Source organism: Solanum lycopersicum, chromosome 12 (genome assembly GCF_036512215.1).
Source record: "Solanum lycopersicum chromosome 12, SLM_r2.1".
Classification (NCBI taxonomy): Eukaryota; Viridiplantae; Streptophyta; class Magnoliopsida; order Solanales; family Solanaceae; genus Solanum; species Solanum lycopersicum.
In genome coordinates, this window is record NC_090811.1 from 30,763,643 (window position 1) to 30,835,731 (window position 72,089).

The 72,089-nt window shown below is 34.4% G+C and overlaps 1 protein-coding gene across 4 annotated transcripts; it reads left to right on the forward strand.

Annotated features, from left to right (window-relative positions):
* Positions 1 to 5,661: 5,661 nt before the first annotated feature.
* Positions 5,662 to 39,300, forward strand: ABCB29 (ABC transporter B family member 29). Of its 4 annotated transcripts, XM_004252641.4 has the most exons (19): positions 5,662 to 6,179; positions 6,263 to 6,390; positions 6,461 to 6,503; positions 6,582 to 6,626; positions 6,726 to 6,848; positions 6,922 to 7,025; positions 14,549 to 14,603; positions 14,687 to 14,757; positions 14,900 to 15,002; positions 17,821 to 18,031; positions 19,231 to 19,304; positions 22,105 to 22,161; positions 37,045 to 37,119; positions 37,486 to 37,560; positions 37,640 to 37,921; positions 37,998 to 38,062; positions 38,133 to 38,193; positions 38,646 to 38,751; positions 38,842 to 39,300. In XM_004252641.4, exons 1-18 carry the CDS (start codon positions 5,763 to 5,765, stop codon positions 38,724 to 38,726), a joined length of 2,070 nt encoding a protein of 689 aa, XP_004252689.1. In that variant the 5' UTR covers positions 5,662 to 5,762; the 3' UTR covers positions 38,727 to 38,751; positions 38,842 to 39,300. The 4 variants fall into 4 exon arrangements, with proteins under 4 accessions (XP_004252689.1, XP_010314563.1, XP_025884560.1 ...); XM_010316261.3 differs by having other exon boundaries at positions 38,646 to 39,300; XM_026028775.2 differs by lacking the exon at positions 37,640 to 37,921 and having other exon boundaries at positions 38,646 to 39,300.
* Positions 39,301 to 72,089: the final 32,789 nt, after the last annotated feature.

Consider the following 72,089-nt stretch of genomic DNA (forward strand, 5'->3'; position numbering starts at 1 on the left):
AACTTTAGCAGGCACTTTCTTTTTCTTTAACTTGTTGACTTTACTTTAAGTCCTTTACCAGCTCCTTGACCCATGAGGTTAATGGAATGACCTCTTTGTTTTTTTAAGTCTTGACTCCTCTTGAGTAAACATACTGGATAATTCAATAACATCTCACTTATCATTAATAGTGTTATAGTTAATTTTGAAATGGTCCATACTCAAGAGACAATGAGTTCAGAATAGACTAAACTAAGAAGGTGCCACTTTCATCCCCAAGGTTCGAGGTCTTGCTGCAAAGTTAGTCATCTCGATGATATGATTTTGTATACGACGCGACCCATCAAACTTCATGGATGTGAGTTCAACCATTAGTGTACCAGCGAGAGACTTATCAATAGAACGAAACGTTCTTTCACAAATTTCAGATATTTTATAGCATTTTTGGTTTGTGAAATAGTACTCTTAATGTTGTTAGCAACAGTCATTCGTCTGAACATAAGGCTCAATCTATTAAAGTGTTTCCATGATTGATGAAAAGGTTTCTCATCCTTACTGCTCTTATCAATAATGGCAGTAGGCTTGTCATTCAGTAGAGCCAAGTCAACATTCATCACACCTAAGTGGAACTGGACTTGTTCATGTCATTCAAAGAAGTTCAATCGATTGAAATCAATAACAGACGAAGCATGCAAATGAAGGAATGACTGCAAATACATACATGCTCACATATAAAAATAATGTGAATTCAATTAAATGATAAAAGTACATCGTAATTCTCCTTTGGGTAGATATTACGACACACTATCATAATTTAAATGTCATTTTTAAAATCTTTAATAGGCAATTAAATAAGTTTAACCAAACAAATACGACATCTTTGGATATACAATATATGTTTAATTGAAAATATTAATTTACCTCATAATTTTCACTATTTGTAGAATGATAGGTTCACCTCTTGGTAAAAAATTTTAAGTTCTAGCAATAGTGAAAGTCAATTTATTTATTTATTTTTTAATATAGGCATTTAATTAACCTTCGTAGATAAATGACAATTTACGAGTGCATATTTTTCTTAACCATACTAGTTTGGTCACTTTGATGACTAACAAGTTATATGAATACAAATGCATACATAATCTCATAAAATTTTGTGCATGTGAATAAATTTTAAACATTTGGTTTGACCATTTTGGTGACTAACAAACTGTAAAAACATAATACATGCATCAGTGATCATAAACATGATATGTGTAGACGTTAACTTTCTCTAGTTTCGCCACTTTGGTGACCAACAAACTATATGAATACAAAGCACATATAACATCATGTGCATATGATAATTTTAAACATTTTAGTTTGGCCACTTTGGTGACTAACAAACTACAGAAACATAATACATGCATCAAGTGATCATAAACTTGATATGTGTAAACGTTAATTTCTCTAGTTTGACCGCTTTAGTGACGAAACATCATGAAATTTTGTGCATGTGAATAATTTAAAACATTTTAGTTTGACCATTTTGACGACTAACAAACTATAAAAACATAATACATGCATCATGTTGAAAAATCAGACCAGTCTCTCTTGGAATATTGAATGCGTAAATAAATAATGAATTGTACTAATCCACATATGTCAAGTGAACATAAATATTTTATGTGTAAACATTAATTTTCTAGTTTGACCACTTTGTTGACCAACAAAATATATTGCACTAAGTGCACACATATTATTTATTACTTACTATAATGACCACTTTAATTTATTGCACAATCTAAATGAAAACATAATTAATACATTATTGGAGAATTAAAAATTTTCAGAATTTGTGCAAATCTAAAACAAAACATAATTATTTATTTATTTAGAAATGGTAGGTGGTAATTACTTTTTATTACCCTACCAAGGCTGATGCGAAAAACAAAAGCGTTAGTCGTAAATTGATTTCTACCTCCTTGCCCTAACTTTATGTTATCACAATCGTCAGCGATGAAAACTTGGATCATAAGTAAGAAATAATTAAAGTAAATAATAATAATTCTTACAATGCACACTAATCGTTTGGCCATAGATATTCAAATATTCTTGGCAAATATTATTTGGGTGAAAATCTGGTTGGAATTTCACCATGTGTTTGGCCATAGTATTTGGGAAATATATTTTTACTTTTTTAGAAAAATATGATTTATAGTCATAAGTTTTAAAAACATCAAAATTAACCATAAGTTTGTATTACAAGTCAATTGAATATTTGTTACAACAATAATAAATAGCATGTGGTAATTTGAAGTGAGTGCAACAAATATCATTTCATATATTGTGAAGTTGACAAAATACATGACTTTTTTTTTTATCTTGAGTCGATTGTTCATCATTTTCTTCAATAACCATATCATCATTTAACATTCACCAGAGATTTCATCACTACTTTGAAATTAACGTAAAAGATTATGTAATACAACGTATGCAACAACTATAGAGGTTGTGTTTGTAAAAGATAAAAGTTTGGGGTAAAATTTTAATTTTTAAAAGATCCCAAATAATGAGACTTGACTCAAATACTAGAAAAAACTAGTATTTGAAAATTTGGGATGCTTGCCAAAAATACTTGCCAATTAATGACAAGGTGTATGAACAAATACTATTTGTCAAGTTTTTTCCCAAATATTATTTGGAAATCTATGGCCAAACGGACAATGAAAGTAAATGTCTTTCTTGGATTGGCGCCAAGGAACAACTTTATAATTTTGCTTTAGGAGTTATTTGCACAAACGTGAGCCAACTTGTGGGAAGAAATTTGCTTTGTGCGTGGTTTGATTTTTGCAGAAAAAAAATGAATTTATTAATATAATCTTGTTGTGGGAATGAAACGAACATTTACTTTTTGAAAAAAAGAATTTCCAAGAAAAAAAGATCATATCAATAGTAGATAATAATGAAAATTAAAAAGAAAACCATGGAATGGAAAAGCAAGAATGTTATGCCATGACTTTTTATAGTATTTATAGTACTCAAAAGTATTATTAACATAACATTAAAAAAGAAAACTAACGGATTTGAATATGAATAATTATAAATAAATGAGTACTAAGCGTAGTAATTAATTATGCCTAATTGGAATATTACCATAAACAACTTAAAGTCAGAAATGAAGGGATACTGCTACATGAGCGGTAGGTTTTAATTGGGATTTTAGTGCATTTGGTTGACAAGCTTAATTGAGCTTTATGAGGTTTAGGAGTTATTCTTTAACTAATAGCATAAATTAACCAAAATATGCAATAAAAAATTAGAAAAATATATTCAAAAATGTGAAAAAAAAGATAAATATAAAATTTGTCCAGTATTCAACTTTATATAAATAAATATATAGATTTAGAATTACAGTTTCTATATTTTTCATATGAAAATTTTGTGTGATATATAAAAAATTTAGGCTATTATTTTTATTAATTGCAATAATATATATGCTCATATTTAAAATAGTAATTGTAAAAAATTAAATTACAAGTAAGAGAAATTACATGATATCCAAATCTAAATAGTTAAATAGATTTATAAACGTAAATAGTATTATATAAAGAAAGTTGTTAGTAAAATTACATGATATCCAAATTCAAGAATTAAAATAAATTTATAATCGTAAATAATATTATATAAAGAAAGTTATTAATAAATTCACATAAATAATTTAAAACACAAAAAATGACATGCCGACGTATTTAAATTTGGCGTATAAAATATGTCTTTGTATTGCTTCAAGAGAAAAATATAATTCTCTCTCTCTCTATATTGGTATTAAAATTTCTTAATTTCTTATCATTTCTGAGGTTGGATCTGCTTCAATAGAAATGAAGAAAAGAAAAGAACGGCAAAGAAAACTGATAAGGAAAACTATGACATTAAGCTACAATTGGTCTATTGGTGAAAATAAATATATATTGTAATTTTTTAGGAATGCTTCAAGAAATATTTGTATTTTTACTCATATATAGACTAACAAGTTTATGAAACCACGCAAATCATTAGCAATTTCACTAATTACTTATAACAGTTTGATCAATTAAGATAAAAATATAATATTTTAAAATGGCTTAATTATTAAACTAGCAAAGAAAATGATTGAAAAGAGTGTATTTTAATTTGTTTGCATTCCAGCCAATAAGAAAATATCCATTTTTCAAGTTTCAATATTTGATATAAAATTCTTCATTATAAAATTAAATAAATAAATTGGTGGCATCAACTCTAAAATAAGTTTAACAGATAAAGAATAATATAACTTCATCATGGATCAATCGAGCTTAGTAATTTCGATTCTTCTTCGCCTGATTTTCTTGCCCTATTTTAATGATGTTGAACCTTATTTCCTAAATTTTAAGAAAACTGACCAAATTCAAATGAGACTTTTGTGCTAGTGGGGTATATGTCATCGTTAAGAACCTTTTGACATTGATTTCGGTCATTCACCGTCGCCGGAGCTCTGACGTGTGGGTCCTAATTTAAAGTGTTAGGTTATTAGCATTTTAATATTAATATTTAACATATTAAATTGCTTTATTTTGGAGTTATAAGAATGAATATTGGAATGGATGACTTCTACATCATCCATTAGCATTGGTTGTCCATCACTTTATTTCATTTTTTAATACCTCCATTACTCTTTGTAACCTATGTAACATATGTAACTCCTATTGTAACATATGTAACCTATGTAACTCCTATTGTAACATATGTAACCTATGTAACTCCTAAGACCATTATCTTCACTATTTAATACCTCCATTATCTTCCTATTTATTGCTAGGAAGACTTCTTGTAGTATAAATAGTGATGGTCTTCATTTGGTTTGGAACACACAATTCATAAGAGAAAACAAAGAGTGAAAGAGTTAGTCTAAAAGAGAGTTCTTATAAGTTGAAAGGAGGTGTTCTTTTTTGTGGAGCTTTGAACTCAACTGTTGTCCAGAATTGTTGAGTTATACTTTGTGAAGGCTATTGTATCCTGGAGGGGACAAGTCAAAGAGGACTACTGCTGGACCGGTGAAAACATTTGCTGCAGTGGGCTTGAATCTCCTTAAAGAGAGCGAGATATCCGCGCCTCAGCCTGAATAGATTACTTTCTTCATTTTATTTTCAATTGTAATCTTGCAATTTTATTATCTTGTAAGTTTTTTCACTAATATAAAGTAAAATTTAGTTATGTTTAGTCATATGAAGTTTTTCGGGGTACCCGTGAAAAGTTTGTAGACGGACGACGATAAGAATAACTTTACAGGTTAAAAGGTGGTAGTAAAAATAATTTATTTTAACTAAAGGTAAAGTTATCTAAAAATTGAGGGATATTTTCGATATTTTATCCATATTATCAAAAGTGAGTACCTAATTATTTGTACATTTTTGAATGAACATATCTATTTGTCCATTTTTGAACGAACATATCTATTAATGATTGACATATTAAATTTATCTTTTTACGCTTATTAATTATTAAGTTAATGTATGAAAAAAAATAAAAAATTACAATTTTTTACGTTTTTATTAAAATAGTTAATGAAGAATATAATAGATTAAAAAATGTAAAGTATTTTAAAATAACTAAAAAAGAAGATGAACGGGATAATAATTATTGTGGGCCCCACGGTCGATTGATATAGTTTTGCGTGGATGATAGCCTCAGAAGTAAAATCTGAACATGAGACTAGAATTGAGTGTTCATATCATCATTCATAAAAAATAAGAAGAGAGATAGGTCCCTAATTAATATAGGGTAGTATGGCATTGATTGTGTCAAGTGTGCAATTCCAACCTCGAGCAAGAATTGTATATTGTGTAGGAAAAAGGCAAAATCGGGAGGGCATTATTGTTTGGAAAAGGGACTCAAACCCAAACCCAAAATTAAAAACCCAATTGTGTTTGTGTAAGCAGCAGCAGCAGCGGCGGCAGAGGCATCGATTGAGATGCGTGTACTCCGTTGAATACTCAGAAAATGAAGTTGATTCGTTGGTGGAATTTATTAAAAGTGTATTTCCTGGTGGAAATTGGTGGAAGCTTTCATCAGAAGAAGATGTAGATGTTGGGGGAACAGCAAAGCCTGTAACTGTTGTACGTGCTCTTAAAAGAATGTGGGAATTGATAGCTGAAGATCGTTTCCTCATTTTTGCTGCTTTTACTGCTCTCATTGTTACAGCTGTACGTTATTATTCCCTAACCCTTTCAAAATGTTCATCCTAATGTTTTCAATCATCCTAATCCTAATCCTTTTATTTCATCAGTTATCAGAAATTTCTATACCGCATTTTCTCACCGCATCCATTTTTACGGCACAAACTAGCACTGCCCCACTGTTTCATAGAAATGTGCGAATCTTGGTTGTTCTATGTATCATTTCCGCAATATGCAGGTCAACACTACTACTTCTTTTTCCTATTTATTTTTCAAAATCTCCTTCTAACATTTTTGTTCATCTCCAGTGGTGTGCGAGGTTGCCTTTTTGGCCTCGCAAATATGATCCTGGTCAGTCTTGTTTCTATTCACTAATCCTTTTTCACGTTAAAAGTCTTATAGCTTGTTTAATTGCATCTTCATTTGCAGGTCAAGCGAATGAGGGAAAAATTATATTCCACTCTTCTTCATCAGGTTTCAGGAATCCTATTTCGCTTTTACATAAATAACTCCCATTACTTTGCTTGTCTAAGGAACAAATGACATCACTTCTAACTTTACCTTTTTTTGTAGGATATATCCTTTTTTGATTCTGAAACAGTCGGTGATTTGACAAGTAGGCTTGGGGCAGATTGTCAACAAGTGTCTCGTGTAATTGGAAATGACCTAAATCTAATTTTACGCAATGTTCTCCAGGTAAAATTTCCTAACATGTCTAATGTTTTCAGAAGTTCATTTTGAGTTGGTAATTTACTTTTATCCTTCTCAGGGAACAGGTGCTTTAGTTTATTTGTTGATTTTGTCCTGGCCACTAGGATTTTGCACATTCGCTATCTGCTGTGCACTATTCACGATAATGCTATTATATGGCCAGTAAGTTTTCCTTAGTGTTCTACTTGTATAGTATATCTTAGAATCTTATTTACCAGAGGGAGTTAGACAATCAGTAGAACATGCATGGTTTTAATCTATTGTAAATGAGAAGTTCCAAGAATAATGGTTATTACTGAAGACCTTTGGTGATTACAACTTGAGTTAATGTAAGGACCAGCTTATTTAGACGGATAGAATAGGAATAGAAACAAGAATAATGTATTTAATCCTACTTAGAATAAGTGTAAGAATATGAATAGGAAAAGTATATAGAATCCTACTTTTCCAAGTATTGTAATGTAGTGTCCTAGTTGGAAAAGGAGTCTGATATAGTGTGTATAAATAGGGTCTCAATGTAATAATGCAAGCCTACTTGGAAATTGAAATCCAGACACTGTGAGTAAATTTGATGTTCTATTCCTCCTAAAGATGGTAAACCTTTAGGAGTATCATCGTGAAAGACATCAACATAATCCTGCAAAATTTTAGAAAAACATTAGGCAAAGGATCTAAGTCGTTAGAATTAAATAAAATAATACATTTTAGATAAAAAATAATATAAGTTCACATTTAAGAAGTTGAATGCTTAATATCAAGATATAACCATTAGTTGCTTCAACATAGTTGTTGTAATACTTGAAACATGAGAAAACATGAAAAGAATGCCCAATACCTTCACTAAAGAGGATTTCTCAAATGATCACTCAACTAATAGTTATTATTTTTTGAAGTCATTTTTACCGAAGAAAATTGGAACTAAAAAGAAGCGTGTCTCTGTAGAAAAGTAAATTCTAGTTGACTGATCATCCAAGTCATCAACTCCTTAATTAAATGGCATTCTTCAACTCTTCTATTTAACTGGATATTACACTCCCTTTATCACATAGTAATTGTCCACCTTAGTATAAATTAATTGTCCCGAAAATACTTGTCAATTTGCAAAACCAAGACAAAATAAGTCATATTTGTTCCCTTTCACCCTTACATTTAATTCTTTTTTAAGCTGAAAACAAGTTATATGTAAGCTTCCGAAAGAATTCTCAAGTGTTAATTTAGTAAAACTATCCTTCTTATTAATGATTTCTTAAGGGGTATGTAAAAGGATAAATGGACAACTAATATGAGATGGAGGGAGTATATGTGATAGCTTAACCAATATTTGAACTTTAAAAAAAATATGAGTATAGAAATTAAATTCTAGCATACATAAGTAAAAAAAGAGGTGGGTGGGGTGGGGGGCTTTGAATTCAAATCAAGAAGGACGTATAAGAGTTGTCAAAAAAGTAATTACCTTAAATTAGGTTTTAGGTCTAACTCACACCCCAAAAGCTAGCTCAAAGGGAGGAAGAATAGCCTAAGCCTCATAAGAAGTCCACCCATCTCATTAACGGCCAATATGAGAGTTTTGTCATTCTTTAACACCCCACCTTACTTGCAATGCTTAGCATTTGGTGCGTGTGCAATTTTGATTTTGGGGGCCCCAACATTGGGTGAGATGGGTCTGCTCTGATATCATGTTAAATTAGGTCTTAGTCGTAACTCACACCCAAAAAACTAGCTCAAAGCGAGGAGGATTGCCCAAAAATTATAAGGAGTCCACCCATCTTTACTAACATGAAATTTTTTCATTCTTTAACACAAAAGATGTTTACATTTGGCGAAAGCCTTTTCCATTTATAGGTCAAACACGTGAATCAATGTCAAAAAATATCTTAACTTTTTTATTAACCTTCTATGTACAGTGTATTTTAACCTCAAAGTCTACTATATTATACAAAATTGGAGTTAATACCTCATATGATCACTCAACAATTACTCTTCTCTCAGAAAGTCACTCAACTTTCAATTTTCACACAAAAGTCACTCAACTATGCACTTCTTTCTCAGAAAGTCACTCAACTTTAAATTTTAACTCAAAAGTCACTCAACTATTCACTCATTCCTCAAAAAGTCACTCAATCTATTAAATTATTTTTTAATTAAAATTTATTGATATTAATTATTTATATAACAAACCAAAATTTTTAAAAAATAAAAATACCATTTAAACCATTTAGTGATCCACCCACCTAACCCGACCCATTAAAAAAATATGATATGACCTATTTTATTTTGTCTTTAATCCTAATTCAAGATTTAAAGAGAGGGATTAATTTAGGATTAAAGACAAAATAAAATGGGTCATCATATTTTTTAATGGGTCGGGTTAGGTGGGTGGATCACTAAATGGTTTAATTTATTTTTTAAAATTTTTGGTTTTTATATAAATAATTAATATCAACAATTTTCAATTAAAAAATAATTTAATAGATTGAGTGACTTTTTGAGGAAAGAGTGGATAGTTGAGTGACTTTTGAGTTAAAATTCAAAGTTGAGTGACTTTCTGAGAAAGAAGTGCATAGTTGAGTGACTTTTGAGTGAAAATTGAAAGTTGAGTGACTTTCTGAGAGAAGAGTGCATAGTTGAGTGACCATCTGAGGTATTAACTCCACAAAATTGGGGCCCAACTTTTGGGCCTAAAGTAGTCGTCTTATAGGCTTTACCCCTGGGCGGGCACTATTAGTAGCTCATATTTTTAGACCATTTTTAGACTTCAACATACAGTGTAACATGCGGAACCATATGTTTTTTTGCATATGAAGTTAAGAACACTTGTAGCATGAATTTTCAACATCCTTAGAACTCCACATATTGTACAAAATGCTGATCATATGTCTAACATGCGGTCCGTATGTGGGTTTCACATCTCGATCACTATAGCTCAACATTTCATCACCTCATGCGGCCCACATATCACTTGTGTGGCCGCAATTTTAGTTGTATTTTGCCCCTATTTTCTAAACTTGCGTTATTTCATTTTCTTTTTTTTTGATAACTGTGAAATCTGGCTGTGATCCACCCTTTGGACCAATGAAAACCTACTCGGTGGATAATGGGCCCACCCCTCTACCCTTCTCCACTTTGCATGATCTGGGTCTTGAACCTGCGACCTAAGCCACATATCCTCCACATTTTGTCATACGAGTTGGGCCTTGGGGGCTCATTGTTTCAATTTCTTTTGAATCCAAATCCTTAATTTTACCATTCCAATCTATAATTATCAACTTTTTACCTACACAAATTGATTATCTACGGAGCATTAGTTAAGTAACCCAGGTTAAAAGAATTCAAACTTAGCCCGGAAGTACTAGATGTTACAACTAGAAGGAGTGAAGGATCTAGAATTAAAAGGCTTACCTCCATCCTTGAACTCCAAGTTGCCCTTAGCCTTTATCATCTTAAGTTTTAGGAGTAGTTTTTTCTTCTTGTTTGGTCAATTCCTCCTTCGAGCTGCAGCAGGTTGATTTTGCCATAAGCTAGCTTGTTTTATTTTTCTTTTCTATTCTTACATCCAACTTTACTAACTCCTCTCGTATTACATATATTTGTAATTTTATTCCATCAACTATCCCTCTTTATGAATAAGCTTGGAATCATAGTCATATCCATAACTCCAAAATACTCATCTATGGGCATGGAATCTTATTTAAGAGTTTGAGGGCGTCGTTGCAGATCTTATTCTAATTGTGATTCCAAAAATACCTTCTTTGTAACTTTTCTCATCTCGGCGTAAGAAGCATGAGGTAGGTCTCCATGTCTTCTCAATCCATACTGAATTTCTTCTACCAAATTGCTGCATAGTCAGTAAATATAATCACAACAAGTCTAACTTTCTTACGTTTAGAATTATTATGGCAATCGAAGATTACTTCAACTTTTCACTCTCATTCAAGGTACAGATTTTGATCCCTTGGTCTCCTTGAAAGTCGTATCTTCTTTTTGATACTTTTAAGATTGTCATCTTCAACCTATATTACTCGGACTCTTCAAAATTGTCAATGGATGTGTGTCGGGTTCTCCAAAAGTAGTGTATTTTTGGAGAATCCGACACGATTGTGACATTAAAATGGAAGAGTCCGCGCAACTTAGTCTTCAACTTTAGCTCGTGTTCCCTCCTTCTAGATCTTCTTTGGTAAACTTTCTCAAATACATCCTCACTGTCTCTAAATTGCTCCTCTTGTTAGATACGAGGAGCTCAAACAACTTGTCTTCTATCTTGAGGCCTCGGTTTTTGATTAATTATCCTCTACTCGATTATGTTACTGAGCTTGTTCTCCCTATGTCCACTTGGGTGGTCATGGTCATTATTCAGGGCACCTCATTCAAGTTGGTGTAATTTTGTTTACTTAGTTCGGCCTCCCTACGTGCCATCGTTCATCACTATTTCTCAATTTGTTTTATCCCCTCACTTGATCTCACCCTTTATTGCCATTTTCGGCCATTTCGCTGTTGTTCTTTTAGGATTTATATATAACTGTACTTTCATTTTCCTATTAGTCATGGAGGGACTCTACAATATGATTATGAATGCAAATAAAGAAGGATGGCTAAGAGGCTTTGAAGTAGCTAGAGCCGGAAGGAAAAGCCTAAGGATAACTCATTTACAATATGCAGATGATACCCTGATATTCTGTGATGCTGAAGAGAACCACCTCAAAAGTATGAGACTAATTCTGGTCTTGTTTGAAGGAATGTCTGGACTTCGTGTTAACAGGAGCAAAAGCTTTTTAAGCTTCAAATATCCAGTTAATGAAGAGCCAAATATGGGCAATTTGAAGTTAATTCTTGGTGTTGAAGTGGGTGCTCTCCCAACTACTTATTTGATACGCCTTTAGGCTTTAGGGGCCAAATTCTAGTCTTTCGAAATCTGGAATGGGGTGATGGAGAAGTGTGAGATAAAACTAGCACGGTAAAAGTCTCAGTACCTCTCACTTGGAGGAAGACCGACTTTGATCAACTTTGTGCTTGATGCACTTCCAAAATTTTTGATGTCTTTATTTCCTATTCGTGTGGGTGTCGTTAATAGGTTGGATAGCATTTGTGGCAACGGAACAAGGAAAGGAAGGGGTACCACTTAGTCAAATGGAAAAAAGTGATCAATGATAAGAGAGTTGGGGGTTTAGGGATCAAGAACCTAAAGAATCAAAGCAATGATTTGAGAGTGAAATGGCTTTGGAGGTATCCTAACGATGATCAGAATTTATGGGGCGCAGTCATAAAAGCAAAATATGAAGAAAGTGACAATTGTATGACAAAGGAAGTTACCACTCCCTATGGTTTTAGTTTATGAAATTCATCCGATCACTATGGGATGATTTCAAACCATACACCAAGATTAATGTGGTAGATGGCGCTAAAACTAGATTCTGGAAGGAGGAGTGGCATGAAGCAGGAAATCTGGAGACACTTTTCCCAGACATATTCACTCTGGTTCTTCAACAACAAAGTACAATAGCTGAACTATGGACACCTCATGGGTGGAATATTATATTTAACAGGCACCTCAATGATTGAGAAATTACAAGAGTTACAGAATTCTTCAGCGTCATTGAACAATTTAGTGGCTTGGAGACAAGGAAGGACATATTTTAGCGGTTGAGGAACTTTAAAGGGACTTCTAAAGTAAGTGCAGCATATAGGAAGTTGAACCACCCAATTTTTAGGCACCTAAATACATTTGGAAGGCCACGAACACACACAAAGTGGCCTGTTTTGTGTGGTTGCTGGCTAAGGGTATTGTGTTGACACAGGAAAATTTGATGAAAAGGGGAATTATACTATGCTCTAATTTTTTTTGTGGGGAAACTGCAGAATCAATCAATCACTTATTCATCCAGTGAAAGGTCATTGACTAATTGTGGAGTCTATTCCTAAGGCTCAAAAACATCTCATGGGTCATTCCTGGTAGAATTGCAGAGACCTTATACAGTTGGGAAGAAGCAGGATTACAAGCAAAGAACAAAAGAACTGGAGAATTATTCCTGCTACTATTTGGTGGACTATCTGGAAAGAGAGAAATCTTGGAGTTTTTGAGAATAGGAAGAGAAATATGCAGCAAGTAAAATTGAATTGTATCCTAACTTTGTATATTTGGTGTAATCAAATCTACTCTAATGACACTGTCTCTATCTGTCTATCATTGATGTTTTGGACGCATTATAGGGATAGGACAATGCCTTTAGAGTTCATTATGTAAATATGGTTTTCAGTACAACCCGTGTACTGATTTAAAGAAATAGAAACAGTTACCAATCTCATATTTATATATAAAACTACAAATAACAGCCATTTAGAAGTAAAAATATGGAACGAAATAAGTTTTACCAAGTCCTAGAAAGATTAGGTTTGTCGAGACTAGAAATAAGACCAATTTGTAAAAAATCAATTAAATTATTCCCGGCCCCTTCATTTTTTAATTTCCTTCTTGATGTTGAAATCAAGAATCATAAATAGACCGTAAAATAGCAAAAGTAGTTTAATTTTTAAGTTAAGATTCTCAAAACCTGAATTTCAGCAAAGTCTCTTAGTCTTTATGCAATTGAACCTTGATATTTTTTTGAAAAAGATTTCTTCAGGCACAAGTAACTAGCTATTTTTGGGAGCAAGTCACAGTTTTAATTTTTTTTTGTACTTCAGGCAGATTTCACTTTTTGATTTTTTTTTTTGGCTTCTTGCTCAAGAAACTACCAAGTATGAAATCTTGATAGAAGCTCAGATACCACTTGATTAGAATTGAGTTAGTTGCGAGAATAGGATGAATAAATACGTGGTAGCTTAAAAAGTGTAATTAAAGAAAACAAAGTAAAGATAGAATGAATTCAAGAATTCCGAAGATATAGGATAAGAACCCTAATTGATAGTAGTACACAAAAATTATCAGATTAAGACTAATTATGTTACTAGCTTTTAATCAAGCACTTAGATAGCAAAAGTGATCCAGACCCCTAATTGAATAATTATAGACAACAATAATTACAAGACTAGTTACCTTCTTTAGTTGGACGAACGAGAACCAAAATATCAAGTTTAAATAATAATCTTACCTTTTAAAGGATTGTTCTTGTAAGGTTGCAAGCTAAGTATCAATTAGGCAACATTCAAAGTTGTAAAAAGGTGTATCGATAATAATGTGCAGCAAAAATAATGAAAGACGCTCCTATTTATACTAGACCATAAAATAAGTGTAGCTCGTAGCCAATTCCCCTCCACAAGACTTGAGCTCTTCTTCCACAATAAGTACCTTTTTAATCTCCCATTGAAGTCCAGCCACCTTATCTTGCATCTGTTTAGCTAGAGACCTTGTGAATGTCCTTGGTGCTTCCAAAGCTTCGTCCTTGTCCTTGGTGTAATTAGTATTCTTGGTTTTTCCCAAAAAGTAAGGGCCAAGTTGGTCTTTGCTGAACATGGAGTATTTACCATCCACAATGATGTGAATTCTTGTTTTAGTATTGATTTCTCTTCTTTAAATCACATTTTTATTTAGCGTAACTGATAAATTATGCTATCCTCTCTTAGTAGCAAATGAGTCTACTAGAATACTTTGTTCATGTAGGTGAAGAAAATTTATTCTTGAGACTTGGTGCAATTTATGATTCTACTTCTTCTTACTCTCTCTCTTTCTTTGTGCCTGTATCTTTTAACAGATACCAGAAGAAAGCAGCTAAGCTAATTCAGGAGTACACTGCTTGTGCAAATGAAGTAATCTTAAGAAGTTGATTGGTCCATTTTATCCCTATATGCTATAAGTTTAATATTCAATTATATCCATTGACGTAACATAGGTTGCTCAAGAGACATTCTCTCTCATGAGGACTGTACGCGTATATGGAACTGAGGAACAAGAACTGCAAAGGTAACTACTCGAAGAACTTGATCCTTTCCTTTTGTGTTTTGTTTAATACTGTAAGGAGTAAACATATGAACATATGCAAATACAATTACATGCAGTTTTTTAGTATTTACAAGAACTCGAAAATAACCATTTTCTAAAACAGGTATGCACGGTGGATGGGAAAATTAGCTGATATAACCTTGCGTCAAAGTGCCGCTTATGGATACTGGAACTTTTGTTTCAACACACTTTATCACTCAACTCAGGTCAAACTCTTTCCATTGTTTAGCACTGGAGTATCTTTCTTCACCCTTCATACCTTCCATCTTTTTTTTCCCTTGAGTTAATAAATGAAGAACTTTTTGTCATAAAAACATTTCAAATATCAGGGTGCTAAGTTCTGATTGCTGTGTGAAGGAAGAGAAATAAGAGAGAATATGACTTGATTATTCCCTCAAGCTATTGAGTTAGATAACTATGTTACATGTGCTAAAAAGGAAAGAAAAACACCACATAATTACAATAAGAGTAAATCAAGCAATCTACTATATTTAATTGTATTATCATTATTAATTAATTATTATCTTATTCTTCAATTTTATCACTACTGTTGTTCTTTTGTTTGTTTATCTTACTATTTTGTTGTCAATATTTCTCCTTTCTTAGTATTTCCATCCAAGCTTCTTTCACCTTGTATTTTTCAAACCTGTTTTGAAATATTTTTCTTGAGCGGAGGGTCTATCAGAAACCACCTCTTTACTTTACTAGATAGGGGTAAGGTCTATATACACTCTACTCTTTCCATACACCACTTGTGGAATCTCGCTGAGTTTACTATTGTTGTACTCCTACATTTTCAATTCTTCTAGAATATTTTTGGATTCCTTAAGCTGGTTCATAAAAATCATATGTATCAAGCTTGCTACATATACAACTCATAATTCATTTTATAAACTCTAATATTGTGTAGATAAAAAAAATTACAAGTTCAAACATGTTATGACAATCAAATTTGACATGTCTAAACAAATAAAAAAAATACTTTACCATGGTTAAGCATAAAACAAAGAAGGCAAAATTAAGTGAGGGAGTTTGCTTTTATTAATGCTTCATGATTCACAAGAATTTGTATCCATTTGTAAGATGGTTGTGGCACGTGGGTAATAATCATACGTAGAAAAAAAGGGAAAGAAGTTGTGATTGGAAATATAACCCGAGACCTCTTGCATCATTTGAACCCCGTTGACCGCTGAACCTGTGTTGAGGGGGTTCATTTTATCATATGTATGCCTAAAATAAAGATTCAACCTTATATATACAGGGTAATCTGAACCCCCTGACTACCACGTAGCTCCGCCCCTGCAAGTAGGCCGACATGGATGCTATGAACTAGTCATTTTTTAGGTGATCATCCTTTCCATCAAAGCCAACATTTATCGCATATACCCGATGAAAACCAACTATAGACTTATTCAGAGGCAAAGGAACGAGCTCCCTAGTACCCTGAAAGTATAAGACATACATCTCCTCAATCATAGCTAGTCATCAGCCTATGCGAGAAAGACTCCACCTGTAGTCTGTGGAATAGAAATAGATGATCTAAAGACATAATGAGCTAGTGATAAACAATGATAACTCAGATACATGTAGATAGGATTAGGGTTACCTTTCCAAGGAGCAATGAAAGAACTTTGTGAAGACAAGTCTGCATCAAACAAAGAATTTGGTGTTGGGTGTGAATTGTCTAGGCAAAATGAAGGGTGTGGTCGACAATGATGAGTCAAAAGTGTTGGAGGTGGAACTGTGGAAGGAAAGACAATGTCGGAATCCCCAAAAAGTAGAATTGGCAAAACTTTATAAATGCCTAAATGTTCATCAGAGGAGGATGTAAAGTAGGGTAATCGTTAAAGAAAGTAGCTTTGGCGAACATAAGGTATCATTGGAGGTTAGTAAGTAGCATCAGTATCACTTATGTACCCTTAAGAAACCAAGATATACACATTTTTGAGCACAATGAGCCAATGTTTTGTTTCCTGGAGTGGTCTTATGGACAAACAAGTGCTTCCAAAAAGACACATGGTGAAAGAAAGAACAAGGGTGGCTGAGAAAACATGTGGATTGTGGAATCTGATTTTAAATGGTGGAAGAAGTCATACGGTAAATCATATCACAAGATATGAGTAGTGTCCCCCCAAATACGCAATGAAGCATGTTCTTGTATGAGTAGGTTGCGAGCAGTCTCGCGACATGCCTATCTTTTCAGCTAAATCGAACTGTTATCTGTCCCCCAAATTGAGAATTCTTACTCTAAGAACTCAGGGCTATACTTTCTTAATATCGTCATTTTCTTGAGGTTTTCGACAAACTACTTTGATTCTCTGTTCAAGTTCCAGTTGGGTTCTCCAGTTGAGATTTTCTTTTGACGCTCCGTTTAGATTTCAGTCGCGATAGTTAATTCTTGGATTTGGAGATTTGGATAATTTGTTGCCTGAATTTGCCGGCTCTGATCAAAGCCTTCTCCGGTCAATTTCCGACGATTAGGAGGACCCACTAGTGAGTTTGAAATAATTACTCCAAGAAGAAATTCAAAATCGTATCCATGGCTATTAGAATTGTGGGTTTAAGGGTGAGTTTAGTGTTGTCCTTGTTAGGGTGGTGGCGTGAGGGTGGTGGTGGTTATTTGTTTAATGGGGAAGAAGAAAGTGAGGTCCACTTGAAAAAAATAAAACAATTTCTTTTTAGGGCTTTCATGCGCTTAAATTTCCATGGGATGCACCTCTGTTAAGTTGAAATGTCTAGATGGTCACATTGAAAGTTGGGGTGTTCAACTCCAAGTGGAGTCCAAGATTCCAAGTTAAGATGTCTATCTATGTATTCTTTCTTCAAATATATTCACAGGATTCTAACAAAAATATTTTCATTTAAATGGTTCTCGATAGATGATAGAAAGAGATAATAGATGCTTGTCATTTGCAATTAGAAACTTACTCATTATCATCATCTGCAGATTCTACTTGTTTGAAATACAAAATTTTCCAGTTAATTGTTTAAAGTGAACTCCAATTTCATGCTTTGAATTTTTAGGTTATTGCTGTGCTGGTAGGAGGAATATCTATCCTGGCTGGTCATATTACTGCAGAACAACTTACCAAATTCGTATTATACAGTGAATGGTTGATTTATTCTACATGGTGGGTAGGGGACAATTTTTCGTCATTGATGCAATCTATTGGGGCAAGTGAGAAGGTTTTTCAATTAATGGATCTCGGTTCTAGAGATAAATTCATTGACAAAGGTAAAAGTATTTTTCCAAACTAGCTTCTTGTTTCACTTACATACACCCTGTATTTATATTGAATATCTTGGTGGAACAGGGTATATTCACCCAATAAGTTTAAAAAATACATTCTGTAATGGTATCAAGACATAAATGTATAAACCTTTTTGTATTTTGTTGTTTAGATTTTGGAGTCCTGTATGTTTAAACATTTGAAATGTGATGAGAATAGAACACTTCTGTTGATATAGGCATTGAAAAGAAAGTAATAACTGATTCTGTCTGTGAAAGGGATATTATCTTGAGATGGTTCAAAAGACAAACTACGATGTAGAATTTGACATTGATTTTTTGAAGTACAATATTATAAATGTCACTTTTTTGCAAATTTGTTTTGGAATTTCCAATGCTTGTTCTTCATTTATTATGCTTTCCCTTTTTACTCCTTTTGTTGCTTATAATCTGTTGGCAACATTGTCTCAGTTGTAAAATTTTAGCTATTAATTGGTTTTAACAGTACTTTTAGTACACTGCATATCCCTCAGGCAATGTGAATCTTCTAATGCTCAAAGTATATGTAAACTGAATCTAGGCACAAAATAAACTCTCCAATGTAGGAGTGCATTCATCCTTTGGCTTTCTCCAGAGGGTCCATTCATGTTAAAAGAAAGATTTTATGCTTCAGTATTTCAGTTATTGGTAATTGTTTTCCAATGCTGAAAATATAATACTTTTGAGGGATAAGTCCTAAGAAATACCATAAATTCCCTCTGTAGGCTTAAGTTTCTTAGAGAAGCTTTATGAAATTTGTCCATCTTTTTCTAAGACATGACTTTTATGGAAGATATTTTCAAAGATGACGATGTGTATATCATGGGGGTGAAGGAGGAAGCAGTGGTTTGGTATAGAGGTAAAGATTGTTTAAGGGTTCATAAAAACGAGTGCTCGCAACTATAGATGGATAGAGTGTACAATCACTTTACGTCTGCTCATAAAGGACGTTAGTTGCTCTTTGATGCAAGTTTCATCCAAACCTTATTGCCGACATTTTAACATACCTAAATAAAAACTTTTGATCGGAAGTGTAAATTGCCTTTCAAGTGCAGCATGAAGTTAACTTCTATAAACTGAAATAGCTCCATTTGTGCAACACATACTCTGAAAAGAATGCTTCCCAAATGCTGCATATTTTAATCCAGCTTTGTGGATTGTTGTAGGAGCCAAGTTGGAAGGATTAGCAGGACGCATTGAATTTGTGAATATTAGTTTCTACTATCCTTCAAGAGTTGAGGTATACTAATCTTTTTGATCTCTCAGCTGTGGCTCATTATCCGAGAACAACTAGTCCTCTTGACGAAACTCGAATACACTCTTAACACTTAAAACCTTTTCTTATTTTCATCTGTGTATTTGTAGAACTTTTTATCTGATAAAAGATTAAAATATTCATGTTCTCTGACTTTGCCTCTAGTAAGAGGAACTTCTTTTTTTTTTTTTTTTAAAAAAAATGTGTCCCATGATATTACAGAAATAAAACAGCTAAGCTGCATTATCTATAAAACATTTCTTTTGCCGAAATTCAATTTATCGGTTAACTAAATTTTTAGGATTTTAAATTATTTTTATTAGAGTCCTATGTGGCATGAACATACGAGTTGGTTTCCTCTTTCTTTGTTATTTGAAATTTGCCGATAGGTTAGTACCATAGTTTTTTATGTTTTGGTTAGAAATTGGAGCTATAAATGTATGTCTCTGAGTTGTTAATAAAATAATTCCCTTTGACAACATTGCAATACTTTATAGAGCCATTTTCTTGAGGGACCTGTGGGCTGTGAGTGAGATGGATTCCAAAAATAGTTCTTCCCAATAGCTCCTCCTGTCTCTGATGGGGAGAATTACCAACTCTGGCAGTAAGAATGAACACGTATCTTGAGGTCTTAGCTATGTGGGAGGCCGTTAAAGAGGATTATGATGTTCTTCCGTTGCCCAATAATCTCACATTGTCCCGGATCAAAAGCCAAAAGGAAAAGAAAATTAGAAATCGAAGGAGAAAAGCAACTCTGTTTGCTGGGGTGTCTGCAACAGTTTTTAGAAGAGTTAATGACTCTCAAATCAACAAATATTTTTAGGGATTATTTGAAGAAACAATACACAGGAGATGAAAAAATAATAGGCATGAAGGTGTTGAAATAAGGGAATTTGAGTTGCTAAAGATGAAGGAATCTGAGACGGTTAAAGAGTACACAAACTGACTTCTTGGCATTGTTAACAAGGTAACATTGCTTGACATGAAATTTAATGATTCAAGAATTGTTGAAAAAATTCTTGTTAGAGTGCTTGAAAGTTTTAAAGTATCGATAACTACCTTGAAAATCACAAAAGATCTGTCCAGGATTACCTTAAGAATTGTTAACTTAATTGTAGGCACAAGAGCAAAGGAAACTTATTAGGCAAGGTGGTATGTTGAAGAGCCTTGGAGGCCAACCACAAGACTCAAAGCAAAGGTAATAATGCAAGAAAAAATTTACCCACCTTGTCAGCATTGTGGCTAAAAGGTAATCCTCCATCTAATTGTTTGGAGAGGCCAGATGCATAATGAATAAGCTGCAACCCGCTTGGTCATAGAGCTGTGATTTGCAAAAACAAATCTCAAAAGTACGAAGCAGATGTCCAAGTCACCAATGAGGAAGAAAAAGATGACCACTTATTTGTGGTAACATGTTTTTCAACCAAAAAGTCTAATTTTTGATTAATTGAAAGTGGTACATGACATATGGCATAAATCTTTCTAAAGAGTTCATGTCTATGTTAATAAGAAAGTCAGAATTGGAAATGGTGGCTATATTCCTTCAATAGAAAAAAGGACTGTTGCAATTAAACCAAGTTCATGTAAAAAAATAATTTCAGATGTTTTTTACATGCCTGCTATTGATAAATTTTTTTTAGTGTTGGCTAGTGGATGGAAAATGGATTTAAATTCTTATCTGAGACAAGTATTCTGGAATCTTTAATTCCACTAAGCTGGAGATTTATGGGTTGAAAGGAGAGGTAGAAACTTTTCATTTTATCCTAAAGAAGATCAACATAGAAGCCAGAATTAGTTGAGGAGTGTTTAAAATGTCTCAACATATTGCAGAAACAAAATAACTAGCTGCATTATCTCTAAAAGATTATTTTCTGCAGAAATTCAGTTTATCAGCAACCAGCCTCTAGGATTTTAAGTTACTTTTATCAGTGTCCTGTGTGGCTTGAATTTAGGTGTTAGTTTCCTCTTTCTTAGTTATTTGATATTTGTTGATAAGTTAGTAGCCTATTTTTCTATTTTTAGTTAGAAATTAAAGCTATAAATGTGTGTCTGAATTATTAATTCAATAATTTCCTTTGACAACATTGCAGTATTTTCCTTCATTATTTCCCTAATTCCTTTGTTTAAAAACCAACATGTCTCCTATGGCCATTTACAAAATTGAATGGGAGAAAATGACCTTTTTCAAATCTCTTATGTGTAAAAGGAAAGATCTCTGGTAAATAGGACGTAAAACTAAAAGCAAATTTGTTAAGGACCACAAAAAACCAATTCACCCGAAAGGAACTGGCATCATCATTTTTTCTCAGGGATTAGTGATGCTATATAAGGCTTAAACTGTTGGTCACTTCATGATTACTGGTATTGGAAACGTTTGACTACCCATAAATTGCATGTTTTTGATTAAAATTAGACTCCCATTCCTTTATTCATTTCTTTCTTGTAAAGCATCTTTTGTAGCCTGTTGAAGTTGATTTTGCATCCTGCAGTTCTTATATAGGTTGTCATCATGAATACACACATGAAGTTAAGTAATTACAGTGCATAGATGTGGTTGTTGTGTTGCCACTACCTACCATGTCTAAGAATTGTATGCACAATTTCCTTGTCTCAGACTAAACTTTGGTCACTTGAAGATTCGGAGTATGAAGCTGTTGATATTTTGTTTGTGAACAACTTTATAGTTTCATTGTCTCGTTGATTTCATGTATATACTTTAAGTTATTCTAGAATACAGAATTTCGAGGCAACATCTAGAAAAGCTTACACTTTTCCTACTGAACAGGTGCCAGTACTTCAACATATTAACTTTGTGGTGCATCCCGGTGAAGTAGTAGCACTCGTGAGTTCTTTAATTTCGGGCCGCCAATCTGAATATTCGAATTTCATTCTAGCTGCTAGATTCCATATTTATGCATGAAACTTCTAAGATCAAATGACATAATCTCGTTGTCCCATTTTATGTGACACTTTCTGTTCTAATCTGCTCCAAAAAAAGACAACTCTATATTTATAAATAATTTAGGTCTAAACTTCTCAATTTACGCTTTTAATGAGAATTGCCACAAAAAACTATGACATGCTTAAGGCTACAAGTTTCAAAAGCCTTTCTTTCTTAAATTTTGTGTCTCCTCTAACACCTTCACATAAAAAGGGACAGAGGTATTATCATTTTACCCCTTCCTTTGGAATTGTGGAATTGCTTCCCTCTATGATCTTCATGATTAAATTGTTCCTTTATAATTTCTCGAGAAGCAGGTAATTTATCTATTATGGCCAAAAGTGTGTGGCACAAAATGGTTGCAGTTTGTGGCGTAACTTCAAGGTTACTCAGTCCAAATCACTTGTCTGGGAACGAGTTCAATCATACATCATATGATTTGTTTATCCTACATCAACAAAAAAACCTTCTCTACTTTTGAAGATAGACTGGAAAGCAAGCTCAGAGAATAGTTAAGTGGAAGTAAGAGACTCCCTTTTTTAGGAACTTAGACTACCTATGTGCTAGAAAATCTCACCTATGGCCTATGCCAATTGGTCTTGTCTGGATGAGTTGCATTTCGTCTTACTTTTGTTAGTTTATCAGTCAGGGCCAAATTCTTCTCCCTTAAGTTCCTTATTTTCTTTCCTCGCCCACAATGACATCAAATTACACTTTAATCTCAAACAAGTTGAGGTCTGCTCCATAAATCCTCATTGATCATGTCTTCTTCCATTTAAATTCAACTCATCTCATCATCATACCAAATATAATAAAAACTAAAAACAAATTAAATATATATAAATGATAATAATAATAATATATTAAAAAATCTCCATATTTTCACCGACATTTAAATCTATGATAAGTTCAATACATATAGAAAGAAATAGGTTCAAAATCGATGTACTAACCAAACTAATAGCCTGTTTGACCAAACAAGCTTCTGGGAAGTCAAAAGTGTTTTTCTCCAAAAACAACTTATTTTAAACGGTTGAGGTGTTTGACTAAGCTTTTAGGAAAAATATAAGTGATTTTGAGTTGTAGTAGAAGCTATAATAAGTAGTTTGCCATAAGCACTTTTGGAACAAGGGCTAGAACAAATTGCTGCTTTAATATTGCCAACAATTGAGTAGCCAAACATAACGACTACTCTTCCAAAGTACTTTTTTTAAAAGCACTTTTGTCACGACCTAGACCATCGTGATTGACACCCACAATAACCCTCTGGTGGGAGAACCATTTATACAATTAGCTAACCAACTTAATCAACAATACCAAGACATTTAAGTTCCACAAGCAAGTTAAATGCTAAGGAAAGAAATAGAGTTTCCATAAACTCCAAACAGAAGTCCAATAACAAACTAACATTGTGGAAGTAATGCCTAGAACATGAAATTCAATGTACCAGAACATTTAATAATGAACCATAAGTTTAAACGAGAAAGGTTACAAATCCAAACTAATGAACTAATTAACTAACTAGAAAAGTCTAAGTTTGAAATGTGGACATAGACGAAAGGAGGAGTTATGGCAGCCTGGAAGAATTGACTCACCCTTGAATTCGATCGATGATCACTGATCTTCTAACCGTGGTCTGTCAATAGCCGCTTGAAGATGCCCTGTCAACAAAGAAAGAGCAAGTGCATTATCAGTACACAACCACAGTGTACTGGTAGGATCACACGGCTATCCCACTAGGTGCAATATATATATATAAGACATTACAACAATATAATCACATGCATATACCGAACATATACAATATTATCAACATTTACTAACAAGTTACAATTACACATTTCTCAAGATACACAATTATAACAAATCTTTGGTCCTCTCGTGGAACCCAAACCCAAATTGTTAGCATACCAGAACATTGTATCCGATCCAATGATTATGCTGGAACGTGATAGCCGATCCCATAATTATGTGGGGAAAGCGGCAATCGATCCAAGTTAGTGTGGCGGAACACAACACCCGATCACTTTAACAAACCACAATCACAAGTATATTCTCAAGTTCATACGATCAAGTCATGATTCATGACATTTATCATTCATCCATCTCATATACAACAAGTGTGATCAATAATGTAACATTCACATACATACATGTATTAATTACACTGAGGCAATAACAAACATGCATCACACACTCATAGAATCACAACCATCACCTACCTCGAAACCAAGCTTGAATCCCCTAAGACACTCGAATCTTCCCTTTCGAATTCTTGCCGCTTGTTCTAGGCCTACAAACAACAATTTATACGCAGGGATCAACAAATCAAAATGTAATTATCCGAATTATAACAAACTCCATAACCGCTAAATCCACTGTGGCGGGGCAAAATTTTCGACAATATTATTAATTATTTGTGAAACTACCACCAATTAATTTATTTATGAAAATAAATATGGGTAAATAATCAAAATCTAAATACTCAAAATATCACCAAATCAAAATATGACATTTAAATAACTTCCTTCTTCAACTTCGTACTCCCAAATTGAGTTTTTTCATAGTTTCGCTATTCCAAAATCTAAAACTTGATTTGTAGGAGGAATAAAATCACTAAACTAATTTGTTTTTCAAAAAAAAAAGAAAAAAGAATAAGAATGAACACAATAACATTTGTTTTTTTTAAAAAAAAAATAGAGGAAGACATAGATGTCCAAGAAATATGGGTAAGCTAATCATGGTTGGGAAGATGTAAAAGAAGATTTGAATAGTAAAAACTATTCATAATAAAGCTTTAAAAAAATCAATAAATGGGTATTTATATTTTTTTCAAAATAAGTCAAATTGGGAGTGCCACATGGCAATTATACGTTGGTCTGAAGCTGTATGAATAGTCCTTTACGCGTCCAAATTTCGTGACAACACGAGTGGTGTTAAAATTAGTCAAAAGGGTATGTTAATTGTGGATTTAGATAGTTTCGTGGGGTAATAGGACACACGCAAAGTTAAGGTGTCTTTTTGAAAATTCGACACAACTTCAATAGTAACTTTATGTCTTTTCTCTTTGGAAAATTCCAAGTTACTATGAAAAAGTTTTTCGACCCAAAATTTTTTCGTGTTGGCTTTTCTATAACGACGGAATTCGATTGTTACAGTATATATCAAATTACCATCACTCGTCCTGGAGTGACAAACTTAGGAAAATAGGCTAAGGAAGGAATGTCATAGTACCTAAATTGACGAACAGTCAGGGTTACTTGTCTCGCATGTCCTTCTCGATTTCCCAAATAGCTTCCTTAACTGAGCGATGCTGCCATTGTACCTTCACGGACTTAATCTCTGTCCTCAGCTTACGCACATCACGATGAAGAATTGTAATTGGTACCTCCTCATATGGGAGGTCTTTGTCTAGCACAACAGAGTCCCATTTAATGATATAATCTCTGTCACCATGCTCTTCAACATGGACACATGAAATACCGGGTGAACTCTCAATAAATTAAGAGGTAAAGCCAACATATACAGACTTAGCTTGCCCTTCTTGCCAAACCTTATCACCCCTTTCATGGGTGATACCTGAAGAACATTCTCATCGGTTTGAAATGCTAGGTCTCTCACCTTATGATTCGCATACTTCTTCTGTCTACTTTGGGTTGCTAGACGTTTAGCTTGAATACCCCTCACCTTATCTTGAGCATCCTTCACCAAGTCAACCCCAAATGGTTCGACATCTCCAGCCTCGAACTTTCCTTTGGGTGATCTACATCCCCTCCTATAGAATGCCTCAAACGGTGTCATATAAATGTTGGAGTGATAACTATTACTCTCTTCGTCCCATTTTATGTGACGCCATTCTTTTTTGGTCAGTCGCAAAAAGAATGTCATAATTTAAAGGTATAATTTCTTTTTTACTCTTGTTGGTCCCACTTAATTTTAAAAATACTTCTCAAATACATTTATGAGGAGAGAGAAAAGTAAGTCTACTTTTGAAGGGCAATTTGGTGAACATTTCAAAGTCTTCATTTATTTCTTAAACTCCGCGCAGGTCAAATGTTGCTACATAAAATGGGTCGGAGGCAGTATTATAGGAGAACTCACACAAAGGTAAGAACTTATCGCAGTGCCTTCCAAAATTAATCACACATGCCATCAACATGTCTTCCAACACTTGAAATAGTCCTCTCGGACTGTCCGTTCGTCTGCGAATGGGAAGCTGTACTAAAAGTGAGTTGTGTCTCCAATTCATCATGTAATTTCCTCCAAAATTGGAGGTAAACTGCGAACTACAGTCAGAGATGTTAGAGAGGGGCACCCCATGCAACCTCACTATCTATTTCACGAGGAAAGACTCAAAATAATCCCCCCATCTTTAGGTTAAGACTCAAAGTGATCCTTGAGTTTTCACATGGAACACTAATAGTCCCTCATGTTTGTAATATTGGTGCACTTTTGGTCCTATCCTAAAATTTTGCCCATTTTTTAACATTAATTTTGTCCAAAATTTTATACAAGGAATGTCCAATCGTCTTTTTATATATTTAATATAACTAATAACTCTATCTGAGAAAAGGTGATAAGAAAAACACCTTGTTTAGTTCACTAGAAATATTACTGCAGCTAAACTAATAACATCTTAACATATGACTTTGCAGGAAAAGAAAAAATTATACTATTGCGCGTGAAATTATCGTGATGAACCTCTCGACTTTACCTGCAATACGATTTCTACTAAACAAAGCAAAGTGTTTTTCTTCTCACATTCTTTGATATGGAGTTGTTATTTTACTAAATATATAAAATGACGATTGAACATCCCATACATAGGTTATGAATAAAAATCAATGCAAAAAAATAGGTAAAATTTTGAAAGAGGACCAAAAGTGTAGCAATATTGCAAACATGAGAGACTACTAGTGCTCCATGTGAAAACTCAAGGATCACTTTGAGCCTTAACCCAAAGAAGAGAGACTATTTTGATCCTTTCCTCTCTATTTCACATACACCTTAGCTAATTATTCAACATTATAATATATTCTAATCGGAATGAAATGGGCCGACTTAGTCAATCTATCAACCACTACCTAAATAGAATCAAACTTCCCCAAAGTCTTGGGAAGACCAACCACAAAATCCATGACTATCCTTTCGCACTTCCATTCCGGAATTGATATTCTTTGAAGCAAACCTGCAACCTTTGATGTTCATACTTCACTTGTTGGCAATTTTTACACTTAGCCACAAACTCTGCTATATTTATCTTCATGTTCTGCCACCAACAAATTTGCTTCATATCTCTGTACATCTTGGTCACACCATCAACCATTTTTTAATCAAGTCATCAACTTGAGGAATACAAATTCTTCCTTTAAAACTGAGCACACCTTTCGCATCAAGAGTGGTTTCTTGTGCCTTACCAACTGCAATCTTCTTCTTTAGCTCATTCAAAATTTCATCTTCAAATTGTTTGGCCTTAATCTCTTCCATAAATGTGACCTTACTTAAATTCTAGCTGACACCCCACCTTTCTCTGAGATATCCAATTGCATGAATTTAGAATCCAAGGTCTGAACCTCCCTAGCCAAAGGTCGTTTAGTTACACTCAAGCAAGCCAAACTACTCATACTTATCGCCTTTCGACTCAAAGTGTCTGCCACTATATTATCCTGACCCAATGGTATTGAATGACATCATAATCTTTAAGTAACTCCATGCACCTTCTGTCTTAAATTCAGATCCTTTTGAGTGAACACATGCTGCAAACTACGATGATCAGTTACACCTCACACTTAACACCATAGAGGTAATGTCGCCAGATCTAAAGAGCAAACACTATCATCGCTCCCAACTCCAAATCATGGGTTGTATAGTTCTTATCATTCACCTTCAATTGGCGTGATACATAAGCTGTAACATCCTTATATCCTGCATCAACCAACACCCAAACCAGAATGTGAAGCATCACAATAAACAATGAAATCCTTACCTTCGACCGGTAATGCTAGAATAGGTGCGGTGGTCAAAAGAGTCTTGAGCTTTTGGAAGCTCTCCTCACATTTTTCAGTCCATTCAAATGGTATCTCCGTTTTGGTCAAATTTATCAAGTGAGTGGCAACAGACACAAAGTTCTTCACAAATCGACGACTAGCGAGCTCCACAAAACTCCTAACTTCCGTGACAAAGTTAGGCCGAACCCAATACTTAATCGCCTCAATCTTTCAAGGATCTACCATTATCCCTTCTTTTAAGATCACATGTCCCAAAATGCAATTGAAGTAGACCAAAATTCACAGTTAGAAAATTTAGCATACAATGCTTGTTTCCCAAGAACACCCAGAACAATACGAAGATGGTCGGCATGCTCTTCCTCACTTTTCGAATAAACCAAAATAAGTGTCTGTAGATGCAAAGTAGTGTGTTTCTTCTTTTTCTTTGTTTAGTGGAGATCTACTCCTATGCTAAGTGTCTTTGTTGTGTTTGCATGTATCACTAGTAGTCTTCAATGCTTCCGTTGTTCACTTTGTAATGTTGTGTTTAGTTGTGTGGCTGGTCTATGTGTGTGTAAACTTCCTATTTGAGGTATTCCCATGTAACGGCTATTAATGAAAAAAATCCGCTTTTTTCTAGTTCATTCTCTTTCCCTGTTTTGTGCAGAAAAATTGTTGATTTGAATTCTTCTTGAAATCTCATTTTTTTCCGAGTTAAGAAATGACTTGAACATCACATTCATTAAACTCATAAAAGCGGCGGGCACATTAGTCAACCCAAACGACATAACCAAAAACTCAGTGCCATAACAGGTTCTAAACACAGTCTTGCGGCACATCCTCAGGCCTAATTTTCAACTGTTGCTACCCATACCTTAGATCAATCTTGGAGAAAACTGATGCACCTTGCAATTGATAAAAAAGATCACTTATTCGAGACAAAGGGTATTTGTTTCGAATAGTGACACTATTCAATTGCTGGTAATCGATACACATTCGCATACTACCATCTTTTTTCTTAACAAACAAGACTGGAGTGCCTCATAGGGAAGCACTAAGACGAGCAAATTTTTTATCAAGAAGCTCTTGGATTTGAGACTTGAGCTCTTTTCTGTTGGAGCCATGCGATATGGAGGGGTAGAAATGGGAAGAGTACCATACTCTAAATCAATGCAGAAATCTATATCCCCAACCGGAGTAATGAAGACTGCTAGAGTTACTGTTGAGTCGAAGATGACGGCACGTTTGCTGCACTCCACAAATAACAAGAAGAAAACAATAAAAGTAGGGGTCAGTACAAAACACGGGTATTGAGTGGATATCATCGGCCAACTCGAAATAGAAAACAATATATATAAAGCAATATCATAAAATCAACTATGATACTCAACATGTAGCAACAACAAGTACTATATCATTAACAATTACCGTCAAGTTCACACATGAGGACTCAAGCCTCAATACCATACTCATTTGGGAATTAGATTCATTAAATTGAGTATATTAGCATCTTGCAAGATTCATTATATTTATTCCCCTCGTGTCGGTACGTGACACTCCGATCCATATACTATCCTGGTGTCGGAACGTGACACTTCGATCCTCATTCTATCCTGGTTCCGGAACGTGGCACCCGATCCATATACTATCCTGGTGTCGGAACGTGACACTCCGATCCTCATTCTATCCTGGTACCGGAACGTGGCACCCGATCCATATATTATCCTGCTGTCGGAACGTGACACTCCGATCCTCATTCTATCCTGGTACCGGAACGTGGCACCCGATCCATATACTATCCTGGTGTCGGAACGTGACACTCCGATCCTCATTCTATCCTGGTACCGGAACGTGGCACCCGATCCTCTATCTCTATCCTGGTACCGGAACGTGGCACCCGATCCCCTAATCTCACCACTTTCGTTCATCAAGCCTTCTTTTATACCAAAGCATCATCATTAACAAAGTAGATTAGGGTTTCTTTTCAAGATTTGGAATTCAATAGCTTCATCATGCTTATTTATTCATAATTACATAATCACATCATTCATGCAAGCATACAATTAAGCATATAGAAGGGTTTACAATACTACTAACACATATCATTCGCTATTAAGAGTTTACTACGAATAGCATGAAAATAACCATAACCTACCTCCACCGAAGATTAGTGATCAAGCAAGCAAATTTTCTCTAAAGCTTTGTGGTTCCCCTTCTCGATCGACCCTCTCTCTCTCTTCTTGTTCTTTCTATTTTCTTTATTCAAACCCTCTTTCTTTTACCCTAATTAGCATATAATTAAGAATAAAAGATGGCAATAATAACCCACTAATTAACTTAAGATTACCTCTTTTAACCCCCAAGTAATTAGAATTATTAACATTAACCCACTAACTTTATAATTAAAGCAGGAATAGTCAAAAACGTCCCTTAAAACGTATAAAGAAATCCGACCCAGACTGGGATTACGCAGTCTGTGACGGCCCGTCGCGCCTGCGACGGTCCGTCCTGCTGCTCCGTCACAGACTTCAGAGACTCAATTTCTCTGAAGGGTCTGTGACGGTCCGTCCTGCCATTCCGTTACGAAGTTCAGAGAGTCGATTTCAGTACCCAATTTTCAGATTTTCTAAGTGTTTTGAAACGAGACCCTGCGACGGTCCGTCGTGCCCATGACGGTCCGTCGTGGGGTCCGTTGCCTCAGCCTATTTTTTCAGAAATAAAATCCACTGCTCAAAACGACTAAACAGGTCGTTACAGAGGCATACCATGCAAATCGATAGGAAACACTTCTCTAAATTCTGACACCACATGAATGGACTCAATAGACGAAGACTCATCCTCAACATCCTGAATATGAGCCAAATAAGCCAAACAACCCTGCACTATCAATTTTCTAGCCTAAATGGAGGATATGATCTTAGCTTACTTAGAGTTGTACACTCCTTTCCACTCTAATTTTTCCCTTTCCGGAATTGCTAGAGTTACATACTCAGTATTACAGTTAAGCACAAGATAATAGGGGGACAACCAAGTCATGCTAAGATTATATTGAAGTCAGTCATATCCAAATTACTAAATCAACCCAAATATGAAAACCCATATACAAAATAGGACATGATAGACATGGGTGACTATGACAGACTTTTCAACGAGTCCGGAACCTAAATAAGTCACAAAAAGATAAAAGTGACCAAAAATCACTATTTTAGGCTTTATAAAAATAAAATAAAATAAGTCACTATTTTAGGAAGTAACTAAAATAGACTTAGTGGAAAAAAATTTCACTTTATTCAATATTTCAAACATTTTCCGTTAGTCCCATAACGTGTATATTTTAATATATGCCGGAAGTATTTCTTACACTTTATAAAATGTAAGTTTTTCTTACCCTTTGTAAAGTGGAACTTATTCTTACACTTTATAAAGTGGAAGAAAAACTTACACTTTATAAAGTGCAAGAAAATCTTACACTATATAAAAAGTTACTTTACTTTTTCACTTTCTTCTTCTGCCCTTTTACTTTCATGGCTTTCAAATGTTTTCCACTTGACTACGAGATGTTCTACGGATTTCAAGAACGGGATGTGGAACATAATATTATTGTTTTTGTGTATGTATCTTTTTTTGAAAGTGTATAGTATTATTATTTTAATTATATATAGTTGTTATTTGTGTATGTATTTTTTTTAAAAAAGCGAATTAACATTTGAAAATATAACATGACTAGAGCATGACCAAAAATACGAACAAAAAAGTTGCATATAAATTGATACAACAATAAACTAATACAGTACAACATGTAAAACAAAGAGAAAGGGGAGAAGAAGAAAATGAAAAGGTAAAGTAACTTTTCTTAAAGTCTAAGATTTTCTTCCACTTTATAAAGTGTAAGTTTTTCTTCCTCTTTGTGAATTGTAAAAAAGTGTAAGAAAAAGTTTCACTTTACAAAGTGTAAGAAAATCTTACACTTTATGCAGTGTAAGAAATAGTTTCGTTATATATTAAAATATAAACGTTATGGACTAACGGAAAACGTTTGAAATATTGGATAAAGTGGAATTTTTTCTTCCACTAAGCCTAATCTAGTTACTTCCTAAAATAGTGGCTTATTTTGGTCTTTTTTTTTTTTGCTTATTTAGGTTCCGAACTGGGGTAAAAACATGGATGGGGCATTAACTATATCACAAATCATAGCAAACTCTGAGGCAAATCTCACAAATACATAAGAATAAATAGAACCTGAATCAAATAACACATTAGCAATTTGGTCACAAATAAGAATAGTACATGTGATCACTACGTCAGATGCGTCTGCCTCATTCTTGCCGAGAAAAGTTTAACACTGAACCATGTCCTCATGTCGAGCGGCCTCCCTACCTGGTCGAGTGTTAACCCTGCTTGTGATACCATTTCCTCTACCTCCATAGCCTCGCTTATTATCTCCTCGCCCACCTTGTGATGCCCTCAACTATTATTACCATTTCCCGCGGGTACCACTGCTCTAGACGACTTCAGCGCGAAATTCAACACACGTGGGTGGAGACAATCTCTACTCATATGCCTAGGTTCTCCACAATTGTAGCAAGTACGATCAAAAGATGGCCTGCCGCCCATTCAAGGTGCAACTCCCTAGCTTTCCAGAATAAAACTATAAGGTGGATTTTACGAGTAATTACTTGTAGAGGCGGGCATGGCGGACTGAATTGGCCTGACTGCAAGTGTCGGCCTTCCTGCCCATTTGGAGTAAGAACCTTGAAAATTACTCGAGTTTTTGGCCCTTTTTACCAATGCCTTAGCCTGACTGTCTCATCTCATCCCATTCACTTTCTTAACAAAGTTTGTTACCTCATTAAAATCCTTCCAACAGAGGTCAAATGAATAGATAATACCTGCAACTCAGAATTTAGTCGCTTGATAAATAAACGGATCCTGTCTTCCTCGTTAGTCACCAATTGCAACTCATCCTTCTTACGATCCCTCAAAGTCTTAGGCGCATATTTTTTTAAAAATAGAGCATGAAATTGGTCAAGTAAGTGGAGGTAAAACTGAAGATCTGCATTCCATACAAGCACTCCACAACTACTTAGCCTCACCCCGAAGCTGAAAAGTCACAAATTCAACCTCATGTTGATGGACAATTCCCAAATTATGAAGCCTCTCATAACAATCTAGGATGAACTCGTATGTGTCTTCACTCTCAGAACCATGGAACATGGGTGGTTTCAACTTCAAAAAGTTGGTCAACATCTCATGCTCATTACTAGTCATAATAAGACCCAAAAAGGACGGAAGAAAGCATCATTACCTACAATTCCACCCACCTTAGGGACGTGACAACAATAGGAGGATTGATGGGAGCTTGAGTTTCTTGAACAGAAGGAAGCACTCCAGGACCAATCAACCCTTTCAAGAATGACATGATATGCTGAGCTAACACTGGGTCGATGGGAGGAATACCTATATTCTCAGTCGGCACCTCTTCTTCTTGTCCAACCTCCTCAACATTCTCCTCTATCTCTTCATGATGCATGGGAGGGGCCTCATTTTTGGGAGCATTTTCGACCAGTACCCCATCCTTAGTAGGCGCCACTCTTCCTCGGCCTCAACCCTTAGCTCTTCCTCTACCCCTGTATTGACCACGAACTCTTGCTGCAGATTCCGCAGTTGGAGCATTGACGGGAGCTATGGGCCTGACGTTGTTGAATGTAGTGTTAACCATCTGCAGACCGAAGAGTGAAGGAGGTTAGATACCAATTTGAATCGACAAATACCAATTAGAATCAAGTTATAACACGAAGGAGACAAGAGAAAACAAAGAGATCTACTAAAGTTCTATAGCCTCTCGAAGAAAAGTACACGTCTCGTGTCGTTACGCAAGACTCTACTAGACTCGTTTTGGCACATCGAGATCTACAAAGCTAGGATCAGATGCCAACTTTGTTACGATCCAGATCATCATGATTGACACCCACACTTAACCCTCCAGTGGGAGAACCATTTATACTAATTAGCTAACCAACTTAATCAACAATACTAAGACATTTAAGTTACGAAAGCAAGTTAAATGCTAAGGAAAGAAATAGAGTTTCCATAAACTCCAAACAAAAGTCTAATAACAAACTAATATTGCGGAAGTAATGCCTAGAACTTGAGAGTTAATGTACCAAAACATCGATCAATGAACGATAAGTCTAAACAAGAAGGCTTACAACCCAAAACTAATGAACTAATTAACTAACTAGAAAAGTCTAAGTTTGAAATGTGGACATAGACGAAAGGAGAACTCATGGCAGCACGAAAGAACTGTCTCACTCTTGAATTTGATCGGCAATCATTGATCTTCTAATCGAGTTTTGTCAATAGCCGCCTGAAGATGCCATGTATTCAACAAAGAAAGAGCAATTGCGGTATTAATAGGCAACCACAGTGTACTGGTGGGATCACACGACTATCCACTAGGTGCAACATATATAAGCCATTACAATAATATAATCACTTGCATATACCGAACATATACAATATTATCAACATTTAGAACAAGTTACAATTTTGCATTTCTCAAAATACACAACTATAATAAATCATTGGTCCGTTCATGGACCCCAAATCAAATGGAACTCGATCCAATGTTTATGCCGAAACGTGGCAACTAATCCCATAATTATGCCAAAACGTGACAAACGATCCAAGTTAGTGTGTCGAAACGCAACACCCAATCCCTTCAACAAACACAATCACAAATCACAAGTATATTTTCAAGTTCATACAATCAAGTCATGATTCATGGCATTCATCATTCATGTATCTCATTTACAACAAGTGTGATCAATAATGCATCATTCACATACATACACATATTACAATGAAGCAATAAGAATCATACATCACATAATTATAGAATCACAATCATCACCTACCTCGAATCCAAGCTTGAATCCCCCAAGGCACTATGATCTTTCTTTTTCGAATTCTTTTCGCTTGTTCTAGGTCTACAAACAACAATTTATACGCAAGGATCAAGGTCTAATTGTTCGGATTATAACAAATCCAATAACCCTAGACCAAACCCTTGATCCCCATACTCGTAGTAGGGTTGTTTTCACCATAATTTTCGGATTAAATCTTCCCCTATCTATAATTACCCATGAAGTTACATTCTACGGATCAAAAAATGGATTCGGGGAGTGAAATCCTTATCTTTAGCCTCAAGAATGGAGGAAAACTGGCAAGAAAAGCCCTGAGTTCGTTCCTTAGCTCTCAAGTTCGAAAATTGTAGGATAAAACATATTTGGGGTTTATTTACGACTTTAAGTCGTGTCTGCCCCGTCATAGCGACACCCACCCCGCTGCAGCGACCCCGCCTTGGCGAGTGAAATCCCACCTCAACGGCTTGCACATAAATAGTGAGCTATTTCAAGAATTTCAAATCCCATTTCACAACACACCTTTAACCAACGACATTTAGATTCCACCCATTTACGCTGAGATTGATTTCGAGAGTTCTACTCGCCCAAATTCAATTCCATAAAGTCGTACGAGTTCCTTAACGACTTGTCCATCTACCCATGTAATCAAATTCATAATTAAATCACCCGATTGTTACCAGATTTCCCTATACTTTAATGTCTCTGATTTCGTCTTAGTCTGGACTAGGTTGGGAAATTTCAAGTTACTACAAAATTTCAAGTTACTACAAAAAAGTTTTCCGATCCCAAAATTCTCCCCGTTGGCTTTTCTATAACGAAAAAACCCGGTCGTTACAACTTTGAACAAAAAACACTTTTCAAATAAAAAATTTCGGAAGCTTGGTGAAACATGCTTTAAAGCCTATTTTCCAACTAGTAGATATCACTCCTACAATTGTTTTGATCCATTGTGCTTTTTCTTTAGCTAGGTCTTTATTGATTCTAAGAAATTGTAGGTCTTTGAAGACAACTTGCTTCCATGTAATTATAGGTCTACATCATCTCTTCTTAACACCTTAACTTACTATACATATAGACTAGTGCAGCTATAGGCCAACCCAAGATATGACCGTATATACAATCTTAAACAACCTTGTCTTGTTCTTTTTTTTTTTTGAAACTGGTAACTTACAACCTTCTCTCATTTTATCGTCAATCAGTAATACTTGAACATTCTGGTGAAGGTGATCATTTTTTAATTTTATCTAATCCTATATGATTACACATCGATCTTAGTCAGCACTCATCTCATAGATATATTGGACATTTTTTAAAGTTGGTAACTAAAATATATCTATGACTGTGCACCATATAACATTGTTGGTCTTATAATTGTTCTGTGGACACAACTTTCACTTTGATAGGCAACATTCTAATACATGCCACTACAAGAGCACTTCTCAGTTTGAAACATCTTATTTTAATTCTACATTAACATCTTCATCTATCATTTCATTCTACTTCTGAAACGAGTCTACATATCTAAATTCATTTTCATTTTGGCACCGCAATCTGGTCTTATCTTACCTCAATTTCGCTCTTCCCATGATGTATAAACTTGTGCTGCATGTACTTGTACTACTTGACTTATCCTAAAACTCCTTACTCTCTAAAGTGCTCCTCCATATGATCACGATCGAATATGCAGAACCAAATAAAAACAAGTAAACGATAGGATTAGAATAGAACGGTTATATGTGCACCGTCAGAATTAAATAGATTTGTGTATATTCTCCCAACTATCTTTTAGGGGTATAGATTTGTATATATTTTTATTTCTCTATTCACTAATTTGAAACATGACTGAGATGTGAATTTCATCTGTTGTTTAGGTTGGCCTAAGTGGTAGTGGAAAAAGCACTCTGGTGAACCTTCTCCTTCGGCTGTATGAGCCAATAAGTGGGCAGGTAATTCTTGTCATGTTTGATATAATAATATATTGTTGAATTATGAAAATATAAAACAGAAGGGAGCTCAATGGTAAAGTTGTCTTAGGTCATGGGTTTGACTGTTTGAGTGGTGGAATGCCATTGATGCGTGTGTCAGGGTAGGCTGCCTTATTACACTCTTCCCAGTACCTGTGTGAACTCATGATGCTTCGTGCATTGAGATTCCCTTCTTATGAATATACAAGATTGACCCTTCTTGAAGAATTTGCAGATGCTTAGATCATACTATTAGGAAGCCTTGAGAAAAGCAGCGACCATTTTTTCCACCTTGCTTTCTCAAATAAAAAGAACTTCTTTTCCTAACTACTTGTTTTGGATTTGAAGATATCTATTGATGGCTACCCGATTAGAGATTTGAACATCAAGTGGTTGAGGGAAAGAATTGGATATGTGGGACAGGTTAGCCTCATATACTATTATCCTAATTTGAGTTTTGTATGGCTTTATAAATATTATGTTACTAAGATATTTTGAACAGGAACCTAGACTTTTCCGCATGGATATCAGCTCAAACATAAGATATGGCTGTAGTAGAGATGTCAATCAACAAGATGTGGAATGGGCTGCCAAGGAGGCCGCTGCCCATGATTTTATTTCATCTCTACCCAATGGCTTCCACACAATTGTTGATAATGATTTGCTCAGTGGAGGCCAGAAGCAGCGAATTGCAATTGCTAGAGCCATTCTTAGGGATCCAGATATTTTAGTACTTGATGAAGCCACTAGTGCTCTAGATGCAGAGAGTGAACACAACATTAAAGTAGATCTTCTAAAAGTCGTTTAACTGATAGAGATTGTTGAATTGCATACTAAATATACATTTTCAATCCCCATAGGGTGTGCTTTGTGCTGTCAGAAGAGAACTGAAATCAAAGAGAACTGTCATTGTGATTGCACACCGGTGAGTTGTCTTTGTTCTTTTCAGCAGAACCGAGTACTAGCTTGTAACACTGGTAAACTGCTATCTACAGGCTTTCGACAATACAAGCTGCTGACAGAATAGTTGTGATGGAAAGCGGAAAAGTTGTTGAGGTAGATATTATGGCTTCTAAACATATCATAGGTAGAGCAGCTAATAATCACAACGTCACCTCAGTCTCCTTTCTTGTTTAGACTGTTCTATGCTCTCTGATTCAACCTGTGCAGTTCTAACATAGCAGCATCACATTAAGCAACCCATAAGACCAGTGCATTTACCATCATGGGAGTGGTCTATTCTGGTTTTTTTATGACGCCAAAGTTTGTGTACTTGTATACAGAAGGGCTATTAGTCTATAGTTCCGTTTAGTATCTAACAAGTTGAAACTGACGCGTGAAGCGTTGCAATCTGGAGGTTCTCCACATTCTTATTCATATCTACCTTAATCTTATACTAAAAAATAGAGCTGCCTAATGCTTAAATAACTTTCGGTCATGTAGTATGTCTTGTGGCTTTATCAATCTAGTATCTCTGACTTGGATGATCTTACTTTTGCTACATTCAGATGGGTAGCCACAAAGAGCTTCTCCTCAATGATGGCTTGTATGCTCGATTAACCAGAAGACAGGCTGATGCTGTGGCATGAATTCTTGCATTTGACCGACATAAAGGTTTGGGTTGATTCTTTGGCCTACTAAGTTCCTGATTGGACAGTAGAGATGACTTGGTATCTTTTATTTCACAAAATGCCTATGCACTAGATTAAATAGAACCTTCTGAATGAAGAGGACAGACAATATGGGATTAGTTGCAGATCTTGCAGTTGGACCATCTCAAATTTTCTAAAGGGATCAGGTTAGCTTCAAAGATTTTGCTGCATCACTGGTCAAAGCTATAACTTGGTGGAGGGGTTTGCGTGATGTACAATATGTTCAAAGGGTTGCAGAGACTTATACCACAAAGAGCCGATACTGTTGATCCATGTAAATGTCTCGAAACCATGTCATTCTGGTTCAATGCTGAAATTGAAAGAAAACCTTGCTCATAGAGAAACATTTTGTTTGGAAAAATCACGCCACCACATCTATTTATTTAAGGGTTAATATTATAACTTTTAGATCTACTTTTCTTTTATAGTACTACTTATGTTATTTTAATTACAAGTGTTAACAAATTAGTTTTAATTTATATATCAATTAGGTAAATTGCTTGCGCTTTAAGCGGTGATAAATTACGCTAATAATCTATTTCTATATATTTGGTAATATAGGTGTTTTTTGAGTGGGTACAATCCTACGATAAATTATCAACAATATTTTACGCAAAGATGAAAAGAAATATTTTGTTAATCTTAAAACCAAAAAGATTGATTCTAAGTGTTTATGCATTTTGTTATTCATTCTTCATTTTATTGTAGTTATTCATCACCAAAGTTTTTATAAAAGTAATATAATTGTTTCATTGTCTATTTTTGTATTTTAAAAAGTGGTATAAACAATTTATTCATCAATTTCAGGAGTTCTTCTTTTATTCAAGGTCTCTACATGCAAGATTTAAATAATATACATCTTATATAATTAGTTATGTACTTGAAAAGTTAATTAAAATTTAAAACACTTCTCTTGGAAATCAATGAAATAACGTATCTCGCCCAAATAATTTGGATTAATTGATGTCTTGGCAAGTCTGGTATTCAAAATCACCCACAGTCAATGATTTGATACCCAAAGGCCAAAAGACAAATTTTGCTATTTACTTTTCGATCAATATGGTTAAATTATTTTTTTGCGACTTTTAATCTGAGTTTATAACGAGAATAATTATTTCTTATATTAATATGGATTTATCATACTTTGAGGGATAATTCTTTGACTCCAATTCAGCATTTGAACACTAAACTTTTTATTAAGCTGAGTACAATACTTACCATAACACTAAATTTTTTTTTTGGATCTCACTAATCGATTGAATGCCTCAATAAGATAGAAAATTGAATAACTAAAACTCCAAGGTAGTGTGGAACCACCATATCTTCATCAAAGTACCTTCTTGGACATCCTATGGATCTTTTAGCCATTGTAAACTCTATAAAGATCAAAGTAATTTATTTTACAAGCTAAATAATTCTAATCTATATAACACCAATAGTATAATGATTACATCAAACTCGTGATTAACATATCTTCACTTACACATAATGATAAAAAAATATAAACAACAAAGTTTAAAACATGTACTCAAAAATAACATAAGCATAAATTAATGAATTTTAAAAACATACAAAGATCTGTAACAATAGAATGAAACTCGAATACACTGAACGCACATTGTGCCTTTTAGAAAATTATTCTCCTCTAGTATATGAGATTTAAAGAAATATATCCTCTCCGGATAAAACGATTCTACCCACCAATGTAGTGATGCAAAAACAATGGTGTTAGTGAGTCATTCAACAGGAGCAAAGTACATGAGTATTTAATTGTGCAGAAGAAGGAGGTTAAATTTTTCATTGTTTTAAAATGAGAGAAAATCCCTCTATTAATACACAACAAAATGTAGTGTGAATAAAGGCTTATTATGCATTGTTGGAAATGTCACAACTCTTTGAAAAAAATCATAACTTTCATAAAAGTCAAAACTTTCCATAAAAATTCTAGTTTTTCATAAAAGTTTCAACTCTTCTTCATAAAAGCCGCAATTCTTTGTAAGTCGCAACTTTTCATAAAAATCATAACTTTTTATAAAGTCACAACTTTTTATGAAAGAAAAACTAGTTTTGGAAATAAATAAATTGTAATTCTATACACATTTTGTCTTAATTAGTACACTCTGTGACTCCAAACAATTGAGGCGCGTGAGAAATATTTGGATGCCAGGTAAGCCAAAAAGGGGCACAAAACTACAAAAAAGATTAAGTTCAGGGGGGTAATAGGACTTTAAATTAATTAATGTGTGTTTTTGAGATTTCGATCATAGTCTAAGGGGATACTTGTACATTTATCCTAAAATTTGTAAAGGAGGAGTTTCTAAATTTTAGCCTAAATGTGGTAAAAAAAATCCACACTTAAATATGAAATGTAAATTGAATAAAGAGGACAGTGTATAACTTGTATTGGTTATTGCAGCTTAGACTTTTTATTACATGTTTTGATTTTTGGGTGGTGTATATTTATTTTGTTAGAGTTTTTGACAACAATATATAGTATGCATTGTTTTACATTGTCAGAATTATTCTTTCCATATTTTTACCAGTTGGATATCAATTTTATACATTTTTATTTTTTGTGTTTGTTCTAAAATTTCAAATTAGACGCCAAGTGTATATAAATTGGATTCAACATTAACTTGTTTTAGATTATCTAATTTGGTTGAAATATCAATTATATTTTTTTTTATTTTCAAGTTGGATATCCGTTGAATATCAAATGTATACCAATTGAATACAATATTAACTTGTTTAAGTTGTCTAATTTGGTTGAAATCTCCACTACATGTTGGTTTTTCAATTTTCGAATGGGACTTCAATTCAATACAAAATTTATACAAATTGTATCCAATATTAACTAGTTTTAGGTTGAGTATTTTAGTTGAAATCTCAATTGTTTATATTTTTTTCAATTTTACCATTGGAAAGTCAATTGGATACCAATTTCATATTAAAATTGACTAAATATTTCCAATTGATATCAATCACATACCAACATTACCTAGTTTTTGATTATATATTTGAAAAACACTGAATACACAAATGATTGACTAGCACACGTAATAAATGTTATGAAATTGTAGTTTATTAACATAAAAGACAAAATACATTAAAACATGAGTTTTTTATGCAATTTTAAAAAATGAATATTCATTCCAAAAACGTCATAACTAAAACCATTATACACAAACAAAATCTGAATTTTTTTTTTCCAGTATCACTGTTCATATTTTTTTAAGTTTGGTTTGTATACCAAAACAAATAAAATATTGCAAAGAACACTAATATGAAGATCCCATCTATCACCATGATTTATTAATGTAAATAAAAATCCGTCCATTACAAGAAAATAAAAATTATTGAATTAAAATGAATATGAATTAGATGAGAGTGATATTTTATAGAGAAAATATTGAGAAGAGAGAGAAACCTTCGAACAGAAGAAAAGAAATCTGCTTGAACGAATTTTAACTGTTTTGAGCTAAACACGGAAACCAAATATCTTTTAAATGAATCTCCTATTTATATGCCTCATATTAATTATCATTAATTTTTTCAAATTATTTACTACTAATATATCCATTTTTACCTTATTTATTTTCCACAATATTTGTTTTTACTGTTATTTTAAATCTTTCTTTTTTTACTAAAATGTTAAAACCTGCTATTTTTTATTTTATTGTTATAACTTGAAAGATGAAGAATAATGTTATAACTTATGATTATTAGTCTTATATATGTTAATTACAAATTCTTCACTATTTGCTTTACTGAATGATTATTTTAGATATTTTAAATTAAACTTAAAGATGGTTTATTGGTCAAATTAAATGAAATTTGTTGCACATTTCGGAATAAGAACTAAACATAAATGTGCCATTTCCAAACAAAGTTCCAATTTTACATTTGTGTATCATAATGATTGACAATTGACATTAAGGAAATTGTGTCTTACAAACATGCCTTCAACTGAAATAACTATACGTACATAAAAGGATTATCAGCACAACACACCTGACCGACAAGGGTAAAATTGACATATAGATGCCACGTAGCATTTGTGTACATGTGACACTTACCAGCAAACTCATCAAATCACATTAACTCACATACCCAATATGATTAAGCACCAAGTAAATCACTACCAATAACCAAATCACGACTAGCAAACTCATCAATCACAAAATATGAGAGGTGTTGAAAATCAACCTCTATTAGCAAAAGTATTGAGCAAACAAAGGCGAACAAGGGTTTGAGGCTTGTTTTCCCATAAATATGCCACCCACAAGAGCTCAATGAGAGAAGAAATGCAAAATAACTAATTAACAATATGCATTAAAAGTTAGGAAGAAGAAAGAATGAGACACTTTAGAAGAAAAAGACATTTTAGGCATAAAAACCCTTTATGGTTTCCTGCTAAGGTCCTAGTTGGAGAGAAACTAACTTCACCAAAGATGTTTGGTGAGTTTCCAATTGATCTAGCCCTCCCATTTAGCCTTTACACAGTATAAACCTTGAATCTTAAGTTGGTGAGCTCGATCTATTTCACCTTACCATTTGGGTGAATCATTGAAATGTTTAGGAGCTCGCCTAAAATGACATGACCATTTCTAAGTTTCTTTGCAATTCACTTGGCGAGCTGAATCTTCCTCACCAAACGCATTAGGGGAATCATCTTGTGGATCTATGTTGTCACATTTCGAAACCACACCCTAGAAGTTAGGGTACAATCTTGGATTGTAACCGGCGTACTCGACCTCTCAGAGGTCTTATACAAACCCTTTCATATCATTCATCGAATAAAGATAGTGAAAAGTAATGCGGAATTAAAACTTTTCACAAAACATAATATAGTCCTTAGAAATCTCTTTCATATAAAGCAATAGGAAATACTAAGTCTCAATCTCATCATCTTAAGAGACAAGAATACTTGGGACACATCCCATACTTCAAAATATGAATATAGAAATATTTAGTCTAATACAATACTTTGAATGAAAACATAAAAGACATATATGCCCTCGAGTCAAATGAGGATATACTTCAACTTCCCTTGAACGATGCTATAGTCCAAGTATTCACTTTCCAAAAGCTCCTCACCTACCAAGAACTATATAAATTTATAAAAGCATGGAGTTAGTACAACCACATGTACTAAGGATGACATTATGCATAAAAATCACGAAAACGGACTTTTATTGGAAATATGCATCTTTTTATTTAAAAATCATATTATAATCATAAGAACAACATTTTACAACTTAGAAACACATAAGATAATATTAAACCAAAAATTGTAATTTTAGAGATCACTTTATAGTGAACTCTTCACTGTTACAGTGAATTATTTCACTGTACAATGAAGATACTTATTCTTCACTTCAGACACCCTTTAGCATGTAATCTTCTCACTTAAATCTATCCTAAGATTCACTTAAGTCACACAAAGAGACACCGCCCATACACCCTCTATAGATGTGCCTGAACAATCCTTAAGATTAATTATAATGAGTCACATACACACTTACAAGCATCATAAACATCAAGGTAAGACTCTTCTACAAAAGGTGACTCTAAGTCTCATTTGAGTGAGTTGTGAAGTGACCGCCCATACAATCCCTTACATACACACACTTAAGAGATCTTATAGACTCCCTAGAATAGAATCGTTCTTATTTATCACACCAACACATAGATGATATGACATTCTCCTTCCAAAGGCTATCAAAAGACCTACTTAACTAAATCAGGAAGATAACGTCCATAGTGACCTCTTCAAGATTACCTAAATAGTCCTTAAGACTACATAAGGCTTAGATCATCTCCACAACACCAAACATCTTCCCCAACTATAGTCATCCTCAAGACTTCCAAAGATAAGACATGAAGAGATCATCTCTTATGCCCTCTTCACACTTTAGCTAAGGAATCCTTAAGTCACTTTAGATTACGTAATTATTCATTTTCATACTTCTTAAAATAAATCATTAGTTCATTAGTTCATTAAGACTCATACATAACATAAAGGGCTTCAAGTAATGGTCTTGGACAAGAACTAGGAACTCCAAGTAACACCTTCAAAGTTTATTGTGCAATGTCAAGATTGCGTCCCATCCCACCAACTAAACCTCATAAACTTCCCCAATGCTAATAGGTATTCCATATGATGAGAATATGAAAAACCGACATAGACCATGATATAAAGACATGGAATCTAGAGTTCTATCCTACTCCAATGACGTTGTTCTACTTGCCAAGGGTAGAACATAGACACATCCCATGTAGGCACATGGTTAAGGAATATGAAGGACATACTTTGTAATCTAGTCTCACTCTTTAACTAGAACTACTTCCCTTGCCATACTCACTCGGTGCTAGCCTTATTTCTCATAGAGTAATTCACACATTAGGTTCACATGAAAGGGTTCCATAACTAGTTCATAACCCAATCACATTTACCCTACCAAAGAACGTCCACTAGGGCTACCTCACAACGGGGAAAGTAAGCTCATGATGACTTTCCTAAGGATTGATATGATGTCATTCCATCCAATTAACCTTAAGTCTATCATTCCTTTACTTTAAAGGATACCATTACGGCTTACGACTTCAACAATCTCAACATTACCACTAAGTCAAGGTTTTCTCATAAAAGACTCTCTTAAGTTCATTAAGGTCACATGTCATTCATACATTCAATACTAACAGTTCTAACACCCTAAATCAAGACATCACCTATTCATAATCATACATATATCAAGCAAGGGACACAGTCAACCAAGACAAGACACTACATACTTCACCTTTAACTCATAATGCAAGTCATTCTGGAAGCACCTAAAAACAACCCTAACATATTCAAGTCATACTATATACTATCATAACATCATCAATGTAATAAACATAGACTCATATAGTCAAGTAGGAATAACCAAGACTCAACCCCAACACCATACACATAATGTCAAAGGCATAGTCTAACATGGTCACCTAATACAATATGAATAGAAGAATACACATATGACTTCACATGTAGATAGATATTGTCATGCTTCACATAATCAAACTACACAAATAGTCATATTACTTCAAGCATTTGTCAACAAGGCCAAGATCATCATATTGAATAAAATAACGCAGATAAGACCACATCAATTTCATGTAAGACACATAAACCACCACCATAAGTGTTCCATACCATTCATAATATAATCAAAGTATAAATAACATAAAATTAAAAGAAATAGGTCAGAATACCCCCACATCATCCTCAACAATTAAATCCGACGTCAACTTACTCAATGCAAAAACACAAGACCCTTACCCAAGTCCATAACCAACAATTCAACATAAAAACTACAATAATCAATGAACTAGGTTAATTCATATAAATTCATAAATTTAAACCTAGATATCAGTTTACTACAATTATTACATTAATGAATAGCCCACATAAAACTACATAAGAATTCATGAACATTAGATCAATATAAAGTAACCCAAAACTTAGTAAAAGCTAGGGTTCATCCAATTCATGGGTTCATAGATAATTTAGATTAAAATCACTAATACAACATCAAATAAATAATTATTAAATGCTTAGAAATCTTTAATGTAAGAACCCATGGTAGAATCATGAAATTGGACAATTCAACTTTGAAAACTTTAGAAAATATCTTGAGAGTTGGGCTCCTTGATGAAACAAGTTTAAAGGATAAAAAACCATACCTTGATGAATCTAATTCTTAAATTTGATGAAGAATTTCCACTCAAAACGTCACACCAATCTCTTCCTTGATTTTTGACTTTGATGGAGCTTTTAGGAGTTCTTAAGGAATTTTGGGGTTTTGATATGGAAGAATGAAAGATTCTAAGTGTTAAAAACTTATATACTTGTTTAAAACACCCAAAATACCCTTAATAAACCTCCAATACTCTTATTTGGAAGTGGTGTTAAATTACAACATCACCCCTAACTTAATAGTGAGCTGCATGCTGGCATAGGCTCACAGACGACTGACCCATCGACGAGGCGTCAGTCCACTTACGGACCGTGCAGTCCACCGTAGATTGGGTCAGAGCCTAGAAAATGGAAGATTGGATTCATAGGATAAGGATCCAGTGATTCCCACCACCTACGGGGCGTCGACCAGGCCACCGGCCGTCGATTATTCTCCGTAGGTGGACTTCTTCTGGGAAGTTTTGGCCACCAACATGGGTCCCTCCTCAAGGAACCTTGGTTGGTACTTTTGGATGTTTTCCTGGACGTTTCAAACCCAAACATGATCGTCTATGAGTTTAACACTTCTCACATGAATTTCATAAAAAACAAACACGTAAAACTCGACAAAACATGCCTAGACACACAAGGTCACTTCAAGGCACATCTTTCGAACATCATGGACGTTCTTGGACGTTTGATCTCCAAACTCCGTGAAACTTGATACACTACCTATATATGCTATAATAACTCATTTATAGACCTTTAAAACTCATGAATCATACAATAGCACATAAAACCACATATGAGGCACATAGGTGACTTAGTCGTCGAACGTCTTGGTCTTTCCTTGACGTTTGACTTCCAATGCACCTAATAATTTAGATAATGCCTCTATACTATATAATAGACTTATTTAGGACCTTAGACCATCAACATAAACATGTTAGTCTCTAGTTTACCTAAGTCATATTTGGGGTCTTACAATCTCCCCCACTTAGACAACATTCGTCCTCAAATGACACTTGCCACTCTCCGAACACTTTCAAGAATAGAGATTCATATATAAGCTAATAACCAAACCATAAAACTCATAGCCAAGAATAAAAAATCAATTTCACATAGTCAAGAGAATCACAACACAACAAGAAACTAGAGAACAATTCTTTACTCATTATGCTACAAAACTCACAAGCTTCATTCCAAATAACAAAAACTCATTTTATAATCAATATCATGACTATATAAATCAGTTCTAACCATATTACAACAATTTTAGACCAAAGAATTAAATATTCAATTTTTCAAAATTTTTACAGTGAACAGTGTTCCATGCTACACTGATTTTACCAAATTTTAGGCAATTATGAACATGCTAATATGCAAAGTAACATCATATAAATACATCTTACAGTATGATCATAACTTCATAAAATACACAATGCAAGAAGTTAATGAAATTCAAATTCAACAAAACTCCTAAACACCATGCACATGCAACATGCTTCTATACCATTCTATCCCATTTACTAACCATACTCCCCCACTTAGAAGGTACTCATATTACAACAAGAAAAAGAGAACTTACCAACATCATCATCACTCTCATCTGACTTCTCCCCTCTAGACCAGAGTGCATAGAAACACCTTCTTGTTGGAGCATCATTCTTTGGAACACTAGGGGCAACTTTCTTACCCTCTCTTCCTCTAGAAACAATCATAGGACAATCTCTCATCTTGTGTCCTTCCTTACCATAACCAAAGAAACTCCGGTACCCAATAGACACTCACCATAATGTTTCTTGCCATATTTGGCACAAGTAGGTTTAACCTTTTGAGAACCACCTCCTTTCTCTAATTTCACCTTAGCACTCTTAGGTTCTTCTTGAGTTTGATCCCTCTTCTTAAACCTAGTTTGCTCTTGGTCACTAGCACCACTCCTTTTTAAACTTCTGTCCAACCTCCTAAGTTTAGACTCTTCAATCGATTGTGCATACACCATAAGTCTAGCTAGTATCATATCATCATGTAACATAGCGACGATATTCCTCCATCACTAAGTCGGCTACTCCCTTCACAAAATGACTCATTTCATCTCTTGGATTACACAAAAGAGAAGGGGCATACCTAGACAAAGTTGAGAATTTCAATGAGTACTCCTCAACACTCATATTGCCTTGCTTGATATTGATAAACTCCTCCACCTTAACTTCCATTTTCTCCCGGTGAAAGTATTTACCAAGAAAAGCTTCCTTGAATTCTTCCCACTCAATAGGACCCGATTCCTCCGGCCTATTATCCTTCCATTGAGTGTACCATATTTGAGAAACATCTATCAATTGATACGAAACCAACTCCGCCTTCTTCCTAGATGTAACTCCTATAACACTCAACACCTTGTACACCCCATCATGAAACTCTTGTGGATCCTCCCCCACTTTAGAGCCAAAAAAGATAGGAGAATTTATCCTCACAAAATCTCTCAACCTAGATGTAATAGTGCTTTCTACAACCCTAGGCACCATACTCAAATTAATTTGAGTAGTCACTCCTTGGGCTAAAGCAACCAAAGCCTCTCTAGTCTCTTGATTAATCAAATCCAGATGAACTACCGGCACCTCATTACCTCCTTCCACAATAGGAATTTGATTACCTTGGGGAGGCACTTGAGCACCTTGAGCACCTTTCCCATCTTGAGGAACTGGCTCAACTTGCTCAACTTGAGGAGGAATCTCCTCATTCAACCTCTCCTCTCCCAACCTTCTAGCAGTCATCCTTCTAGTATCATCTCCTAGAAACACAAGGAAACACATTAAGAAGGATACTCATAACATTCATTCTACCACACGACATAGGAGTAGAAAAGAAGGGAAACTCTACCGTCCTATAGCCTCTCGCCCATAGATGTGTCGCGACTCACATTTATGGTCAAGACTCTACTAGACCTAACTTGATGAGACTTCTTGATTCCTAATACTACTTTCACAAACATATTCTCTGATGCTTAGCTTGTCACATCCCGAAACCACACCCTAGAAGTTTGGGTACAATCTCGAATTGTAACCAGCGTACTCGACCTCTCAAAGGTCTTATACAATAACTTTCATATCATTCATCGCATAAAAATAGTGAAAAGTAGTACGAAATTAAAACTTTTCACAAAACATAATATAGTCTTTAAAAAACTCTTTGGTATAAATCAATAGGAAATACTAATTCTCAATCTCATCATCTTAATACACAACAATACTTGGGACACGACCCATACTTCAAAATACGAATATAGAAATACTTAGTCTATTACAATACTATGAATGAAATCATAAAAAGACATATTCCCTCGAGTCAAATGAGGACGTACTTCAACTTGTCTTGAACGATGCTATGGTCCAAGTATTCACTTCCCAAAATCTCCTCACCTATCAAAAACTATAAAAATAAATAAAATCATGGAGTTCGTACAACCACATGTACTAAGTATTACATTATTCATAAATATCATGAAAATGGACTTTTATTGGAAATATGCATCTTTTAATTTAAAAATCATATTATAATCATTAGAACAACATTTAGTAACTTAGAAACACATAATATAATATTAAACCTAAAATCATAATTTTATAGATCACTTACAGTGAACTCCTTCACTGTTATAGTGAAGATACTTATTCTTCACTTAAGACACCCCTTAGCATGTAATCTTCTCAGTTAAAGCTATCCTATGATTCACTTAAGTCACACAAAGAGAGACCGCCCATACACCCTCTCTACATGTGCCTAAACTACCTTTAAGATTACTTAAAATGAGTCACATACACACTTACAAGCATCATAAACATCAAGGTAAGATTCTTCTACCAAAGGTGACTCTAGGTCTCATTTGAGTGAGTTGTGAAGTGACCGCCCATACAATCCCTTACACACACGCTTAAGAGATCCTATAGACGCCCTAGAATAGAATCATTCTCACTTATCACACCAACACATAGATGATATGACATTCTTCTTCCAAAGTCTAATAAAAGACCTACTTAAGTAAATCAAGAAGATAACGTCCATAGTGACCTCTTCAAGAATACCTAAATATTCCTTAAGACTATCTAAGGCTAGGATCATGTCCACAACACTAAAAGTCTTCCCTAACTATAGTCATCCTCAAGACTTCCAAATATAAGACATGAGAACATCAACTTTATGCCCTCCTCATAATTTAGCTAAGGAATCCTTTAGTCTCTTTATATTAGGTACTTATTCTTTTACATACTTCTTAACATAAGTCATTAGTTCATTAAGACTCATACATCATATAAAGGACTTCAAGTAATGGTCTTGTACCAGACTAGGAACTCCAAGTAACACCTTCAAAGTCTAGTGTGCAATGTCAAGATAGCGTCCCATACCACCACCTAAACCTCATAAACTTCTCCAATGCTAATAGTGATTCCATATGATGAGAATAGGCAATAACCGTCATAGGCCTTGATAGCAAGACATGGAATCCGGAGTTCTATCCTACTCCGATGAGGCTGTTCTACTTGCCAAGGGTAGAACTTAGACACATCCCATGTAGGCACATAGTTAAGGAATATAAAGCACATACTTTGTAATCTAGTCTCACTCTTTAACTAGAACTAATTCCCTTACCATACTCGCTCGGTGCTATCCTTCTTTCTCATAGAGTAATTTACACATTAGGTTCACATAAAAGGGTTCCATAACTAGTTCATAACCTAGTCACACTTACCTTACCAAATAAAGTCCACTAGGGCTACCTCACAATGGGGACAAGAAGCTTATGATGAGTGTCCTAAGGATAAATATGATGTCGTTCCAGCCAATTAACCTTAAGTTTATCATCCCTTTAATTTGAAGGATACCATTACAGCTTACGACTTCAACAATCTCAACATTACCACTAAGTTAAGATTTTCAAATAAAAGACTCCCTTAAGTTCATTAAGGTCACATGTCATTCATACATTCAAGACTAAGAGTTCTAACACCCTAAATCATCAAATCACCTATTCATAATCATACATATATCATGCAAGGGACACAAGTCAACCAAGACATGGCACCACATACTTTACCGTTAACTCATAATGCAAGTCATTCTAGAAGCACCTTGAAACAACCCTAACATCATCAAGTCATACTATATACTATCATAACATCATCTATGTAATCAACATAGACTCATATATTCAAGTAGGAATAACCAAGTCTCAACCCCAACACTATACACATAATGTCAAAGGCAGAGCCTAACATGGTCACCTAAGACAACATGAATAGAAGAATACACATGTGACTTCATATGTAGATAGATATTTTCATGCTTCACATAATCAAACTACAAAATATTACTTCAAGTATTTGTCAACAAGGCCAAGATCATCATATTGAATAAAATAACGCCGATAAGACCACATCAATTATATGTAAGACACATAACACCACCACCATAAGTGGACCATACTATTCATAATATAATCAAAGTATAAATAACATAAAATTAAAGGAAATAGGGCAGAATACCCCCACATCATCCTCAACAATTAAATCTGACGTTAACTTACTCAATGCAATAACACAAGACCCTTACCCAAAGCCATAACCAACAATTCAACATAAAAACTACAATAATCAATGAACTAGGTTAATTCACATAAATTCATAAATTTAATACAACCTAGATATCAGTTTACTACAATTATTACATTAATGATTAGCCCACATAAAACTACATAAGAATTCATGAACATTAGATCAATATTAAGTAACCCAATGCTAGGGTTCATCCAATTCATGGGTTTATCAATAATTTAGGTTGAAATCATCAATACAACATAAATTAAATCATTATTAAATATTTAGAAAGCATTAATTCAAGAACCCATGATAGAACTAGGAACTTCAAGTAATGATCTTGGACAAGAACTAGGAACTCCAAGTAACACCTTTAAAGTTTATTGTGCAATGTCAAGATTGCATCCCATCCTACCAACTAAACCTCATAAAATTCCCCAATGCTAATAGGTATTATATATGATGAGAATATGAAACAACCGACATAGACCATGATATAAAGACATGGAATCTAGAGTTCTATCCTACTCCAATGACGTTGTTCTACTTGCCAAGGGTAGAACATAGACACATCCCATGTAGGCACATGGTTAAGGAATATGAAGGACATACTTTGTAATCTAGTCTCACTTTTAACTAGAACTAATTTCCTTGCAATACTCACTCGGTGCTAGCCTTATTTCTCATAGAGTAATTCACACATTAGGTTCACATGAAAGGGTTCCATAACTAGTTCATAACCCAATCACATTTACCTACCAAAGAAGGTCCACTAGGGCTACCTCACAACGGGTAAAGTAAGCTCATGATGACTTTCCTAAGGATTGATATGATGTCATTCCATCCAATTAACCTTAAGTCTATCATTCCTTTACTTTAAAGGATATCATTACGGCTTACGACTTCAACAATCTCAACATTACCACAAAGTCAAGGTTTTCTCATAAAAGACTCTCTTAAGTTCATTAAGGTCACATGTCATTCATACATTCAATACTAAGAGTTCTAACACCCTAAATCAAGACATCTTCTATTCATAATCATACATATATCAAGCAAGGGACACAGTCAACCAAGACAAGACACTACATACTTCACCTTTAACTCATAATGCAAGTCATTCTGGAAGCACCTAAAAACAACCCTAACATATTCAAGTCATACTATATACTATCATAACATCATCAATGTAATAAACATAGACTCATATAGTCAAGTAGGAATAACCAAGACTCAACCCCAACACCATACACATAATGTTAAAGGCATAGTCTAACATGGTCACCTAATACAATATGATAGAAGAATACACATATGACTTCACATGTAGATAGATATTGTCATTCTTCACATAATCAAACTACACAAATAGTCATATTACTTCAAGTATTTGTCAACAAGGCCAAGATCATCATATTGAATAAAATAACGCAGATAAGACCACATCAATTTCATGTAAGAGACATAACACCACCACCATAAGTGTTCCATACCATTCATAATATAATCAAAGTATAAATAACATAAAATTAAAAGAAATAGGTCAGAATACCCCCACATCATCCTCAACAATTAAATCCGACGTCAACTTACTCAATGCAATAACACAAGACCCTTACCCAAGTCCATAACCAACAATTCAACATAAAAACTACAATAATCAATGAACTAGGTTAACTCATATAAATTAATAAATTTAATACAACCTAGATATCAGTTTACTACAATTATTACATCAATGAATAGCCACATAAAACTACATAAGAATTCATGAACATTAGATCAATATAAAGTAACCCAAAACTTAGTAAAAGCTAGGGTTCATCCAATTCATGGGTTCATAGATAATTTATATTAAAATCACTAATACAACATCAAATAAATAATTACTAAATGCTTAGAAATCTTTAATGTAAGAACCCATGGTAGAATCATGAAATTGGACAATTCAACTTTGAAAACTTTAGAAAACATCTTGAGAGTTGGGATCCTCGATAAAATAATTCTGAACGATAAAAAATCATACCTTGATGAAGCTAATTCTTAAATTTTATGAGTAGTTTCCACTCAAACCATCACACCAAGCTCTTCCTTGATTTTGGACGTCAATGGAGTCTTTGGGAGTTTTTAAAGGATTTTGGGGTTTTGATATGGAAGAATGAAATATTTTAAGTGTTAAACACTTATATAATTGTTTAAAATATCCAAAATACCCTTAATAAACCTCAAATACTCTTATTTTGAAGTGGGGGTGAAATTACAACATCACCCCCAACTTAACAGTGAGTTGCATGCAGGCACAGGCTCACAGACAACTGACCCATCGACAGGGTGTCAGTCCACTTGCGGACCATACTATCCACCGTTGATTGTATCAGATCCTGGAAAACGGAAGATTTTATTCCTATGCTAAGGCTCCAATTACGCGCACCACCTACGGGGCGTCGACCAATCCACCGGCCGTCGATTTCCCTCCGTAGGTGGACTTCCTTTGGGCAGTTTTGGCCACCAACCCAAACATAATCAAAGGAGGTTTTGGCTACCAACCAAAACATAATAATCTATAAGTTTAACACCTCTCAAATGAGTTTTATCCAAAACGAACACGTAAAACTCGATGAAACATGCCTAGACACAGAAGGTCACTTTAAGGCACATCTTTCAAACATCATGGATGTTCTTGGACGTTTGACCTCCAAAATCCACGAAACTTGGTACACTACCTATTTATGGTATAATATATCATTTATAGACCTTAAAATCTCATTAAACACACAATAGCACATAAAACCACATATGAGGCACATAGGTGACTTAGTCATCGAACGTCTTGATCATCCCTTGATGTTTGACTTCCAATGTTAGCTACTGCCTCTATACCATATAATAGACTTATTTAGGAACTTATACCATAAGAAACAAAATTTTAGTATTTAGTTCACCTAAGTCATTTTTGGGGTCTTACATGTGTCTCGCTGACTTTCAATAGTCTTTGGAACTTTACTTCTACCTAAACATTTCAAAACACTTTATTGAAAAGAAATACAAAAATGGGTTTCCAAACTAGAGTCACCTTATTTAATATCGTGGCACAATATGGTCATGTTTTCAAAAATTACTCTTTGGTTGGCAACAATGTTGCTAGAAAAAATTCCTCTTGACGTCGGGTTCAAATTAGTTGAAATTTGGCACATCTAGGTCTCAAGTTGTTTAATTGACATTAAATGAGAAGTTACAATTTGAGCCAATTTAAGGAAATCGGTCTTCAACTTCTAAGTACCTTTAACTTTATTGAAGATCCTTACGAACATATCCTCGGTTTGAATGTTTCCTAGATTTGTTTGTTCCTTTGGTTTAGGTCGATCACGAAAAAGCCTATTTCTATCTTTTTCACCTTTATGCCCTCTCCAGTTTGTGCATATATCATAACAATCGCATTCATGGTATCTTCAATTATTCTCTATATCTTTGTGCCAACCTTGATACCCACATAACTTTTGGTAGCTTAGGTGAGAACCCCTATTACTTGCCTAGGAATTGAACTACAACTTCTTACTTAGATTCAAATTTAGCATCCTCCAAGCTTAACCCACTACTAATACCAACAACATTTACCAACTTGAATCCACCCATTACATTTTTTGACAATAAGTCAGTTGGGTCATTATTTTATCCTTGTTCTCATCACGCTCCTGGTTCTTCTCTAGTTACAGTTTTGTCAAACCCATATTCAGGGGAGTTACTTTATCATATCTTGTGTGCCATGCACATGTGATTTTGATCATATCAATAAGCAATGTTGAAGAAACTTCAAATGTTTGTCTCATGATTCCATCTCTGATGAGTTTATCAACCATCCTTTTATATTCATAGTATCAAGGCTATGGTAAGAATATTGCAACAACACTCTACCCATCAAATCATTACTGTGGAATTGTAGCATTAACTTTTGGAACCTTATCCATGTTTCATGGATAGGTTTGCCTTAAATTCTCTTAAAAATTTGGATCTTTTCCCTATGCTTCACCATCTTTTAAAGAGGAAAAGTCTCTCAAAGAATACTCAGTTGTAACACCCCGTAAAAACTAGTAAGACCTAGATAAAGCTTAACGGAATCTAGTAGGTGAAACTAGAGCTTCATGTGTGAGTTCAAAGATTGAAATATGAGTAAATGTTGTAAAATGTCTTCCTGAGATTAGGTTTAGGTGATTAGGTATAAGACATTAAGATACGACCCCCAAGGACCAACCAAGGGTCCTTGAGGAGGACCCTAAAGCCTAACCCCAAGGCTGCCCCTAAGAGCAAAAATCTTTAAAAATAGGTGACCTATGGAGGGCCATCTACTGTCAGTAGATGGACCCACGTCCTGTAGGTTGGTGTCATGGGTCAGGCCTCTAGTGTACAGGATGCAGCCACCACCAATGGACCTGCAGGAGCGGGCATCAATGCACCCACAATTTGTAGGTTCTTGGGCGTGGTTTGCATATGCAAAACTGTTCAAGAGTCGGTCTAAGGTGGGTCTATTTGGTTAATTCGATTTAAATTGTTTTGATTAAGGGTCATTTAATATGGGTTTATTTAACCTATATAAGTCATTATGTATTAAACACCTCATTAATTCATTAATCCCCAAGTCCCCAAATCAAAATCCAACTAATTTCTCCTCCAAAAATCTTCTCTGTAGACTCCATCGATGGTCAAAGCCAAGGTCAATCTAGGGCTCCACGAATCAACTTTCTCCTCCAATTTCTTGTAGGATTATGCACATAAGGTATGAATGTTTTCATCCATGGGTAGTTATCTCCCATGGAGCCCTTTTAAAAGCTTTTAATTCAATTCTAAAAATCTTCAAACGCTAGGGTTTCAGCTCAACCCCATGGATTTCTTCATATTGTTCTAAAAGGTTGAATTATGTTTGTTATTAATTATACTACTGATTTTAAAAGATTTTAACTTGAATTTAAAAAAATCCATGAGTTTTCCCCAATCCTAACTATGGGTTTTCTCTATATTATTAATGTTGTTAGAAGTTGATTTGATTGATTGAATGTGAATTGATTATGGTGTAATTACTTGATTTAACTATAATTCCACATGTATTCTTTAATAATCTAATATTATAAGGTGAAATTGGTATAGCCTTGGTTCAGGTCATGAAAGAGGCAGATTAAGGAGTTAGATGTGACCTTCTAAGATTGATGAACTTCTTGGTGAATTGCCTTAGATTAGATCATCTAGACATGAATTTCTTATGACTGCATCCCCCTTCTTCTTCAATTATGAAATATGGTATGACTTGATTCATGTTGAAAGCTTGACAATTGATTATGTATACATTTGTTATGTTGGTGAATCATGTTATCTCTCTATCTATTGTAGTAGATCTAGAAGTTAGGGTTGATCTTGATTCGAAGCCTTGAAATGCAAATTATTAGGGAATTTCATGTTGAAAGAATTGTGTATGAACTATTGATCCACTTGAAAGGTGGAGGTGCATACTTATTGTGCATTTTTAATTGTATATGGTATTATTGTGGAAGGACCCTACCCACATGCCCTATAATATGAGTATATGATCTTACACATGCAATGAATGAACTACTTGAACTATGATTATATACATGTCTTTAATAATGAATGTTAGATATGTTGATTTACATGATTTATGATCTTGGAGTGCACGGTATATATATGAGTTATGCATGATTGTGATATTATGTACATGCTTACGAACACTTTGAGAGGGAAGTGCCTATAATGATATTGTTGTTGTATCATTGAAAGGAAAATTACGCAATCACTCCATGCATAAACATGATTATGATGTATCTATGGTGTTAATTGAAACTATAGTTCTTGTATACACCTTTACACATTATTATGCATGAAATGTACATGACCATGATGATGCTATTGTGTTTTAAAGTCCATTCTAATGAGAACACATGATCTTGGTGTGAAAGTTATTCTCACATAGTAATGATGATTTTTTAGGTTGAAAGTCAGTTCTCACCTAATGGAATCTATGAGTTGTTTTATGAGTTGGGTTGAACGAAGGGTGAAAGACTCATTCAAACATGTAAATCCGATTCAAGACTAAAAATGTAATTTGTAAAATTATGCTTAGCACCAAGTGAATATGGAAAGTGAGGTAAAGACCTCCCGTCAATGCAATAGGCCGGGTCATCCTAAGGGAACTCATGAGATGGAAGCTCCTCCGGCAATGCAATAATAAGGTTTCTGGAAGCAATCTCTCTATCACATAAATATGTGCAAATATAGGTTCTTAGATAGTGGATCTACATAAAATATCAGTCCTACCTTAGTCAAGTCAGACACCTTCTTTCGATGTAGGGTCACATAACACATTCCATGTAGCTCACATGGTCTATGTCGGTTAAGACTATATTCACTCTAATGAACAAGGACATGAATTATGAACACAAAAGTGAGTTATGTGTTATGGTTCCTCAAAAGTATCTATTTAGTATGAGTGGTAGTATGGGATGCCATTCATACATGGCACAAGTGGACCTTCAAAGTAGCTATGTGTATTTCCGTAATGTTAATGGACTACAAGAACAAGAACATGAGTTATGTTCTATGATTACTAAGGGGTTCTACTTAGTGTGAGTGAGGGTATGATACTTCACTTCTGCATTGCACAAGTAAGCCTTAAGAGCGATTGTGGTATTTATTTATAACATGATGCTTTATGACTTTATATAAGCTTTACATGAACATGTACTATCAATATGAACCATGTGTACGAACTATGAATATGAATGTGAGCTATACTTATGAATTCTTTATGAGTTTCACTTAGTGTGAGTGGGGGTTTGATACTTCACTTATACATTGAACAAGTAGACTTGTAAAGGGGTTATGGTGTCGTTTCTATAAGGATATGTGAGTCCATATATGCATGATATGAATTTTTGCCATAAATGACTCACTTATTACTAGTTTTGAACATTAGTCGTTCATTATATTTGATCATTGATGAGGCCTAAGTATGATGAATATGAGAATGGTGACCTTATAGTCATACTTAGTGTAAGTAGGGTTATGATATCTTATATATGAATTGCACAAGTATAACCTAAGGTTTCATATGTGATAGTTCAATTGTGATGAGGTGGTATTGACATTGAATTAAATGTCTGAACTATATCTTGTAAATATTGGGTTAGGGGAGTTATACATTTGTGTATTGATAAGACCGTTTACTATTTCTTGAAGCTCAATCTCTCCCCCGGATGAACCATATCGCCAAGAGAAACCAGCGGGCCCCTGGACATAGTCCTTTCAGGTAGTGGCCGTTTATTCCATGGTCCATTGGATGGTCGGTGCAAGGCCAGAAATTGGAACACATTGATTCCGCTCGTTCCCGTCCTTCGCTTTAGGGCCTGTACCTCGGTGTGGTAAGTACTCCATACTGTCAGGCAGCATCCATGGATCCTTTATTCATACTTATTCAATTGGAAGTATTGATCCAATTCAAAAATTCTGTTTCGCAATTTCATAATCCAATTTTTTAATGTCTAACTGACCTTTGGATACAAATCATGATAATGTGTATTTGTTCTCAAATCTGTCATTGAGAGGAAAAGGATTTAATCCTTTTAACAAATAAAGTTTTTGATCGGAATACAAATGAAACCGAAGGACCCAGGTAGTAAGATTCCTATTGGTGTATTTCAGTTAAAATACCTGAAGTAGCAAAGCCTTGGGTCAAAATAGCACCCTTGGTCCAGTTATTTTACTTAAAATTAGAACATTTTTTTAAAAAAAATTGTTCTGTAGGAAATTATGCTTGCTCTTATGATGATATCCTTTATGTTATGATGAATTGTGCATAGTTTGTGTTATGACCTACACTCTCCAACTATTTCAAAGATAATGTTTCGAAAGTGACATATAACATGGTTTCAAATAAAATGTCCATTTTATGCAAGTGTTAAGGATTTTTATGTATGACTTCCATAGTTGGTACAATATTATTTTAACCCATATTTCTATATTTTGTACAAAGTGTATGGGTTGGAGATACTAGATTCCATCATCATGACTAGGACTCTAGTAGATCAAGAAGAAAAAGATTGGTGAGTCCTTATAGTATCTGAGGGCTTGACCATATCTCCCTTTTGTCTTCCTTTTATGTTTTAGACTTTTTGTAAGGGTCGTGTATTTGCAGTTGTATTCGATAGTTCAAATTCAAATCTTATAGATGGTTTGAGACATAGTGACATAGACTCTCTTTCACTTTATAGAAGATTTCAACGTTAAAGAAAAGTTCTAAGTTTCTTCATTTCCCCCCCTAAGTTCCTATGAGATGATATGCTAAGGGATTGTACAAGACACCCTTCAGGGTCAAACACGCCGTGTTACTTTTAGGGGGTAACCCCGGGTAGTGACATCTTTCAACTCATCACAAGTAGTGATCGAGTTCCTATGTAGTTCAACAACCATTTTGAAGCCTCCCCCATTAGAAAAAAAGAAAAAAAAACCTTAATAGAATAAACTCCCGACTGATGTTCTTTAAGTGAATGGACCACATACATCCACAATGTTGCAAATGTAGTCATGGGGAACCTTATGACTAAGACCCCAAACATTCCCTTTATTTGGAGAATCTGAAGCATGGTTCTGGCTATATGAAATATTACATTCCCCACAGTTGGGGGTAACCATATAGCTCATGTAATTCTTAGGCATTGAAATTTGCATTGTCCAAATTTTCCACATCATCATTCTTTATATGTTGGCTAGCATCATTGTTTTCATTGAGACGCATGTTGTCATCTAAAAAGAGCAAACAATGGAACAAACAAAAAAATATTCTACCATACCATATGATTTCATAAAAACACTTCACTAAAAGAACTATAATCATCACTTCCCGACAATATCATAATTTTGATAACACTCAAATAACTTGTCAAACTAATAAACAAGTAAGTGGTCATTAGCAATATAAATACCCAACGAAGTTTGGAGTAGAATCACATAGAATGGTATGTGAAAAAATTCAATTAAAAAGTTAATTTGTGTCCCAATTCATTGCAAATCAAATGGTAACAAGGGTTGAAATAATTCCAATTATAAAATTAAGATTGTTAGGTAACTATTTTCGATCAATTAAACTGAAATAAGTGACTAACAAGCAAGAGGGGTTGTAGTCTAAGAGTGTGCGAAAGTGGGTAACGATTTTGAAAGTTAGGTAAATGTGATTGATCAGTAACCTTAATTACCCATGGATAGGATGGGTAAATATTAAAAAAATATCATATTTCTCAACCTGAATATGCTTGTAACAAGAAATCCTCTCGAAGACTGATACACTCAAATTGCACTTCCCTAAAGAAGCATAAGCAGTCGTATCAAGTAAAGAATCCAACTATTAAGTTCGGGTCTATCCCATGAGGAAATAATTTAGACTTAACTTTAACATGATTACCTCTATTTAGTCAAGTCCTTTCCGAAAACTAGTAATTAAAGGGGGGAACTTCTGAAATAAAAGTGTTGTAATGTTGTGAAATCAAACAAGTAGCAAGAGTGAATTTTTAGTGTTTATCAAGTTATGAGAGAAACTAGGGTGTAAGTGTTCCTTATATATCCATAACGCCATAATCCTAGCTATAACAATTCTTTCCTAGTGTTTTGCATGCAAAGTGATAAATTATGTATCTCTAAATCCTTGGTGCGGCATTTAGAGAGTTTCACTCCATACCTTGGTCCGGCTACGTGTGTCTAAGTTACTAACCCTTAGCTTTACTTAATATTTAGCATCATATTCGATGTATGACTAAGTTATTACTTTGCACCAATCGAAACTAGCCTATTAGATAGTATCCACTAAATCTATGTGAATAATTCTTTTCCTATTAACTAACTCCTTGGTTCAACAAGTAGCAATAAGGCGTGTTCTAATGCGTGCACTCGTTAAAAAGACTTATAAATGAAAGAATTATTGATGCATGCAATAACCTATTTGAGAATTGTTATTTAGGTAGGTTTATTTTGTTAATCACCTATGGTTCCCACAACCCTAGTTTTTGATTTAGTTACCCATGCTTAGAAGAACACAATTCATAATTGATAAATAATAAATCATGAACTTACTTTGACAAATTCGAAGAAAATCCAGAAATTCAACTTGAAATCACAAAATGATCTTCAAAACCAAATACAAAAATTTGAATTAATTGCAAAGACAAATCTCCAAGAACAAAAGTATGAAATTAGTAAAAGAATCCAACCCCCAAAACGAGGGTTTTCACCCTATTTATTATAAAACAGAGTCCTAAACTAAAAAGAGTTCAAATAAGGAAAGTTTGTCCAAAACGCGGCTTTGATCGACGACCCCCACAGACGGTCTGTTGATGAAACAACGGACCGTCGACTGCCTTCGTCGGTCTATGCTTAGCATCTTTTTTTATCCTTCACTTTGCATATTCTCTGATCCAATCGACGGACCAACAACACGATCCGTCAATACACCTACGGTCCATCGATGATTCTCATCATTCCATACCTAACTTTTCTTCCACATTGGGTACTGAGACAACCTTTGATCACATTGACGTTTTTCCATGACGGTCCGTCGATCAGTCGACGGACAGTTGATCCTTCTGTAGCCCCACACTTAGTCAGAATTCTCAGAGTTGCTTCTAGATTCATAAACCTCCAACCAACGGTCACCTCCTACGGGCCGTCAATAGCTTCGTGGGTAACTTCTATACTGATTCTTCACAACCTTCTACATTTTTGTTTTGAACAACTTTCCTGCAAAAAAAAGACAAAACATATTAAAATTACTACAAAAAGGATCTAGACACACACCAATCTTAAGGAGAAAGCATTGAAAGTACCGTGAAACCATGGTACATCAAAGACTCTCATGTATAATCAACTAAACAACCCAATACCTTGACATTAATCTTCTCTCTCTGGAACAAGATTAGCAATTAGAGATAAAATAGTGAATTCCTTTCTCAAGCAATTAAAGAATTTCAAACTAATAATCATGCATCAATTCAATTAAACGCTATATATCCTCTCGCAAGCAATATACTATGATTTAAAACTAGAATTAAGTTTGAAACCTTAATTAATATATTAAACGCATGGTAACAAAATTAAATCCATGGAAATCAAAGTAAAGTATAACAATACACATTATCTCATCAATATAATCGAAACCCAACTCCATATGCACACCCCCAAAATAGGGACTTTAGCTAATCATATTAAAAGTACAATAAAGTAAACCAAAAACATTCTCGGCCATCTTATTAATGATTTGCCACTTCAATTTAAGAGAGCCACTTCTAAATCTCAAAAATTATGGGTTAAACAATTATTCTCGTACTACAAAATAAAAGTTTATATTCTACTCTCCTCATAAAAGTTTTAGATTTAATTATATGAGCAAAAATACATTTAATCTCTCCTTTCAACTATTTATATTTCCTCACAAATTTGCCACAATTTCATCAAGTTTTCTAATTGGCAACATTAGTCGTGCTCACAGACTCGTTTGACGAGCTGCTGACCAATTCCTCTTCTCACCTTTTGTTGGATTTAGGTTTAAGTAATTTGAATAAAATTTAGTCAAAAATGGATATCACCGTTCACATTCGGTGAGTCACCGATATCACCGAATCTCGCCTTTCTGGTCTTAATTTTTTACCAATTGCTATGTCACTTTCGGTGAACTCATGTCATTCCTTTAAGTACATTCAACAAATAACTGATTGATGCTTCTTATCACTGACCTATATTGATCATTTCAAGTTAGGACCCTACCTATTCTTTTAACACCTCAAAAATCATAACAAGAATTGATCAGGAAAGAAGGGAAAACCATGGAGGGGGTTCACGGGTCATGAAGTGTACCACGACCCATCACCCTACTTGTTGTGTTGTACCCAGCCTCTATAGATGACCACGAGTACTTAGAAGGTCCATTACACATCACATATACCAAAATCATCCGTGAAAAGAGGCATAGAACCCCGTAACTACTGTGATGGACCACGTTTGCCTAAATAGCCTGTGAAACTTCATACAGATTGTTCATCTGTGAAAGGGGCTAATCAGGTTTTGCAGTTTTGGATCAACTTCAGAAGATCATATCTTTTATCACAAAATGAAAAGGTGGCTCATGAAATATAAAATTAAAGATATTTAGTATTCTTTCAAACATCACCTAGTTTACCTAATTCTTAGCATGGAGTAAAATGTTATGCCCGTTTAAGTGAAGCACTGTTTGATAGGATAAACTACACGATGAGCTATACGACCCGTGAGTATTTGACGTGTAACACTCTAAAAATTAGTAGGCTAAACTAGAGATTAACATGATGGTTAGAGTCGTAAATGTAACTTCCCATACTTAAAAAATAAAGGGTTTCATGTGGGAATATCAAGGTATGACCCCGAAGGACCAACCATAGATCCTTGAGGAGAAACCTAAAAATTTGCCTCTTTAGTGACCCATAAAAGGGACCTATGCTCTATTGGTTCACTCATGCCACATGGGTTAGCCCGTAGATGGACACTACAGAGGTTGCTTGAGGCATTGACCCCGATACCAGTACCTAAGCATCGTTCGTGGGTCCACTATCTATTGTTTGGTGGGTCATAGATGGTCAAAAATATTTATCAAGAACAAGCTTGACAATCACGCCACGTGGGTCCATCCACGAATCGTGATCGTGGGTGGTCACATGGAAATATTTTTGGGAATCAGTAAAGGGGAGTTTTGGGGTTTTCCAGTTTTAATTAATATTGAGAAACACCATTTTATTATAATTTCAAATAAATATATATTTATTTAAGACCCCTAAATTTAGTCTTCCTTCTCTTTATTCCAAATACCAAAAGAAAGACCCAAATCCTCTAAAAAATTCTCTCTCTGGAACTCCAAGGAAGAAGAAGAAGGAAGGTTGAGCTAGTTTTGAAGGAGAAAGGTTTTCTAATCAATTTCCATTAGATTAGTTGCTAAGGTATGTTATTCCTTCATCTATGGATATTTTTCATCCATAGAGCCCTTTGGAAACCCAAATTTCAAAGATAGAAATTCTCCAAAAGATAGGGTTTGACTGAAGTCATGGATTCCATTAAAAACAATTCTAATGTTTGAAATCTACTTTATATTATGATAAAATTGATGATTTATCATGGTTTATATGTTGAAATCCACAAGAATAGATGAAATTCCCACATTCCCAATTTATGACCTTCTGATGTGGGTGAATTGATGAAAGAAGAGTATTATGAGATTAAGCTTGTAGTAATTGAGCTACTTGAATATGTAATTATACATATATAATGTAGTGAATTATATATGCTTGATATAATATGATATTTTGTCCTTGAAAGAGAAATTATGATATAATGCATGAATTGTGAAGTTTACTATATATGTTAAGAACTCTTTGAGAATAAAGTGAATGTGATCATGATCTAGTTTTTGTGTTGTTAAAAGGTTATTCTCATCTACACACTTATGCACTAATGGGATATGATGCGGAAGGTTTCTTACATAATGATGTAACTTTAATAGGTAAGCCAAGTGCACCCTTTCGTGAGTAAATAAAAAGACCTATTCTAATGTACCTTGAATTGGTAGGCCAAGGGTTCCTAATTATTTTAATGGAGAATTATCTACTCCATGGGAAATTAATGCTTAACACCGAGTCGATATGTTATGAGATGGATGCTCTCCCGTAGTAAGGTCAGGTTTCTATGAGCAATCTCTTGGGATGGAAGCTCTCCCTTCGTAAGGCGAGGTTTCTAGTAACAATATCCTTTTTCTATAAACTACATGCCCCGTAGGAGATTAACTAGTGGATCCACCTAAGCTAAGAGTTACCAGTTCTACTTTAGGTAAGTTGACCAATCCTTTTCGGTGAGAGAGTCATTTATTTCTATGTTAAAGCTCATATAGTCTCATGTCTGATAAGGTTTATTTCCTAAATGAACAAGAATATTAGTAATAAACTAAGACATACTTCGAAAAGTATGGGTAAGTGTTCCAAGGCTATAAATATGTTACTAACTTGCATTGTGAGAGGATGAACATGAATGATTGCCTAAAGAGGTTTACTTAACATGTGTGGGATTATGGGGTCTTATCCATGCATTGCACAAGTAGGCTTTGAGGGTGTATATGAGGTGGTTCTCGTATATTAGGATGATGTCTGTAATAAATTTATGCTTTTCCGCTGTCTTCACAATGATACTTTAACTTAGTAAATTGCATGCATTCTACTAAAATGTCCCCTTAGCATGTTTTCAATGTTTTATGCATGACTATTATACTTAGTGCCTTTTTGTAATAACCCATGCTTTTCCTACTTTCCCCCCCAAATGTAGGGTCCTGTAACATTTCAAAATTTTTTATATCTAGTGAAGAGCCCAATAGGTCTTGAAGAGTGCGTATTGGGGATACATATGCATTCCTATGCCCAATATTAAGAAATATTGGGCATAGTATAGAAAATTGGCTAAGGTGTAATAGCCAATTTCTATATAATTCCCAATAAGCAAAATATTGGGAATAATAGAAAATATTGGCTTAAAGGGTGTTAGCCATATATCTAATTATTAATGAGCTTGTTTAGGAAATGTACCTGCAATGAAAACCCTAAGCTAAATTTCAGAAATTCATCAGTTGCAAACACATTTGGTACTAGACATCCAAGTGTCAAGCTTAGTACGCTAAGTACATAAACATTTTAAATGATCATGTAGAGTGAGCAGTGCCCAAGGACATAGGGAGGGTCCTTGGGATAATAAGTAAACATTCCCAAAGGAACCATAAATAATAGTTAGTTAGGAAAGTACAACCAACACATGTGCAATAACATGTGCAAGACATGTGAAGAAGTGGTCAAAGGAGGGGACCACCCTAACCGAATTAGGTTATGCTAGTTAGGGGGAAAACGTGCACAAGGGACCACTCCATGTGGGGCCTAACTTCCTAAAAAATTCTAGACTCTAACCTACTGCCCTAACTATATAAATAACCTAGGACCAAACAAAAGAAACTAATTAGTGCACCCAACAACCTAAGACTTAATCGGGTGACACTAACCTAGTAACTAGGTAAAGAGACAACCTAGTACCTAACCTAGGATGGTCCAAAAGGTTAGTTATGATCCTAAAAACTTAGGTTTTTTTTATTAATTACCCTAGGATACTTAATTAATTAATTTATAAGCTTAATTAATTAATTTTAAAGGGAAAAACCGAAATCACAAAAAAATTTCCAGATTTCGGTGAAGACAAGAAAAAGAAACATCATAGTACCTAACTTAGGATGATCCAAAGGGTTAGTTATGGTTATAACGACTTAAGGTTACTTTAATAATTACCATAGGTCACATAATTAATTAAATTAGCAATTTAATTAATTAATTTAAAGAGGTCAAACCGAAATCTTTACACTAACCTAGTATAACTCAAGAAACTTCCTAGTACTTAACCTAGGATGTCCCAAAAGAGTTAGTTATGGTTCCAATGACTTAAGGGTACTTTTTTAATTACCCTAGGTCTCTTAATTTATTAAATCATCCATTTAATTAATTAATTTATAGGGTCAAAATAAAATTCTTCGGAAAAATTTCAGATTTGACCAAGTATTATGTTCTCCTATATTTAGTCAACTTTGGAGGGTCGTTTTGGTAATTGTTTAATTAGTTTATTAAATTAGCTTATTAAACCTAAGTTTTATAATTCAATATCAGTTTATAAACCTAAAAATGACAATTAAAACTTTGAGACTCACGACACTAAGGCAGTAGGCGACAGACCGTAAGAAAACGTAGAACGCTAAAGAGTTCATAGGTGAATTTAAGGTTTTCTTTAAGGTTTCGTTCAAAGTGATCTTCATAGATTATATTCTAAATAAGGTATGGGTTTCTATCCTGGACTTCTTTCTCCAATAGAACTTTCCTTCCAACAATTCAAAGATCTTGAAAACTAGGGTTGTCCCCCGTTCTCGTCGAACTCCTTGTCCCTAGTATCCTTTTTGATTTCAATGTTGAATAGGTTAGAGATCATGTTTTAGGAATGTGGTGCTGGCTGTTCTTAACATGTATTGTTCTTGAATGATGAGTATCGAATGAACCTATAAACTTGTAGTAGCGTAAAGTTAATACTATTATGAAAACTAAGAATCGATGATAACGTCTGTGATTGTGTTAGGTGATTTATGTGTCTTAGATGAATGTTGAATTGCTTTTGTTGTGACGTTATGAAGATGCTAGAGTCATCAAATATTAATATGATGCTGTCCAATATGTCTTAAAAATGTTACCCTAAAGTAATGAACTAAGATTGGTTAAGAGAATGATACTATGCTAAGATGTGGCCGAAAATGTTATGGATGAAGATGATTACGGTTTGTTGTGCATACCTACTGTAGATGTCACTTGTTGATGATGTTGTGTTCGTTAAATGATCATATTATGGTGTTCAATATGTTTAAAAACGTTATGCCTAAAGTTATGTTATAAGGTTGGCTTCAAAGATCTCCATGAAATCACATTTGAATGAATTGTCTATCTTATGCCAATAATTTGGGCAATAAATTGGTTATTTAATAGAATTGGATAGGGATAATGTCCAAGTACCCCCTCAACCTATGCCCGAAATCTCAGAGACACACTTATACTATACTAAGGTCCTATTACCCCCCTGAACTTATTTTATAAATAATTTTTTACCCCTTTTTAGCTTACGTGGCACTATCTTGTGAACCCAATGATGGTTGACTTTTTTTTCGAACTAGTGCCACTTTGGCTAAAAAGGGGTAGAAAATTACATATAAAATAAGTTCAGGGGGGTAATAGGACCTTAGTATAGTATAAGTGTGTCTCTGGGATTTCGGGCATAGGTTGAGGGGGTACTTGGGGTATTTTCCCGAATTGGATACAATATTGCTTTCAAAGAATGTTGGGAAGATTGACTTACTAAAATGATGAGATTATCTATGGTACTTACATGAAATTAATTGAATTTCCAATGATATTCTCATGACCAATGTATAGTGGAATTATGATTTGTGCCAAAAAATTGGCTAGTAAAACATATGTCTAATCATATTACTTCCAAAACATGAAAATTCATATCAATCTCTACATTAATGAACTCATGACATAGGGTATGCCAATTAATGGGACAAATCCCAACATACCCTATCCATACGAACTTGTGAACGTAAAAACATTGACTTGTTCTTATAAATTAATCAAAGGTAAAAGTTCAAGTGTAGTGAAGGTTTGGCTTGTGCCAATAAATTGTCCTACAACATTATCTCCAAAATATGTAATAGAATTGGCTAATGATTCCATGAAATTATATTTGAATGAGTGTTTGGTTTGTGCCAATAAATTGGGTATGAAGTTATTCCAAATTGTTTAGGCCAATACTAATCATATTCCAATCTTGTGAGAGAGGGGAATCGAACCCGGCTTCAAGGCCAAATGTGTGAGATACACAAGGCTCACACATAATAAAAAATTATAGGCTGCCTAAGGGATTCAAACACGGATCCCCTTGACCGAATGTGCAAGATGTATAAGTCTTGCACAATATGCACTTAGATGATCATGAAACACTTAGCCAAATATGAGCAACCCGAAAGGGGTACTATGAGTGTAAAGTACACTAAAGGCCATGTTCATGGCATATGATGTAAGTTAATGACAAGATGAAGAAATGAATATTCATGTAATGAGGTGAGTAATTATGTTAAACTATGATGCTAATGAAAATGGTGACAACATGATAAGCGACTAAGATGAATGGTGAGACAAGTTTCAACCAAGCCTAAGTAAAGGTCACTAAAAGTACTTACCTAAGAGAGTGTTGAATATCAAGAGACATGTCTCAATCACATTCTATATATAAGTGTAAGGACAATTCATACTTAATACGTGAAGAAGAGATGAGAAATCATTTAATGAGATATGACTACCTCATGCTAGAAGCAAGATTCGATGATTTACGAGTTTAATGTAACTAGGAACTTTAAATTGAGCACCGATAGGCTAGTTATGAGTGGTGATGCCTTCTTTCGGGAAGGGCGGAGGTTCATGTAAGTCTCATGAGATTAGACTGTCCACCAAGGTGGGTATGGGTATCTCTAAATCTTTTAGTTTTTGATCTATGTTGCCATCACTGGAAACTAGCTTGGTTCGAACCCAATAAGCTAGCATGTTTTGGTTTCACTTTAGCCAGTGACTCACCTCTTCTCGGTGTGAGGCAGACACCGGATTTCATGATTCTCACATGATCTATGTAGGTTATGGTTGAAGTTCCTCAAAGTATGAAATATAATGAAATGAACGATACCAAAGGTGTTTGTGCCAGACAATCAGGAGGTGTTACCAGATTCAAGTAATTTCATTAGGTCATTCTTGGTCATTGCACTTCATGATCTCGATGAGAATCTTAAATTTCATCCTAGGTATAACTGGTGTTTACATAACCATATGAATGAATAAAATTAATAATGTGAAGTACGAATGAACGAATCACGTAGACTCTGGTGTTTTCTAAAGAAGGCCCTCGGGTTGAGGTCCCATATGTTGGGCCCTCACTTGAGATGTCTTAATGCTACATCCACAATTCCAAGGTCTCGCGGATATGAAATGTGTAATATATAAAACATGAAATATATGTTATGTGAACCTATGTGTGTATTATGTGTGACATATTCATGGTGTGACCTTCCTATTACTAATTAGGCAACTCCAGAGACTTGACCTCCTAAGAAAGCATGTTGATTAGGAAGAGTCATGACTTATAATGACTTCTTATATGATGCCAATAAAGGAAAGTAGAAACATAATCATAAATAAATAACCCATAATTTCTTATCACGAAAGTAATAAAATCAATGGCATGATCAACTGAGAATGACTTATAAAATGTAATGAACATGTAGTGTGAAGAATGACTCACTATAAGATAGGGAAATCATTCCTTAGTCCTTGGATTACTTATATAGATTCATTGTGTGTATGGGAGTACAATGAATCATTGCACTTATAATTAAAACATAATACCAAAGGAATTATTGAACTATACAACAACAAGAACAAAAAGAGTGAGAAATAAACTAAGTCCCAAGGAAAGAGCTCTCGGGTTTGGAGGACCAAAATTTCCAATCTTCGCTAGAGTTGTTCTACAATTATGTCGATGATACTAATGTCTTGTAATCATATAGAAAATGAGTTTTGTGCTTTGAATGCATTAATCTACATCATATTCATACCACAATTCACAACTAATGAATTAGGAAAGTCTAATGACTAGACTTTCTTGAAATGGCGTGTTGCTTAGGAAGAACTTTCATTGATTATGCATAGATTTATGTGTATGTGTGCATACACCCATACTTAGTACAAGTGGTGTACTAACCCTATACAATTTACTATTTTTATAGGTGCATGTCAGAGGACAGATTGATGACACTTACAACGGTTTGGACTTTAGCGTTTCTCCAGACCATTTGGTAGGTCCTCTTGATTTCCAGGATGCTACAACTTAGTTTAGCGTTAGATATAGACACATCTGGTGGATATTGACCCTAGCAATTCCTTCACAGTTTATTTCAAAGCTTTTTGTAATAAGGCCGTTTTTGGCAAACATATTTATGATATATTCATATTCTGTTTTGAATTACTCTTATGATAGATGGTTGTGATATTTACGTTGAGCTTAGTATATGATGTAACTAAGTATTAACTATATGAAGTCGATGTAAACTTCATACTTATGAAATTTTTTAAATTTTCTGCTAAAATTGACCATATACATGTGATGAATGCAAGAAGTAGCTTGTCTGCGACCTCTGAGAGGTCAACAATGCCGGTTGTGGTCCAGATTCTAGAATCCAGGTCGTTACAGGTCCGATTCTCAAGGTGCTAATCATCGTGGTTAGAAGCTTTGTTTTCCATTCTCGTAGCTATT

What these genes read in the sequence shown, in the direction of transcription:
- ABCB29 (XM_010316261.3), top strand. Translation starts at nt 5,763, where the DNA reads ATGGCATTGATTGTGTCAAGTGTGCAATTCCAACCTCGAGCAAGAATT. An exon ending in GCCTCGCAAATATGATCCTG is followed by an intron (nt 6,504 to 6,581) that starts GTCAGTCTTGTT and finishes CTTCATTTGCAG; the next exon opens with GTCAAGCGAATGAGGGAAAA. An exon ending in ACACTGCTTGTGCAAATGAA is followed by an intron (nt 14,604 to 14,686) that starts GTAATCTTAAGA and finishes GACGTAACATAG; the next exon opens with GTTGCTCAAGAGACATTCTC.